The sequence below is a fragment of the Ursus arctos genome, unplaced genomic scaffold (genome assembly GCF_023065955.2).
Source record: "Ursus arctos isolate Adak ecotype North America unplaced genomic scaffold, UrsArc2.0 scaffold_19, whole genome shotgun sequence".
NCBI lineage: Eukaryota > Metazoa > Chordata > Mammalia > Carnivora > Ursidae > Ursus > Ursus arctos.
Genome location: NW_026622863.1, coordinates 46,988,334 through 47,056,862, shown reverse-complemented (window position 1 = coordinate 47,056,862; position 68,529 = coordinate 46,988,334). Strand labels below are relative to the sequence as shown.

Below are 68,529 nucleotides of genomic sequence, written 5' to 3'. Positions count from 1 at the left end.
ATTTTAAAAAAAGAACCATTAGATCCTCTCAATTGATGCAGAAAAAGCATTTGACAAAATACAGCATCCTTTCCTGACTAAAACACTTCAGAGTATAGGGATAGAAGGTACATTCGTCAATTTCATAAAAACCATCTATGAAAAGCCTACAGCGAATATCATTCTTAATGGGGAAAAGCTGAAAGCCTTTCCCTTAAGATCGGGAACACGACAAGGATGCCCACTCTCGCCATTATTATTCAACATAGTACTAGAAGTCCTTGCAACAGCAATCCGACAACAAAAAGGGATAAAAGGTATTCAAATCGGCAAAGAAGAAGTCAAACTGTCTCTCTTTGCAGATGACATGATACTGTATATAGAAAACCCAAAATACTCCACCCCCAAATTACTAGAACTTATAGAATAATTCAGTAATGTGGCTGGATACAAAATCAATGCTCAGAAATCAGTTCCATTTTTATACACAAACAATGAGACTGAAGAAAGAGAAATTAGGGAATCGATTCCATTTACAATAGCACCAAAAATCATATGCTATCTCGGAATTAACTTAACCAGAGAGGTAAAGGATCTATATTCTAGAAACTACAGATCACTGTTGAAAGACATTGAGGAAGACACAAAAAGATGGGAAAACATTCCATGTTCATGGATCAGAAGAATAGACATAGTTAAAATGTCCATGCTACCCACAGCAATCTACACTTTCAGTGCTATCCCGATTAAAATACCAATGACATTTTTCAAAGAACTTGAACAAACAGCCCTTAAATTTGTGTGGAACCAGAAATGACCCCAAATTACCAAGGAAATGTTGAAAAGGAAAAACAAAGCTGGGGGCATCCCATTGCCTGATTTCAAGCTGTACTACAAAGCTGTGATCACAAAGACAGCATGATACTGGCACAGAAACAGATACATAGACCAATGGAACCGAACAGAGAACCCAGGAATGGACCCTCAGCTCTATGGGCAACTAATCTTTGACAAAGCAGGAAAAAACATCCAGTGGAAAAAAGACGGTCTCTTCAATAAATGGTGCTGGGAAAATTGGACAGCTACATGCAAAAGAATGAAACTTGACAACCCTCTCACACCATACACAAAGATAAACTCCAAATGGATGAAAGACCTCGATGTGAGACAGGAATCCATCAAAATCCTAGAGGAGAGCATAGGCAGCAACCTCTACGACATCTGCCACAGCAACCTTTTTCATGACACATCTCCAAAGGCAAGAGAAACAAAAGATAAAATGAACTTGTGGGACTTCATCAAGATAAAAAAAAACTTCTGCACAGCCAAGGAAACAGTCAAAAAAACTAAGAGGCAGCCCACAGAATGGGAGAAGATATTTGCAAATGACACTACAAATAAAAGACTGGTATCCAAGATCGATAAAGAACTTCCCAAACTCAATACATGAGCAACAAATAATCAAATTAAAAAATGGGCAGAAGATATGAATAGACACTTTTCCAATGAAGACATACAAATGGCTAACAGACACATGAAAAAATGTTCAAAATCATTAGCCATCAGGGAAATTCAATTCAAAACCACATTGAGATACCACCTTACGCCAGTTAGAATAACAAAAATGGACAAGGCAGGAAACAACAAATGTTGGAGAGGATGTGGAGAAAGGAGAACCCTCTTACACTGCTGGTGGGAATGCAAGTTTGTACAGCCACTCTGGAAAACAGTGTGGGGGTCCCTCAAAAAGTTAAAAATAGAGCTACCCTATGATCCAGCCATTGCACTACTGGGTATTTACTGCAAAGATACATATGTAGTGAAGAGAAGGGCCATATGCACCCCAGTGTCATAGCAGCATTGTCCACAATAGGTAAATTGTGGGTGGAGCCAAGATGCCCTTCAACAGATGACTGGATGAAGAAGATGTGGTCCATATATTCAATGGAATATTACTCAGCCACCAGAAAGAACAATTACCCAACATTTGCAGCAACATGGACGGGACTGGAGAAAATTATGCTAAGTGAAATAAGTCAAGCAGAGAAAAACAATTATCATATGGTTTCACTCATTTATGGAATGTAAGAAATAGCAGGGAGATCGGTAGGAGAAGGAAGGGAAAAACGAAGGGAGGGTAAACAGAAGGGGGAATGAACCACAAGAGACTGTGGACTCTGGGTAACAAATTGAGGGCTTCAGAGGAGGGGGGTGGGGGATTGTGATAGGCCAGTGATGGGTATTAAGGAGTGCAAGTATTGCATGGAGCACTGGGTGTTATACGCAAATGATGAATCATGGAACACTACATCAAAAACTAATGGTGTACTGTATGGTGACTAAGATAACAAAATTAAAAAAAAAAGACTACACAAATATTTCCCTATAGATTATGCATCCAGTGATGATCGTTGCTTTATCTGGTCTTTACCATGGTCGTTACAAAATGATTTTCTGACTTAGTACCTCCTTCACAGGTATCAATCAGCTACCAAATTACTAGAACTCCTACAACAATTCAGTAACATCGCAGGATACAAAAATCAATGCACAGAAATCAATTTCATTTCTATACACCAACAATGAGACTGAAGAAAAAAATAGGGAATTGATTCCATTTACAGTAGCACCAAAAACCATAAGATACCTTGGAATAAACTTAACCAGAGAGGTAAAGGATCTATACCCTAGAAACCACAGAACACTGATGAAAGACATTGAAGAAGACACCAAAAGATGGAAAAACATTCCATGCTCATGGATCAGAAGAATAAACAGATATTTTGACTATGCTACCCAGAGCAATCTACACTTTCAATGCCATCCCAATCAAAATACCAATGACATTTTTCAAAGTGCTGGAACAAACAAGCCTAAAATTTGTGTGGAACCAGAAAAGACCCCAAATCACCAAGGAAATGTTGAAAAAGTAAAACAAAGCTGGGGGCATCACATTGCCTGATTTCAAGCTATGTTACAAAGCTGTGATCACCAAGACAGCATGGTACTGGCACAAAAACAGACCCATAGATCAGTGGAAAAGAATACAGACTCCAGAAACAGACCCTCAACTCTATGGTCAACTAATCTTTGACAAAACAGGCAAAAACATCCAATGGATAAAAGACAGTCTCTTCAATAAATGGTGCTGGGAAAATTGGACAGCTATATACAGAAGAATGAAACTGGACCACTTTCTCACACCATACATAAAGACAAACTCCAAATGGATGAAAGACCTTGACGTGAGACAGGAATCCATCAAAATCCTAGAGGAGAACATAGGCTGCAACCTCTTCAACATCAGCCACAGCAACTTCTCCAAAGCACGTCTCCAAAGGCAAGGGAAATAAAGTAAAATTGAACTTGTGGGAATTCATCAAGATAAAAAGCTTCTGCACAGCAAAGGAAACAGTCAAAAAAACTAAGAGGCAACCCCTGGAATGGGAGAAGATATTTGCAAATGACACTACAGATAAAAGACTGGTATCCAAGATCGATAAAGAACTTCTCAAACTCAATACCCAAGAAAAATAATCAAATTAAAAAATGGGCAGAAGATATGAACAGACACTTTTCCAGTGAAGACATACGAATGGCTAACAGACACATGAAAAAATGTTCAATATCATTAGCCATCAGGGAAGTTCAAATCAAAACCACATTGAGATACCACCTTATGCCAGGTAGAATGGCAAAAATTGACAAGGCAAGAAACAACAAATGTTGGAGAGGATGTGGAGAAAGGAGAACCCTCTTACACTGTTGGTGGGAATGCACGTTGGTACAGCCACTTTGTATAAGAGTATGGAGGTTCCTTAAAGAATTAAAAGTAGATCTACCCTATGACCCAGCAATTACACTACTGGTTATTTACCCCAAAGATACAGATATAGTGAAGAGAAGGGCCATATGCACCCCAATGTTCATAACAGCATTGTCCACAATAGCCAAACTGTGGAAGGAGCCAAGATGTCCTTCAACAGACTAATGGATTAAGAAGATGTGGTCCATATATACGATGGAATATTACTCAGCCATCAGAAAGAACGATTACCCAACATTTGCAGCAACATGGACGGCACTGCAGGAGATCATGCTAAGTGAAATACGTGAAGCAGAGAAAGACAATTACCATATGGTTTCACTTATATGTGGAACATAAGGAATAGCATGGAGGACATTAGAAGAAGGAAGGGAAAAATGAAGGGGGGGTAAACAGTGGGGGAAATGAACCATGAGAAACTATGGACTCTGGGAAACAAACTGAGGTTTTTGGGGATGGGGGGTGGTGGAATGGGCTAGCCCAGTGAAGGGAATTAAGGAGGGCAGGTATTGCATGGAGCACTGGGTGTTATACGCAAACAATGAATCATGGAACACGATATCAAAAACTAATGAAGTACTGTATCGTGACTGACGTAACATAATAAAAATTTTAAAAATTGAAAATAGAAATACTGTATGATCCAGTAACTACTGGGTATTCACCCAAACCAAATGACAATAGTAATTCAAAAGGATGTATGCACCCTTATGTTCACTGCAGCTTTACAACAGCCAAGATGGGGAAACAACCCAAGTGTCCATCAAGAGATGAATGGATAAAGAAGACATGGTATGTGTGTGTGTGTGTGTGTGTGTGTGTGTGTGTGTGTGATGGAATATTACTAAGCATAGGAAGAATGAGATAGGGGCACCTGGGTGGCTCAGTTAAGCATCTGCCTTCAGCTCGGGTCATGATCTCAGGGTCCTGGGACTGAGTCCCACGTTGGGCTCCCTGCTTAGTGGGATTCTGCTTCTCCCTCTGCCCTCCCCTCACTCATGAGTGCTCTCTCAAATAAAATCTTTAAAAAAAAAGAATGAGATAGTGCCATTTGCAATAGCATGGATGGACCCTGAAGAGTATTATGCTAAGTAAAATAAGTCAGAGAAAGACAAATGCCCTACGATTACATGTATACGTAGGATTAGAAAACAACAACAACATCAAAAAGCAGAAACAAACTCAAATACAGAGAACAAACTGTGGTTGCCAGAGTGCAGGGAGGGGGCACTGGGCAAAATGGGTAGACGGGAGTGGAAGTAAAGAAGCCACAGGGAGTGACAAGTACTGCATGGGGTGGGGGAGAGAAAGACCAACGACGGACGGATATATCTCATGAGTGTACATGAAAATTATATCAAAACATGAAGAAATCACATCCAGCAATATTTACAAAGGATAATTCATGATCAAGTGGGGATCATTCAGGGAATGCAATGTTGCTTTGACATTTACAATTTTATCAGTATAATTCACCATGTTAATAAGAGACTAAAAAGAATGACCACATGGCCATTTTATAGCTATAAAATTCAATACCCACTAATTATTAACATTCTCAATTAACTATGAATAGAAACTAATGCCCTCTGATAAAAGGAATCTATAAAAAAACTCTACACCTGGGGCACCTGGGTGGCTCAGTTGGTTAAGCAGCTGCCTTCGGCTCAGGTCATGATCCTGGAGTCCCATGATCAAGCCCCATGTCGGGCTCCCTGCTCAGTCTGCTTCTCCCATTCCCTCTGTTCCTTCCCCTGCTCATGCTCTCTCTTGTTCACGCTCTCTCAAATAAATAGAATCTTAAAACTCTACAGCTAATATCATACTAAATATTGGAAGAATAAATGCTTTCTTGCTAAGATAGAGAACAAGGCAATGATGTTCAGTTTCACTACTTCTATTCAATATTGGACTCGAGGTCCAAGTTAGTGCAAAAACTAATAGGTGTACAGACTGGAAAGAAAACAGTTTACAGATGACACAGTCCTCTATTTTAAAATACAGGGTTACCAATGATAGAGTAATTCGGTTAGGGTAAAGTCAACAGATCAGGAAACAATTGCCGTCGAAAAGATAGGCAATAACATCTTGGTGAATTTCTTGGGTCAAAGTGTCGAGTCTGACTGTTATGCTCTGGAAGGGTATAAACTGACTGTTTGATAAAGTATATGTAAAAAATAGTGATATTTGTGTGTAACCAATGGGAAGGAGTCCTGCTCCAAACAGGTTCTAAATCATATAGCCTGATTTGAGTGTATGTTGCTCACAGGCTGTCAGGTTGCTTGCCAATGGAAATATCCATCATTTGGGGCACCTGGGTGGCTCAGTCGTTAAGCATCTGCCTTTGGCTCAGGGCGTGATTCCAGGGTCCTGGGATCAAGCCCTACATCAGACTCCCTGCTCGGCTGGGAGCCTGCTTCTTCCTCTCCCACTCCCCCTGCTTGTGTTCCCTCTCTCACTGGCTGGCTGTCAAATGAATAAATGAAAAAAAAAATGTCCATCATTAGCCCATAGGCAAGCCTTCTAATTTGGCCAATTACTCAGGGCTCTTTACCTCAATTGTTGGACTGGTTAGTGGTAGGCAAGGTCTTTAGATTGTGGGGCTTGTATTAGCCAAACATCACGGCATGCAAGCTTCAGCATTTACCATGTCTGGTTGAAACCGGTTTACTTGGAGGGTTGAGCCTCCTGGTTGCAAACCAATGAATGCATCCAAACCCATCACACCAACAGTCAACAGAATGGCGTGTGGCTGCCCAGGATGGGCTTTGTTGTAGGACGCTGAGGCTCCTTGGCATGTATTATTATTACCATGTCTGATTTCATCATTATGGGATATGGCATTGCTATGGGCTGAACTGCATCCACCCACCCAAATTCATATTTTGAAGTCTTAACACCCAGTACCTCAGAATTTGACTATATTTGCAAATAAGATTTTTAAAGAGGTGGGGGCGCCTGGGTGGCGCAGTCATTAAGCGTCTGCCTTCGGCTCAGGGCATGATCCCGGCATTCTGGGATCGAGCCCCACATCAGGCTTCTCCGCTAAGAGCCTGCTTCTTCCTCTCCCACTCCCCCTGCTTGTGTTCCCCCTCTCGCTGGCTGTCTCTGTCAAATAAATAAATAAAATCTTAAAAAAAAAAAAAGATTTTTAAAGAGGTGATAAAGTTAAAATGAAATCTTTGGGGATGGACCTTAATCCAATCTGACTGGTGTCCTTATAAGAGAGGGAAACTTGGACACACAAAGGGACACGAAGTATGCTCGGCACAAAGAGAAGAAAGTATAAGGACACAGCAAGAAGGCACCAGCTCCAAGTCCAAGAGAAAGGCCTCAAGGTGTGCCTGGGTGGCTCAGCCATTACGCTTCTGCCTTCGGCTCAGGTCATGATCCCAGGGTCCTGGGATCCAGCCCCACATTGGGCTCCCTGATGGGCAGGAAGCCTGCTTCTCCTTCCCACACTCCCCTTGCTTGTGTTCCCTCTCTCACAGTCTCTGTCAAATAAATAAAATCTTAAAAAAAAAAAAAAAGGAAAATCACCTTACTCAAAAAAAGGCAGGGGGGAGAGAGAGAGAGAGACGCACCTCAAAAGAAGCCAAACCTGCCCACACCTTGATCTTGGACTTCCAGCCTCTAGAGAAAATAAATTTGTTGTTTAAGCCACCCAATCCGTGATATTTTGTTAATGTTAGACATAGCAAATTAATAGTGCTGATTTTATTACATCCAAGAATAATACTTTATTTACGAAGTGAAGTTTTCTGTCCCCCTTTCTGGCAGTCCACATGGTCTGTGGGGTTGGCCCTAGAACCTGAATTTTCCAGAGAGGATCAGAGGGAGAATATTGATTATCCACCCCTTATACCCTGAATTTGCAGGAAAGTTTTTGGTGGTGGTGAAGTTTAGGCTCAAATGGGTCCCAGGAGAATACCTTCCATTGGGTTTCCAGCCCTTATGAGATGGAGGCAAGATAAAAATTTATAAAGTCAGGAACAGACTTTATTAAAGGGCCTCATACATAATGAGTCTTTATATATGTAGAATACCAACATTAGATACAGGAAAGGGTGATGAAAAGTTGTTTTGTTTTTTAATGTTGGTGTGAGTCCACCAAGGAGCCTTGAATTAGGAGAAAGTAACATGTGGGATGAGATATAGACCCGCTTAAGGGTCCATTTGCTGGACTGCAGTTCATTTTTTTTATATGAACTTTTTTATAATATTTTTTATATTATGTTAGTCACCATACAGTACATCCCTAGTTTTTGATGTAAAGTTCCATGATTCATTACTTGCGTGTAACACCCAGTGCACCATGCAATACATAACCTCAATACCCATCACCAGCCTATCCCAATCCCCCAGCCCCACCCCGAAGCCCTCTGTTTCCCAGAGTCCAATTTAAGAAGGAATTGTTTGGGGTCACCATTAGGTCCTCTTAATTAAGCTGGCTATCTTGTACCTATGAGAAATATGCAAGTTTTATCCATGCCTTTTCCTAGAGCTAGCAATGCATATTTGGGGAAGTGAATGGGTGCCTTGATAACCATCAGTAATTTCTGGAATTCTGAAGAGGAAAGACATGTGGAATTGGATTTAGATTTTGGGTATCTGAGGAAAGAGATTCCCAAAGTCCTTTATCCTCGCGGGGGCAATTTTTTCAGGCAATGGTCCAAAAATGGCTATAAACATGAAGATGGGCCATTTGTTGGCCAGGGCATCAGTGCTACGATGACCATCTCAGGTTCGGCCAGTTGTGTTTATCAGGGACATCCTAGCTAAGGGATGGAAAGTAGCAACATTCTACTGCACTCCATACGGTGGTTCTTTTGAAAGAGAATGAAGTTAGAAGACTCATAACTAATTTCAGGACTTACTCTAAAGCTAGAGAGCAATCAAGACAGGTTGTTGTTAGCATGGAAATGCATACACAGCTCATTACAGAGAATCCATAACTAGTACCACACATGTCCTGTCAGTTAGCTTTTGATAAAGGGACCAAAGTAATTCAATGGAGAAAGGGCAATCTTCGAACAAATTGTGCTGAAGTAATCAACCATATATTAAGAGACATGAACCTTCATCCTTTGCACCATATTTATGAAATAACTAAGAATCCATCAGACTTAGTAAAACTGGAGATATGAAACTTTTATAAGAAAACATAGGAGAAAACCTTTATAAACATGGGTTATTCAAAGATTTATATTGAACACAAAGGATGAAGAAAAACTTGATCAACTTCATTAAATTAAAAACTTCTCACGACACTATTATAAAATTTCAATGGAAGATCGGTAGGAGAAGAAAGGGAAGAATGGGGGGGGTAATCAGAAGGGGGAATGAACCACGAGACTATGGACTCTGGGAAACAAACTGAGGGCTTCAGAGTGGAGGGGGGTGGGGGGTTGGGATAGGCCGGTGATGGGTATGGAGGAGGGCATGTATTGCATGGTGCACTGGATGTTATACACAAGTAATGAATCATGGAACTTTACATCAAAAACTAGGGATGTACTGTATGGTGACTAACATAATAAAAAATTACTAAAAAATAAAATAAAATTTCAATGTTAAGCTACATAGAGAAGATAGAAGATGAACGGATAAAGGACTTGTACCCAGAATTTCAAAGAAGTCTTAGAATTCTCAAACTCAATACACGTGAAACAATCAAATCAAAAAATGGGCTGAAGATATGAACACTTTTCCAGTGAAGACATACAAATGGCTAACAGACACATGAAAAAATGTTCAAAGTCATTAGCCATCAGGGAAATTCAAATCAGAACCACCTTGAGATACCACCTTACGCCTGTTAGAATGGCAAAAATGGACAAGGCAGGAAATAACAAATGTTGGAGAGGATGTGGAGAAAGGGGATCCCTCCTACATTGTTGGTGGGAATGCAAGTTGGTACAGCCACTCTGGAAAACAGTGTGGAGGTCCCTTAAAAAGTTAAAAATTGAGCTACCCTATGATCCAGCCATTGCACTACTGGGTGTTTACCCCAAAGATACAGATGTAGTGAAGAGAAGGGCCATATGCACCCCAATGTTCATAGCAGCAATGTCCACAATAGCTAAATCGTGGAAGGAGCTGAGATGCCCTTCAACAGATGACTGGATAAAGAAGATGTGGTCCATATATACAATGGAATATTACTCAGCTATCAGAAAGAACGATTACCCAACATTTGCAGCAACATGGACGGGCCTGGAGATTATGCTAAATGAAATAAGTCAAGCAGAGAAAGAATTATCATATGGTTTCACTCATTTATGGAACATAAGAACTAGGAACAACAGTAGAAGAAGGAAGGGAAGAATGAAGGGGGGGTAAACAGAAGGTGGAATGATCCATGAGAGACTATGGACTCTGGGAAACTGAGGGCTTCAGAGGGGAGGGGGGGTGGGGGATTGGGCTAGGCCGGTGATGGGTAGTAAGGAGGGCACGTATTGCTTGGTGCACTGGGTGTTACACGCAAGTAATGAATCATGGAACATTGCATCAAAAACCGGGGATGTACTGTATGGTGACTAATATAAAATAAAAATTATTTTAAAAAAGAATTCAGTAAGAAATGATTTTTTAAGTGGAAAAAAATATTTTCAAACACTTTCAAAAGCTATAGGAATGGTCAGTAATCACACGGACATGCTCAGTATCTTTAGTCCTAGGGAAACACAAATTAAAACTACAACGAGACACTACTACACACCTATTAGAATGGATCAAATTAAAAAACAAATTTGAAAATACCAAGTTCTTTTTGAGACCACAGAGCAACTGGAACTATTGCACAAAATATAGCAGCTCTTTGGAAAATAGTTTGCAATAGAACTAAAACTTACCTTAAGATCCAGCAATCTCACTCCTGGGTAGGGACTCAAAAGAAATGAAAACACACCCAAACGCGACATGCAAAGTTTTTGGTTTTTGTTTCTTTGGGTTTGTTTTTGTTTTAGCAGCTTTATTCCTGAATGACAAAGGCAGGAGATAAACTAAAAGGAGGTGGAGAAACTGAAACCAGCCGTCCAGTCCTGGCAGGAGTGGAGAGTAGTACAACCACTTTGGGAAACAGCCCAGCAGTTCCTCACATGGTCAAACACAGAGTTACGATATGACCAGCAATCCCACCTCCACCCAAGAGAAATCCCCCAGAGAAACGAAAACATGGGTCCACACAGAAAACCTGGATACCGCTGTTTACAATAGCATCATAGGTAAGAGCCAAAAGGTTGAAACCATCCAAACTGATGAACAGACACGTGCTACGTCCACAGCACGGATCATTGCTCGGTCCTCAAAAGGAAGCAGTGATGCGTGCGACGCGTGGACGAACCTTGAGAACATCACATCAAATCAAAGAGGCCCGTCATAAAAGGCTACACACTAGACGATTCCATTTTTATGAGGGGGGAGTGGTAGCTAAATGGTACAGGGTTGCTTTTTGAGGTGATGACAAGGTTCTAAAATCTTGGCGATAGCTGCAGATATACCACCAGATACACCAAAACCCACTGAACTTTGCATTTTAAACGGATGAATTCTAGGCTATGCGAATTACATTTCAAAGTGGTTATTTAAAAATTAGGCAAAGAAAGCACCAGTTAAAAAGAAAATCACTTTTTCTGTAATTTCTATAATTGCAACTGTAGTTATGAAGGTCTATTTTATTTTTTTTTAAGATTTTATTTATTTATTCGACAGAGATAGAGACAGCCAGCGAGAGAGGGAACACAGGCAGGGGGAGTGGGAGAGGAAGAAGCAGGCTCATAGCAGAGGAGCCTGACGTGGGGCTCGATCCCATAACGCCGGGATCACGCCCTGAGCCGAAGGCAGACGCTTAACCGCTGTGCCACCCAGGCGCCCCATGAAGGTCTATTTTAAAAGAGCATTGCAAACAGCTGATTTGTAAGCAAAATAAAGTAACACAGGAATTCTTTTACACTATTAATAAATCATTGAACACTACATCAAAAACTAAGCATCCGCTATATGTCGGCTAATTGAAATTAAATAAATCTAAAAACACGATTTGTGACACAAAAGTGAGAATGAGAACCATAAATGAAATCAAATAATAAGTCAATGTCTGATAAATTACAGACACTAAATATTTGGTGTCAGCTTTCACTCTTCATGAAATTGAGAAAAAGATGCGTCCACTCATTGCAAAAGGAGATAAAAAGCACAACTCACCTGGAACTCGGTCATTGTCTCCTCCTTTTTCTGGGGAAGAATAGAGTCTCGGGAAGACAGAACTAGAGAAAGGAAAAGTAGTCCTGAGAGAAAGGTCAGAAATTTTCTAGCCTACTTGGCATCTTTGTGAAAATTGAAAAAAAAAAAAGTGCCCCTTCCATGAAACCGACCCAGCCCCACACGGATTGGTGAGGGGAGCATGGGCTGGATTCCGGCTACCGCTAGTTTCCCCGGGATGAGAACAATGGGGTCTGATAGCGCCAACGAATGTTCGTCGGGGCCCCCAGGCGGGCCATTCCAGTCCTGGGCAGCGTGGGAACGGGAGGCACGACCGTGTATTTTGGCCCTGGCGCCAAAACGCCCCAGTTTAAATCATGGCCACGTTACTACCTGGTCAAAGAACTGATTTAATTCAGTTACCTGCAAGGTGAGGATATCCATGCGCCTAGCTAGTAAGGTAGTTGGGAGAACTCAACCTGCGGGTAGAAGGACAGCTGTCTGCAGGCGGCGTATTCCCCTCACTGAGCCAGCCTTGTAAATGGGCTTGTAAGACACGGAACAGCAGGGAATTTCATCTTCGAAAACCGTGAAATCCTGACTGGCGGCTTTCATTATTTGTTGCCTGGTAGGGGGTGGGGGGTGGGGTGTGTGTGTGTTTTAATGTTTATATTTGTTTTATAAAAAGGAATAACTACTGCTGGATTTTCTTCTGAAGCCAGAAGCGGCTCAAAGGCACATTCCTCTTCTTCGTTCATGAGCCAATGAAAACTTTAGCTTTTCTGTGTCGTGTTCAACAAAGCCTGAGTCCCTGCTTAACAATACCCGAGTAGCGGTAACCAAACCCAACCCATCGAGTTGTTTGGGGGCTTTTGTGAGCTTATCTATGTAAGATCTGGCACAGGAGATAAATTCTCCATAAATAATGAGGATTTTGCTGACCGTTGCTCCCATTTAACAGATAGGAATACTGAGGTTCAGTGAGACTAAGTTACCCAGGTCATAAAGCTGGGGAAATAGCACTGGCTTGACGCAAATCCGGCTCTGAGTCTAGAACGTCTGCCGTTTGCTACCGGGCTGCTCTCAAGACAAATAGGGGGGGGGGGGCGGATTCTCGCCGAATCAGTGCAAGGTCCAGGAACGGATTCGTTTCCTGGGGCAGCTGTAATAACCTAACTTCGTGCTAACTTAAACCAACATAGATGTATTTTCTTACAATTCTAGTGGTCTGAAGTCCAAAGGCAGTGTTCTAGAGTTAAAATCGAGGTGTCAGCAAGTCTGATTCCTTTTGGAAGCTCCACGGTGAGAATCCATTTCTTGCCTTCTCCAGCTTCTAGAAGCTGCTCATGGCCCCTTCCGCCATCTTCAAAGCTAGAGCTCCTCCAACCCCCTGCCTTCCTCTTTTAAGAGCCTTGTGATTACATTGGGTCCACCTGGATAACCCGTGCTACTCTCCCCATCTCAAGACCCGTAACTTAATCCCACCTGCAACATCCTTTTTGCCACAAGGGAACATAGTCACGGGCTCCGGGGGTTAGGACATGGACGGCTCTGCAGGCCGCTGTGCAGCCCACCACAAGGAGTGGAGGACAAACACAGAAAAGAGAAAGCTCCTGCTGACAAATGACCTGTGTGCCAGATAATAAGACACAGGGAAGGGGCTGGTTTCTGGAGTCACGTCTTTGAGGTTCTAACACGGACCTGCTACCTCTCTGTGCTCTGTGGCCTCATCTGTGTGAAAGGAACATAATCGTACCTTCCTCGTGGGGTTGTTGTGAGGCATGATGCAGGAAAGATACAGAAAACACACAGGGCCGTGCAGGGCACACGGGCTTCCTCTCGCTGACTCCAGGATCCTCGGAGATGCCTCCAGCTGGGAGTTGCACAGAAAAACCCACTGGACCAAAGAAGGGTCTGGTGTGCCCGGCTCAGTTTTGCCCCTCAGCTCACAGGGTCCCTTCTGCAGACCCAGCTTTCCAGACACGGTCTTTCCAGAGTCAAGTTTTCTCACCACTTTGCTCAGGCCAGTGTCTCCACCTGGGAGGCCCCCTTGCCCTTCGTTTCTGAAGGGCAAGCGTGAGAACTTTCACGGGCCCCTCAAAACCGTCCGCAGGTGTGGACTTCGTGAAGCCTTCCAACACCTTCCAGGGGTATCTTATTAACCAACCTCCCGCACTGGCTGCGAGGCGATTAGTTCTTCCTCAGCTTCGTATTAACAGCCCCCCGAACACATGAAGAGAAGACTGCAAAATGAATGGAGGGATGTGTGTGCCCCAACTTGGGCAGGGGTGCTGTGGGCTAGGTGATGGTTGAGGTTCCCGGGTCAGGGGACTTGGAGGGCAGCAGTGCCATTTTCTGGCTGCTCCTTCTGGGATTCTTACCTACTGTTCTCCAGCATCTGGAGGAGGTCTTGGGGTATCATCCAAGACATGGAACATTTCCGGTGAAGCCCCGCTTTGGTCACCTACTCCTCCCCTACCAAGTGCCCGCTCACCCCGCCTTTGAAAAGAAAAGCTCTTTTCTGGGGCCCCTGGGTGGCACAGCAGTTGGGTGTCTGCCTTCGGCTCGGGGTGTGATCCCAGCGTTATGGGATCGAGCCCCACATCAGGCTCCTCCGCTATGAACCTGCTTCTTCCTCTCCCACTCCCCCTGCTTGTGTTCCCTCTCTCGCTGGCTGTCTCTGTCGAATAAATAAGTAAAACCTTAAAAAAAAAAAAAAAAAAAAAAAAAGAAAGAAAAGAAAAGCTCTTTTCTGTCCCAGCTTGAGACAGATTTCTGAAATTGGAGCAGTCCCCCTACTGCAAGTCCCTTTGAACAAATTCTCTCCTAATTGAAGTCCAGACGTGTTTCTATTTGACACGTGGGTCTCACGATCTAGGAATGCAATCAGCCTCTGTATCGACGTCCAGTGTGGGTCAGCGGATCGGCGTCGGCTGACCCCATCGGGCAATAAGCCCTTTGCTGGGGGTGTTTCCATGTGACTCAGAGGGCCCAGCAACTTCCACTTTTTGTTCATTGAGCTATATCTGGCATATAACGTTGTATAAATTTAAGGTGTACAACATTGATTTATTTATATCACAATAGGATTGCCCCTGGCGCATCAGTTAACATGGTGTCACAGAATTATGGTTTCTTCTAGTGCTGAGAGCACTTAACACCTAGTCTCTTAGCGAGCTTAATGTGTATAATACAGTGATGCTGTTTCTAATCCCTGCACTGTGTGTTAGGTAACCAGAGGTAGCCTTAACCAGCATCTCTCCCATTCCCCCACTGCTAGTCCCTGGTAACTGCCATTTTACTCTGCTTTTATGACTTTAGGGTTTTGTTTTGTTTTTTAAGATTTGACAGAGAGAGAGCACAAGTAGGGGAAGCAGCAGGCAGAGGGAGAGGGAGAAGCAGGCTCCCCACCGAGCAGGGAGCCCAATGCAGGACTCGATTCCAGGACCCTGGGATCACGACCTGAGCCGAAGGCAGACGCTTAACCAACTGAGCCGCCCAGATGCCCCATGACTTCAGTTTTTTTGTTGTTTGTTTTTTATATGTCCCACATATAAAAAATATATGGTGGGACACCTGGGTGGCTCATTTGGTTAAGCAGCCGACCCTTGGTTTCAGCTGGGGTCATGATCTTGGGGTCCTGGGATTGAGCTCTGCATTGGGCTCTCTCTCTCTCTCTCCTCAAATAAATAAATCTTTAAAAATATATATACGGTATTTGTCTTTCTCTGTTTGACTTATCTCAGTATAATGTCCCGCAGCTTTATCCATGTTGTCCCAAATGGCAGAATTTCCTTTTTTCTCATGGCCAAGTAGCATTTCATTGTATATATACGTCATGTCTTTTTCATCCATTCATCGGCTGGTGGACATTCAGGCTGTTTCCATATCCTGGCTCTTGGGACTAATCCCGTGATGAACATGGGGGTGCAGCATTTCCCACCTAACCTGCTTTCATTTCCTTCGGATCTACACCCAGAAGCAGGAGCACTCATGATGTTTCGTCACAGTGGAGGGTCCCCCAGGGGGGTTCCAGAGTCACATCGTCTGAGCCACTTACCTGAGTGGAGCGATTCCATCCCAGTTCAATCCGGTGCAGTACATGCTGGGGCTGAGACAGCTCAGGCAGACGGCGTCGGGTCTCAGCCCGGAGACAGGTCCAGGCACCGAGGCGCTGGGCCGTCAGCATTCCAAAACAGCCAGCTGGCTTTTCTCCGGCAGCGGCAACGCTGAGCCTAGAGGGTCAGACAGCTCTGCCCAAATCCAGGTGAGGCTGTGCGAAGCCCTTTCTACCTTGTCATTCTTCGAGTCCAAACTGACCTCTCAAAGGTTGGCTCACCAGGTTGGAGAAGTTTCTGTCTCTCAGGGGCAGATATGTGATTTTCCAAGAGCTCATTAGCAACTAAAATTTGCTTTTGAAAACTCCAAAAGTGTATCCACATGGAGATGGCCTCTCTTTTCATGTTGCCTCCTTTACCCCAGAGGCTCCCATAGGCAAGACTCATCGCAAAAATCATAAGTTCCAGAGACTCATTCTGTTCCCAAAATTCAAAGTTTAAATTTCAGCCTGCTCGCAGGCAGCAGGACGCCAGGGAGCGTGGCCCCTGACACGTTCTCTGCAGCTTTCCCTGATTGGGATGATCCCTCCAGCGTTTGGGTGAAAGCACATAAACTTGCCTCAATTTTTATCGTGCATCCAGGGGCAATAGCGACAAAATACAAAGCCATGTCTTTAAAAGTCCTCCCTTGGGGCACCTGGGTGGTGCAGTGGTTTAAGCATACGACCCTTGGTTCTTGGTTCCAGCTCAGGTCGTGATCTCAGGGTCACGAGATTGAGCCCCGCGTCAGGCTCCATACCTAGCATACATCCTGCTTGACTTTCTCTCTCCCTCTCCCTCTGCCCCGCCTCTCCCCTACTCTCTAATAAATAGGTCTTTTTAAAAAGTCCCCCTTTTTACCCTCTCGTTGTAAGCTTGCTCAAACCCTGAGCAGTAGGTCTAACGTTTACAAGGTTAACACCAGCTGGGGAGGGAGGTTATGACAATGCCGCCAAGTGTTGTCTATCAGGGAAGCTCAGTGTTTCCCTCCTCTACATTCTCTCTCTCTCTCTCTCTCTCTCTCTCTCTCTCTCTCTGGTCTGGTTTATCTATAACTTTGTTTCATGGGGTGAATCCAAGCTTCCAAGAGTCCTCTCCATAGGGAGTCACCCCGGACACACTTAATTCCCCAGCAACAGGTTGTGACAAGACATGTGAAGTGTGTCTCCAAAGGAAGCCCATTAGGCACTCAGTACCCAGATTTCTCTTACAGGCTCGTCACATAAGCACATTCTGCCTAGCCCGCGTCCACACTCCTGACACCCAGAAGGAAAGCAAGTGCTCCCCATAAACCACATTATTTGTACGGTCTAGGCGTAGTGCAGAGACTTTACCACTGAGGGAAGGGAGAAAACGCTACAGAAATCCAAGTTCCCGGATGTCAGAGGTCATGAGTATCTTTTACAAGTTGTTTTGTATCTGTTACAAGTTGTTACAAGATACTTTTACAGGTATCTCTCCTCTCATTGCTTCCTTGTATCTGACACAGAGAAGTTGACAGCGCCTACTGTTTGGTAATGGGATAGGGAAATAGGTTTCTCGTGAACCTTCTGTCGGTTTCCGGAAGACACTCGGGCGATGGGGCTCGAAATGTAAAACGTGACAACACTATGCTAGCGAGGATGGAAGAAACTGAATCACTCATACGTTGCCGGTGGGAATATAAAGTAGCATGGATACTCTGGAAAATAGTTTGGTAATTTCGTTTAAAACAAAACATGCACTTACATGGCACTCTTGAGCATTTATCCCAGAGAAACAAACACTTATGTTTAAGCAAAAACCTGTATGCGAGTGTTTACAGCAGCTCTATTCATAACATCAAAACCCGGAAACAACCCGAATGTCCTCTCGCAGGCGCATGGTTAAACGAACTGTCGGACGTCTAACCCCATGGCATACTAATCCGCAATAAAGGAAACTGAACATTAATAAAAGGAAACCTCACCAAGGTGGAGTCAGGAGGCCAGAAGGGGGAGCTCTCACATCTTCCCATTCATCATCAAGCGGTGTCAATTACAGACCTCAACCGAATTCTCAACCCGATTCATTACTCCCGTACAAACCCAAGTAATGAATCGTGGAACTTCACATCAAAAACTAGGGATGTATGAAGCATGAGAGACTATGGACTCTGAGAAAAAAACTGAGGGCTTCAGAGGGGAGGGGGATGGGGGAATGGGATAGACCGGTGATGGGTAGTAGGGAGGGCACGTATTGCATGGTGCACTGGGTGTTATACACAACTAATGAATCATTGAACTTTACATCAGAAACCAGGGATGTACTGTATGGTGACTAACATAATATAATAAAAAAATTATAAAATTGAAAAAAAAAAAAAAGAATTCTCAACCCGAAAGAATCATCATTGGCCTATGCCAATCCCCCACCCCCTCCCCTCTGAAGCCCTCCCCTCAGTTTGTTTCCCAGAGTCCATAGTCTCTCGTGGTTCATTCCATCTTCTGTTTACCACCCCCCCTTCATTCTTCCCTTTCTTCTCCTACCGATCTCCCTATTTCTTATGTTCCATAAATGAGGATAGGCCGGTGATGGGTAGTAAGGAGGGAACGTGTTGCATGGTGCACTGGGTGTTATACACAAATAATGAATCATGGAACACTACGTCAGAAACTAAGGATATACTGTATGGTGACTAACATAATAAAAAATTATTTAAAAAAAAAAAGGAAAGAATCATCAGTTACAGGCCCCAACAGGGAAAGACTACATTGCATCTGGTAGGTACCCTGCCTCTCCTACAAGACAAGGACCCGCAACTCAGCCAACGAGAGATTGTCAGCGCCCCCAACTCTTCCTTGGTTTGTTGGACCAGCCTACGGTTTTTGCTGCAGCTTGCTTGCCCCAAATTGCAATACTCTGCTATTGCCGAATAAACCCATTTTTGCTGGTAAAATAACTGTTTTATTTTTAAGGTCAACAGGACACATTATTGATACAAACCACAATTTGGTTGGATTTCCAGGTCATTATGCTGAATGAAAAAAGCCAATTTCAAAAGCTTACACACGGTAGGATTCCATTTATGTAACATTTTTGAACTAAAATTGTAGTGATGGAGAACAGAGTAGTGGTGGCCGGGGGTGAGGGGTAGTGGAGAGTGGGTGTGGCTATCAAGGGTGTATCACCAGGGAGCCTGTGGTGATGGGACAGCTCTGTATCTTGATTGCAGAGGTGGTTAGATAAAACGACATCAAATCGCATAGATACACACACACAGTGTTTGTAAAACTCGTAAAATTTGGGGACTAGACAGTGTCAATTTCCTGGTTTTTTATATACTATGGTGTAAGATCAGGGGCCAAGGGAGAATCTCAAGCAGACTCAGAGTGGAGGGCAGAGCCCAATGCAGGGCTTGATCTCACGACCCTGAGATCATGACCTGAGCTGGAATCAAGAGTCTGCTGCTTCATTGTCCGCAATAGCTAAATCGTGGAAGGAGCCGAGATGCCCTTCAACAGATGACTGGATTAAGAAGATGTGGTCCATATATACAATGGAATATTACTCAGCTATCAGAAAGAACGAATTCTCAACATTTGCAGCAACATGGACGGCACTGGAGGAGACTATGCTAAGTGAAATAAGTCAAGCAGGGAAAGACAATTATCATATGGTTCTACTCATTTATGGAACATAAGGAATAGCAGGGAGATCAGTAGAAGGAAGGGAAGAATGAAGGGGGGTAAACAGAAGGGGGAATGAACCACGACAGACTATGGACTCTGGGAAACAAACTGAGGGCCTCAGAGGGGAGGGGGGTGAGGGAATGGGATAGGCCGGTGATGGGTACTAAGGAGGGCACATATTGCATGGAGCACTGAGTGTTATACGCAAATAATGAATCATTGAACATTACATCAAAAACTAGGGATGTACTGTATGGTGACTAACATAATAAAAAAATATTATTTTTTAAAAAAAAGAGTCTGCTGCTTAACCAGCTGAGCCACCCAGGCACCCCATAAATAACTGTATTTTTTATCAAAGGTTTGGTATTAGAAAGCATAACCCCTCCAGTTGTTCTAGACTGTCTTCACTGCTCTTGGCCCTTTAAATATCTATGTACATTTTAGAATCAGTTTATTTTACACACACACACACACACTGCTTGGTTATTTATTGAGATTGTATTGTGTCTATAGATCAACTTGAAGAGATCTGATTATCTTTTTGTCTGTAATTTATTCGGGTCTGCAATTTCTCTCAGTAATGTTTTGTTGTTTTCTGCACTGATCTCACATTTCTCTCATTAGATTTAGTTCTGCCTATTTAATACTTTCAATTTTTTAAAGATTTTATTTGAGAGACAGAAAGAGACAGAGAGCGAGCGAGCACAAGTGGGGGGAGGGGCAGAGGGAGAAGGAGAAGGAGACTCCTCGCCAAGCAGGGAGCCCAATGCAGGGCTCGATCCCAGGATCCTGGGATTATGACCCGAGCTGAAGGCAGACACTTAACTGACTGAGCCACCCAAATGCCCCACTTTAAATTTCTTTATAAATTCTTTTACTTCTAATATTACAATTGTTGCTAGTATATAGGAATACCATTGAATTTTTAATTTTTATTGTATGTTGTGGCTTAAGTTGACTAATTCTAAAATATGCTTACATTTTTTAAAATTTATTTTTAGTTTTTAGACAGAGCATGTGTGCGGGGGGTCAAAGGGAGAGGGAGAGGGAGAAATTTAAGCAGGTTCCATGCTCAGCATGGAGCCCCAGGTGGGGCTCGATCCCATGACCCTGAGATCATGACCTGAGCTGAAATCAAGAGTCCACTGGTTAACCGGCTGAGCCACCCAGGGGCCCCTCTAATATATTACTTGCAGATTCTTTTGGATTTTCTACATACATGATAATATCTGCAAATAACTCATTTTCTTTCTACTCCTTGTTTATTGTTTCCTTGCACTGGCTAAAATCCATAATTATAGATAATAGGTGATAGTAGACATTCTTGTGTTATTCTTGATCTCAGGGGGCTGCTTTTGGTGTGTAACGATTAAGAATTATGCTTGCCACGCACCGTCTATTAGACTGGTGAGACAAAGATCCGTGAGTTGTTACTGTGAGCTGGGTAGTTTCCACTGCTTGACATGTATTCTTTCATTCATAACATTCCAAATATTAGCCTCATTTAACAATGAAGAAATAGAGGAAGAGAGGTTCATTTACGCATAAAGGTCACACGACTGCTACGTGGTCACACCAGCATCTAAACCTCAGCCGCTGAGTTCACACTTGTATTTTTAGGCACAACAACCAAGCCCGGATGGTTTCGCTGGAGAATTCTACCAAATATTTAAATAATCAGAACTAAGTCTTCACAATCTCTGGCAGAAAACAGAAGTGGCCAATATAATCCCAATACCAAAGTTAGAAAACAACAACAACAACAACAGTATGGAGGAGGGTAAAATAAAAAAATAAAAGAAAAAAAGAAAAAAAGAAAAAACTACAGACTAAAATGAAACATTTGAAGCAATCACAGAAATGTGATTATTTTGTTAGGTTTGATAAGGGCTTTCTGGTTTTGTACAAAATAGCCAATATTAAAGAGATGGCTATTGAAATGTGTGAAATAATATATCAGGGACTTGCTTTCAGTTGTCTCAGCATTTAAAATAAAAAGTAAGAGGGGATAGATTAAGCAAATGTGGTAAAATCCTGGTAACTTGAATTTGAGAGATGAGCATGTGGGGAACCACTATATTTTCTTTTTGAAGTTTTTCATAATTAAGAATTAAAATCTTGAATTTTGGGGCGCCTGGGTAGCACAGTCGTTAAGCGTCTGCCTTCAGCTCAGGGCGTGATCCCGGCGTTATGGGATCGAGCCCCACATCAGGCTCCTCCGCTGGGAGCCTGCGTCTTCCTCTCCCACTCCCCCTGCTTGTGTTCTCTCTCTCCCTGGCTGTCTCTCTGTCGAATAAATAAATAAAATCTTTAAAAAAATAAAATAAAAATAAAATCTTGAATCTTGACAACCTGTGGAAATCCTGCTACTTGTGTGAACTGGGGCAATGGTTTTAACCTCTCCAAGCCTAGTTTCTTACGTTACAATGAGGATTACCATCACTTACCTCACCGAGGCGCCAATACATAAGGATGATGTCCCTGCAGTGCCCCTCCCCCAACTCCCTGGGGATGTTAAGCTTCCTTCATTGGACAGAAATACCCATCTCTGAGACTGCACAAGGTATGGGATGAAAAGACATTTCACTTCCCTGGAATTCGCTGAACTGTCTTCTTCTGGAACAGGAGAAGGGAAATGACGGAAAAGAATCCATAAAACCAGGTCTGCCTGACCCTTCTGACTATGCGGTCTGGGCATAACCTGGTAGGAAGTGCGCCATTTAACCAGCTGTGACAACTGGCTCCTTCCTGCCTGAAACATCTCCTCATACACCCTTTTCCTTGAAGACATCTTCACCTTTCTTCTTACCTGCAAAGACTGCCCCCACCTGAGACCCTTGTCATTCTCACCTCTCTTCTTGTGTTTCTGAATCAAATCCTCCATGTTTTTTTCTTTCTTTTCCAAGTCTCCCAAGTGCAGCCGCACTACCTAGGCCCTAATTACCAAGGACCGAAAGTTCCAGAATTACTGATTCGGAAAGAAATCTCTGGAAGGATTTTTATTGGCAGAGTTGTCTGGTTTGACTTTCTAAAGCAAGACTTGTTCATGTCTGCCTGGGATCTGTTGCCCAAAGGGCTCCAAAAACTCATTCTCTCCAGCAAGGATCCTATCCTCTGAAGCCTCATTGTTTCTGTAAGTGTTCACTGCACAGACATCACACAATAAAACATGGTGTCTGCCCTGGAGTTCCTCTGTCCACGGAGCTTTCAGGCTAGAGATCAAACAGCATCAGCCACATCTAAATTGCTTTTAAGTCCATCTACTAAATTCTTAATGAGTCGCTGTATTTATCAAATCCAGGACTGTTTGATGTTTTTTTTTTTTTAATAGATTGCAGTTCTCTCGTGAAATTCTCCATATTTTCACGAACAAAATAGAAGTTATTTTAAAATCCATGTTTGGTAACTCCAGCTTCTGGATCACTACGGGTCAGTTTCAATCACCTTTTTCTTTGTTTTGGGTCATTTAATCTTTATTTTTCCTGAAAAGAATTAATCTAGGTTTTAATGCCAGACATTGTTTATAAAAATATGTGGAGGCTCTGTCTGGTATCTTTATCCACAGAGGATTTCTTTTCTTCTGATAAGCAAGACAAATACCAGGAGGCTATTTTTATCCCATCAAGATTGTATAGCCTTTACTCATGAGGGTTAGGGAAATGAGCAGTCTTGGGTACTTTTCGCAGATAACTGCCCAGTATACACCAAATCCAAAAGTGATTATTCTTGGATACAGCACTGGTTCTAGAAATTTCTTCACAAGAGCATAAAGATGGATGTCACTGTTCTAATTTTTCATGGAACTGCTTGGAAGATACAAACTGAACATTCATTAGTAGGAAATTGGTTAAATGCGATATGTCTGCGTCACCGGAATACCACACAATTAAAATGTTATAGACCAATACTGAGAGAAAAATGTTTCCAACATATTCGTGAGTGGAGAAAGTCAAGTTACAACATAGTATGCATGTTATCCTAGTTTTGTAAGACCAAAAAGATCTGTTAACTATATGCACAGATACCCCAAAATGTTCAGTATTGTTTACGTATGTCAGGCACGTTAGTGCCTTTTCTCCCTTACTTTGCTTGTCTAAAAATTTTCAGGCATTAGTTTTTAGGGGAAAAAATCTAGTTTTACACGGGGGAAAAGAAAAAGATTTTCCAGAACACAGATGCACGATAAAAATGGCAAAAAGTAACTCACGGTAACCGTATAAATATTTGCACTTAGATATGGTATATTTAGGAAAACGCCAAGCCTCTAGGTTGACGAACAGGGACTAGCGGCTCAGAGAACAAATGCTTTAGAAGTATATAGAAGGGGGGGTGCTAGAAGAGTTAACAGAGCATCAGTTTAAATAAATTTCCTGGGGCGCCTGGGTGGCACAGCGGTTACGCATCTGCCTTCGGCTCAGGGTGTGATCCCCGCATTCTGGGATCAAGCCCCACGTCAGGCTCCTCCGCTGTGAGCCTGCTTCTTCCTCTCCCACTCCCCCTGCTTGTGTTCCCTCTCTCGCTGGCTGTCTCTATCTCTGTCAAATAAATAAATAAAATCTTTAAATAAATTTCCTGAGTGGACTGGAAAAAAACGAATGTGAGAACCAAGTCAACAAGAAGGGCAGGGGTGAGAAATCACAAGATTGATCCAGAGCCATTTCAACTGGGCCTATGTCCTGTCCTACCCGTATTCTTTTTAATTATGCCCACCAGTAAATTCTCCTTTTGTCTCAGCTAGTCTGAGCTGGGTTTTCTATTTCTCATAACTGAAAACATCCTGATATAAAGAGCCAGGAGATCCAGCAGCCCACCCTAGGATCTGGTAATGACAAAGCACAGTGTTTTGTTTTGGTTTTGGTTTTGAAAGATTTTATTTATTTGTCAGGGAGACAGAGAGGGAGAGAGAGCACATAAGGAGGGGGAGTGGCAGGCAGAGAGAGAGGGACAAGCTGACTCCCCGCTAAGCAAGGAGCCCATTGTGGGACTCAATTCCAGGACCCTGGGATCATGACCTGAGCCAAAAGCAGATGCTTAACCAACTGAGCCACCCAGGTGTCCCAACAAACCACAGTGTTACAGGCGCTGGATTTCTGATGGTAACATGGAACTTAAGTATCCAATCTCCTGGAAGGTAAGGCCCAGGGGGGAATAATGTGGGAAACGTCTCTCTCCAGTAAATATACACTGAAGTAAACTGTTCAACCAAGCAAACTTGAAAGCTACTGAAACAGCTAGGAAGTGTGGGGTGGTATCCAGAATGCCCCAGAATGCTCTGTGCCTTAATGCCTTAGTTCAATGTCCAAAATGCATACTAAAATGTTCCCCCCTTTTCCATACCCCTTCCTTATGATCTTTTATAGAATTAAAAACAAGTTTCTCTTTTTTTCATTCAGTCTGTTCCTGTCACAAGAGACCCAAAAGAGACAGGGAGATACATGCTTTACACAACTGATGATGTACGTACAGAGAAAGTCTTAAATGGTAAGATGAAAACTTAAACTTATTACTGCTGGAAAAGTGAAGATGTGCAGAGGACAGGAGCCAACTGCAAAAAAATCTGACACTCAAGTTGCAGGTTGCATGATTTTATGTATTTTTATGAAGTGGTCACTTCCTTGAGTTGTTTTATTTTTTTTTTCCTCAAATTGTTTTAAAACTTCTTACAAGGATCCTTTTCCTGGGGATGCCTGGGTGGCTCAGTCGGTTAAGCGTCTGCCTTCAGCTCAGGTCATGATCCCGGGGTGCTGGGATCGAGCCCCGTGTTGGGCTCCCTGTTTAGCAGGGGGTGTCTGCTTCTCCCTCTGCCTCTTCCCCCACTGCTCGTACTCTCTCAAATAAATTAATAATAATAATTAATCCTCTTCCTGGTACAACTGATTATGACTAACTGGGGTTAAGCTCCTTAAAATTTTTAAGTACTTATCTTATTTAGAGTAGGTTTTCCTCTCCACCAAGTTAGACATTTCCAGGGCATCTACTGTTTGTTAAGCACTGGTTGGAGGTCACGGTCATTTAGCAGTAAACAAACTTCCTGCCCCCACGGAGCTTCTTTTCTAGTGGACATGGACTTTGTCGTGTCCATCAGTACACTTTTGCTAACATCCTGACCTTACTTATCCTGTTTAAGGCCTCCCTCCGTGTAGATTAGATTGAATGTGAAGGTTCTAACTGAACCTTACTGTACCATTCTGACAGGGTTTCTAGGTCTTGAGGACTGTGAAATTTTGAGCTCTGCTGGAAACACTGGCTACATTCACACAACACATAGGTTTCCTCCAGTGGAATTCAGATGACTATAAAAAAAAAAAAATTCAGCTCACCTCTGAATTATCAAAACACAATATTTTATAAATATTCTCTGCTGTGTGGATTTTCTGATGAAAATGGTAAGTCTGCATTCTGAAGAACACTTTTACCACACTCATCACGTGTGCTGGATTTATCACCACTATGGACTCTCTGATGAACTTGAAGACGTGAACTTTTACTAAAGCCCTTACCACAGTCAAAACATTTGTAGGGTTTATCCCCCGTATGGACTCTCCAGTGGGCTTGAAGATGTGAGGTCTGATTGAAGCTCTTACCGCACATGCCGCATTTATAGGGTTTCTCTCCCGTGTGGATCCTCTGATGAACATGAAGATACGAGTTCCAGATGAAGCCTTTCCCACATTCTTCACATTTGTAGGGTTTCTCCCCCGTATGGACTCTCTGATGGGCTTGAAGATGGGAGCTCCAACTGAAACCCTTCCCACACACATCACACTTGTAGGGTTTCTCTCCAGTGTGGACTCTCTGATGGTCTTGAAGATGTGAACTCTGGCAAAAGCCCTTACCACATGTCTCACATTTGTATGGCTTCTCTCCTGTGTGGACTCGCTGATGGACCTGAAGATGGGAAATCTGAGTGAAGTACTTACCACATGTCTCGCACTTGTATGGTTTCTCTCCTGTGTGGACTCTCTGATGGGCCTGAAGATGGGAATTCCGGCTGAAGTTCTTATCGCACACATCACATTTATATGGCTTCTCTCCGGTGTGGATTCTCTGATGGGCTTGAAGATTTGAGGCCTTACTGAAGTCCTTCCCACATACCTCGCATTTATATGGTTTCTCTCCCGTGTGAACCCTCTGAGGAGGACCAGGATTCTGATTAACTAGCCTGTCACACGCCTCCCATTTGGAGGTTTTGTCTCGAGGGTGGGCTCTCTGATGGGCTTGAAGGTGTGATGTCTGATTGAAGCCTTTATCACGTATCTCACATTCAGAGGATTTCTCTCCAGTGTCGTCTACACAGCAAATGTTGAGATCTAGGCTGTGACTGGAGTCCTTCCCACACGTGTCACACTTATACAGATCCCCTCCTGGGTGGAGGGTCTCATGGGTGGGAAGACAGGAGTTCTGATTGAAGCTCTTAGCACATACCTGACATCTGTAGGGCTTTTCTCCTGTGTTGACTCCCTGATGATTTTGCAGGTGTGAGCTCTGACTGAACCCCCCACCACACTTGTCATTCCTACCACATTTCTCCCCTGCATGAATGTTCTGGCAAATGCAGAACACTGAGCTGTCACCGATGTCCTCCCCACACTTACTACATATGTGGTGCCTCTCTCCTGAGTGGGTTATACTATGTTGGCATGATTTCCTCATGAAGTCTTTTCCACAATCATCGTGGCTATAAGCCTGCTTGCTTTTGTGTATTTCCCGACCATCACGATGATGTGAGATCCTTGTCATAACACAATGGTCACACTTACACTGTTTATTTTTTACATCAACTTGCTGATACCTACTCTGATGATTGTGTGTCTCTCTCAGATAGATATTCTTCCAGAACTCCCCAGTGGTCTTAATTGGAAACTCTTGTCTTCTGATATTATGGGAACTCTCCCCGTGAAGCTTCACTACCTGGTTTTCATCTTCAGAAACCTGAGGAGACTCTCCTGCCCACATCTGACAGAAGGAGTCACCTTGTTTTGGCAACCTGGACTTCTTGCTTTGCAGATTTATTACTGAGTCTTGATTTCTGGTTAATTTACTTGTAAATTGTTCCCATATCTGCCAGCATATAACATCTTCATGTAAAAGGTATCTGAATCCTGCTTTTTGGAAAGTTCCTATCTCGTTTTGATTCCTGAGTCCTGGAAGGATAAAGAGGATTCAGAGGTGAAAATGTGGACAAGTGAAATATTCCACAGGTCAGTCACCCTAAGAGACCTTATTCAACCAGCGAAGACTTGAGCTTGACTTTACCACTGGCTTTTGCGTGCCTCTGGGGACGAAGAGGTGATGAGTAGGCCCCTGCCCACTAAGGGCCAAGGAAACTCATTTCCAACTGTACCCAGACTAATGTCTGAGGTCAAATGAGAAATACAAGGCTATAGACAACAAAAAGTGTCCCGGGAAGATTTTACAGAGGGGAGACTTTACTTCCTTGTCCATAACAATAATCACTTTAAATAATCCTGGCCTTTTCTGCAGCAAGTATATAAGAACTACAAAATCCTGCATATTTATAAGCCTTAAAATCATGGTTACATTACACCACCTGCAGAGTTGTGTAAGACAAGCTAAAAATGGCTAGAAAAGGCCGAATCTGTCCGTTAGTGTTTACAGATGGATTATCACGTGACGCCAAGAGTTCCCACGGAAAAAAAGGGAGGACATCCTCGAAAAGTGAAAAGAATGGATTTGTAAAAGGAAATACTTCCTCTGTCCTAATAATGAATCCTTGAAATGGTACCTTAGTTTAGCCAGTAAACACATATCAAACAAGCTGGATTTGAGAGGATTCCCCTTTATTTCAGTGAAGTCCTAATATATAATATTCAGCTGATGAATATTAGAACTAGAAAAAAACAACCCTGGAAAATGTAATCCCACAGTGGACACAGCCCATGGGGGTAAAAATCCTATGACCATCATGGCCACTTAAGTTGGCTGGATTTTCTAATAAACCTGGACAGTTAATATCATCTTTTAGATTTTGTGGGTTCATATCTGTACAAAAGGTGCTGTGGTGGTCAGCACACAAGATGGTCCCCAGTGGTCCCTGCTTCCTGGTATCCATACCTAGAGAGGTCCCCTCCCACAATGTACCAGGATCAGTCTATGAAACCAACAGAATATGGCGGAAGTGATGCTATGTCACTTCCAAAGTTAGGTCATAGAAGACATGGTGGCTTCTGCCTTCCACTCTCTTAGATCTCTAGCTCTTGGGGAAACCAGGTGCCATGTTTTGAGGACACTCAGGCAGCTGTAGGGAGAGGCCCACATGGCAAGGAACTGAGACCCCCAAACAGCAAGCAAGGAACTGAGGTATTTTGCCAACAATAATGTGAGTGAGCCCATCTTGGAAGTAGACCCTTCGGCCCCATCAAGCCCTCAGATGACTGCAGCTCTGGCAGCTCCTTGACAGCGACTTCATGAGATCCTGAGCCTGAATCACCCAGAAACTTGCCCCAAGATTCCTGGGCTCACAGAAACCGTAAAAAATGTTTGTGGTTTTAAGCCAATAAGTTTACGAGTAATTTGTTATATAGCAATAGATAGTTAATACAAATGCCACAGAATTTCGGGGGCGCCTGGGTGGCACAGCGGTTAAGCGTCTGCCTTCGGCTCAGGGCGTGATCCCGGCGTTATGGGATCGAGCCCCACATCAGGCTCTTCTGCTATGAGCCTGCTTCTTTCTCTCCCACTCCCCCTGCTTGTGTTCCCTCTCTCGCTGGCTGTCTCTATCTCTGTCGAATAAATAAATAAAATATTAAAAAAAAAAAAAAGGGGGCGCCTGGGTAGCGCAGTCGTTAAAGCATCTGCCTTCGGCTCAGGGCGTGATCCTGGTGATCCGGGATCGAGTCCCACATCAGGCTCTTCCGCTATGAGCCTGCTTCTTCCTCTCCCACTCCCCCTGCTGTGTTCCCTCTCTCGCTGGCTGTCTCTCTGTCACATAAATAAATAAAATCTTTAAAAAAAAAACAAAACAAAAAAAAAACAAATGCCACAGAATTTCTAATTAGGGTAGACATTAACAATGTTCTGAAATAATCCTTTGATCATGCTACCTTATTCTGCTCATGTCAACTGTCTCCGGTAAGAGTGAAGACAGTGGGATCCACTTAGCACCGTTCTCTGTGAGCTTTTGTTTCCAAGGATCGTTAAGGGAGAAGAAACCCATTAGTTTGTGTTTCTGCGCGGTGAAAACAGACCTCAAGAATATTCTTCATAGATGGAGAAGGGCACCTAGATGGATAGACAAAATGCAGAACCCTGGGGTATTCTGATATTTGCCAAAAGAATTTTTTAAAAGATTTATGTATTTTTTTGACAGAGTGAGAGAGAGGGCAAGCACAAGCAGGAGGAGGGGCAGAGGGAGAAGCGGGCTCCCCACTGAGCAGGGAGCCTGATGCGGGACGCGTTTCCAGGACCCTGGGATCATGACTTGAGCCGAAGGCAGATGCCCAACTGACTGAGCCATCTAGGTGCCCCAAAAGAACTTCTGATAAGGAAGATGGGGATAGAACAGGCCGTAAGATCTGCTCAGCATTCTGAGGAATATGGGTTACAGAGGAGTATCCATTCGTCAAAACTCCTCAAACTGCGTACTGAAGATGTGTAAATTTAAGTTGTACCTCAGTAAAAAGACCTGTAAGACAAGTCACTTCCCATGCTGAAAATTCATCAGGCTGTACGTTTATAATTTGTGCAGTTTTCTGTATCTAAGATACGTTTCAATAAAAAGCCCAAAATCAAAAAAAATAAAAATACGGATTCGTACATGGAGGCAAAGCAACTGGGAAGCTACATATTAAGAAGCAAAGAGACAACGGTAATAACTGGGCTCCTACCTCCCAGGGTCAGGTTTATACATAGAAACAAGGGAGCGAGTCAGGCAGAGCAAGCCCCCAACGTGCCTGACTGCCTGCATGAAACCTTCATGCCGCAGAGGATACACGAAGAGGAACAGTCGAAGGACCAGGAAGACCTTCCCCTCACTACTTACACCATCCGACTGGCAGACAGATTTTTCTGGCTTTTTGTTTGTTTGATTGGGTTTTGGCTTTTGGTGCTTATATCCAGTAGGAATGACTATGATCGGTGTTATTTTAGGCTGGGTTTACCTGGGGGATATGCAAACTAAAGATAAATGAAGGGAGGAGAGAGGCGAGGCCAGAGCAGGGAGGATACAACTCCGTAAAGAGCGGAGGTAGTGCTCACCAAGGGTAAAGCAGAGACCACAGGTCAGGACGAGCCCAGAGGAGGCCTTCTCACTCCTGTTCAAATGGCCACCGTGAGGGTTATGGGTTGTACCAAGACAGGAGTCACGGAAGGCTGAACAAATGGAGTGACACGGGCTGACTTCCGTGACCTCGCGTGTCTGCAGAACAGACCGGCCCACGGGAGCAGGGACGCACTGGGAAAGCTGCTGCGATGAGGCGGGGTAATGACTGGCGGGGGCTCGGGCACGGTGGCCAGCGGGCAGGTGGTGAGGACTTGGAGCTGCACGCCTCTCACCTGAAGGCCCGTCCCCTTGGGTTTCGGTCTCCATCACCCAAAGCTTCTCTTCTCTCCCCAACGGTAAGGTCTCTAATCTGAACGGTTCGTATCCTATGGAAAAGAAATGGCACGTGTACAACGTGAGTAAATTGAAGGCAAAAATTGGAATTCCAGAATTACAATCCCCATGCTCTTTAAGTCGTGTTTCCCCAAATTCCGACCGCGGCCTGCCGTACGAAGTACCTTGTACGCCGTGAGCCAGTCCGCAAGCACGGAGATGTGTCGACCTCCCCCTAACCACTGCCTACTGCGGCCACACTTCCTTTGCTGCTTCCGCCCACAGTCTCTAGCGCACATCCTGGTGACAAGGAGCTACGCTATTTCTGACCGATCTCATTCAACACAATAATGACGTCACCCATCAACTGATTTTAACCTCCCAAGATGTTGCAACTGTCATCTGACAAAAAAACAGACAAGGTACAGACAAGGTGTCCTGCAGGAATGAGGAACCTGAGACACCCCGCCCCCCCAAGTTTCGGGAAGCACTGTAAGAGTCCCAAAGTCTTAAATATTGGAAGGGGGCTGGCGTTGAGGCAGAGAGAGCCCCTGTCCTCACCCACAGAGAGCAGGTTCCTGAAGTTCTCCAGCATCACGTCCCGGTACAGCTTCCTCTGGACGGGATCCAGCAGCCCCAGCTCCTCCTCCGTGAAGACCACCGCCACGTCCTTGAACGTCACCGCCTCCTACAACACCAAGCACACGCGACCTCAATCTCATAACCAATGGCCAGTGGGGAAAGGCAGCACTAAGAAGGTGGGGGGGGGTGCCCGGGTGGCACAGCGGTTAAGTTTCTGCCTTCGGCTCAGGGTGTGATCCCGGCGTTCTGGGATCGAGCCCCACATCAGGCTCCTCCGCTATGAGCCTGCTTCTTCCTCTCCCACTCCCCCTGCTTGTGTTCCCTCTCTCGCTGGCTGTCTCTCGCTCTGTCAAATAAATAAATAAAATCTTTAAAAAAAAATAAAAATAAAAATAAAAAAAATAAAACATTAAAAGCTAATTTAAAAATTAAAAATAAAAGCTAAAAAATAAAAATAATTAAAAATAATTTCAAATTTAAGTTAAATTTTAAAATTTAACTGCAATTTGAAAACTGAGGGTTGCAGAAGGGAGGGGGTGGGGGATGGGTAACCGGATGACGGGCATTAAGGAGGGCACGTGCGGTGATGAGCACTGGGTGTGATATGCAATTAATGAATCGTTGAACACGACATCAAAAGCTAATGATGTACCATGTGTTGGCTAACTGAACATAATAAAAAAAAGAAGAAGAAAACAACCAATTACGAATAATCCCTGTATATTTAACTTGGTGTCATTTGTGAGTATTCCTATACTAAGTGCCCTAGAACAGTAACTCTAGAATCATGGGGTATATATATTTTAGAATTTGATAGATACTGCCAAATAGTCCCAGAGATGTTAGGTCAATTTAGGCCGAACAGGGTCAAATAATTTTTGTCTTTCCTTTCTGCTTCACACCGTCCCTAAGTCAAGGGACTGTCACTTTGTTACAATTTGACAAGCCAGCAGGTCACACGTCCTGGGGAGCTATGCAAAGGACCCTCCGCACTGTAAAGGAACATGCCACCTCTCCAAGACAGCATTCAAAGCGGTAAAGTGCTCAGTTTTTCATGCTCTAATACCTATTTAAATCCCCAGGCTGTGGCCTTCACAAGTTGTAAGATCTTCAACAGACAAATCCTTAACCTACTTCCTCCCCTGTGTGATGGTATCCATACTGGAAGATTCCTAGCCATGGAAATGAATATACATAACGTTCTTATAACTGTACCGCCCAATTCAGTAGCTACGTGACTCACATGTGACCATGTAAATGTAAATTTTAAATTCCATAAAATTAAAACTTCACTCCCTCCATTGCACCAGCCACATTTCAAGTGCTCAAGAACCACATGTGGCTGGTGACTACCGTATCGGACAGGACAATACAGACGATCTCCATCATCGCAGAAGTTCCCTGCAACATATAAACTTGCCACAGAGTAGGTCACTAGATGCTAATTTTTATTAATATAATTATAATTGATACGGCAAGTATCCGAGCACACTTTCACATTGATTTAGTCACCCCTGCTTTCTTTTGATTATTGTTTGCATGGCTTATCTTTTTCCATCCTTTTACTTTTCAACCTGCTGATACCCTGATATCCGAAGTGAGTTTTTTTTTTTAATTTGAACATCTAATTAGTTTTATAAAGTGATTCATGAATAAGGTAGCAGCCCATCTAGCAAGTAGAAGGGAGCCCCCTGAGGTGTTTCTTATAGACTGCATACAGTTGGGTCATATTTTTTTTAAAGATTTATTTATTTATTATTTTAGAGAGAGAGATGGGGGGCAGGGGCAGAGGGAGAGAGAGAGAATATCAAGCAGACTCCGTGGTGAGTGCAGAACCTGATGCAGGGCTTGATCTCATGACCTTGAGATCATGACCTGACCCCACATTGAGAGTAGGATGCTTAACTGACTGAGCCACCCAGGGGCCCTGGGTCCTATTTGTTTTTAATTTTTATTTCTTTCCAGTATAGCTGGCAACAAATGCACTAGTTTCCTTCATTAGAGAATGTCTTTGATTTTCCCTTCATTCTCAAAGGATATCCTTACTGGGTACAGAATTCTGAGTTGACAGTTCTTTCCATTCAGCACTTTAAAAATAGTGTGCCCCTTTCTTCTGGCCACCACGGTTTCTGATGAGAAATCCACTGTCTTTGAATGTTTTTTCCCTTATGGCTAAGAAGTCATGTCTCTCTGACTGCCTTCAAAATGTTTTTCTTTGTTGTTAGTTTCCAGAAGTTTTACTAGACCATGTCTTGGTGTACTTCTTTTTTTCTTTTTTTTTTTTAATATTTTAATGCAGTACTTTTTATTATGGTAAAATACACCATAAAGTTCACCATTTTAACCATTTTTAAGTGTTCAGTTCAGTGGTGTTAAATACGTTCACACCATCCCCTCCAGAATGTTCTCATCTTCCCCAACTAAAACTATCCCCATTAAATACTGACTCCATATTCCCTGCTCCCCCCAGTCCCTGGCAACCTCCGTTCTGCTTTCTGTCTCTATGACTCTGACTACTCTCCATACTTGATATAAAGGGAATCATACAGTCTTGGTCTTTTTTTTTATAATAATTTTTTATTATGTTATGTTATGTTAGTCACCATACAGTATATCCTTAGTTTCTGGTGTAGTGTTCCAAGATTCATTATTTGCGTATAACACCCGGTGCACCATGCAACTCTTTTTAGCTATTATTACTGCCTTTATTATTGCTACTACTGTTATTAATGACAACAATGAAAAGGGGGGGAAGACCCCAGAACAGTCTGTGTGTTTATCTTCCTCATTATTCTGAGCTTAACGAAACATCTAGTTTGAACAAGAAGTCAAATTACTTTTACAAAAAGCAAAACCAAGACAATACTTTTCTTCCCCCACAACTGAGTTTTTAAAGTTAAAAAAGACAGTAGACGTGTTGGTGTATTTCTTTGGGTTTACCCTGCTTGGAATTCACTCAGTTTCTTGAATCTGTAGGTTTGTCTTCTGTCAAATTTGGGAAATTTTCAGCCATATTTCTTCAAATACTTCTTCGGTCCCACCCTCTTCCTCCTCTCCTCCTGGGACCCCAATGACATGAATGTTACTTATTTGTTACAGTCCCCTGGGTCCCTGAGACTGCTATTTTTTTCAGTCTATTTTCTCTCTTTTATTCATATTAAATAATTTCTATCATTCTATTTTCAAGTTCTTCCCTCTGTCCCTTCATTCTGCTATTGAGCCCATCCATTGAATTTTTAAGTTTCTTTTACTGTATTTTTCAGTTCTCAAATCTCCATTTGGTTCTCCTTTATAGCTTCTATTTCTTTTTTTTTTTATTTAAGATTTTATTTACTTACTTGACAGAGAGAGACAGCCAGCGAGAGAGGGAACACAAGCAGGGGGAGTGGGAGAGGAAGAAGCAGGCTCCCAGCGGAGGAGCTTGATGTGGGGCTCGATCCCAGAGCACCGGGATCACGCCCTGAGCCGAAGGCAGACGCTTAACGACTGCGCCACCCAGGCGCCCCTATATCTTCTATTCCTTTGCTAAGATTGTGGCTTTTTTTTTTTTCATTTTTCCAGCATGTCTGTAATTGCTTATTAAAATATTTCTAGGATAGCTGCTTTAAAAACTTTATCAAATGGATGAATCTAGAAGACATTATGCTAAGTGACTAATAAGCCAGTCACAAAAAGGATTGTGTATATAATTCTACCTACGTGAGGTATCTAGAAGAGTCAAATACATAGAGACAGAAAGTAAAATGGTGGTTTCCAGAGACTGGGGTAGGGGGGTGGAAATAGGAGTTACTGTTTAATGGGTACAGAGTTTCAGTTTGAAGATGAAAAAAGTTCTGGAGATGTGTGGTGGTAATGGTTGCACAACACTGTGAATGTACTTAACGTCATTGGGTGGTACACCGAAAACCACTTAAAATAATATATATTAGGTATATTTTACCACAATAAAAAGGTCTTTGTCAGGTAACTAACACTTTATATCACTTATAACTGAGAACTAACATCAGTGAGCGTCACTTTACTGTGTCTGTTGATCGTCTTTCGTACAAGTTAAGATTTCTCTGGTTCTTGGGACGCCTGGGTGGCACAGCGGTTGAGCGTCTGCCTTCGGCTCAGGGCGTGATCCCGGCATTGCAGGATCGAGCCCCACATCAGGCTCCTCCACTATGAGCCTGCTTCTTCCTCTCCCACTCCCCCTGCTTGTGTTCCCTCTCTCGCTGGCTGTCTCTATCTCTGTCGAATAAAAAAAAAAAAGATTTCTCTGGTTCTTGTATACCGCATGATTTTCCACTGAAACTTGAACATGTTGAGTATTATGAGACTCGGGATTTCATTTACGTCTTCTGTTTTACTAGGTCTCCTCTGACACATCTCTCAAAGGGGAAGGGAGGCAGAGCTTTGTTACTGCCAGCTAGGGAAGATAAGATCAGATTCTCCACTTGGCCTCTGTTGACACCTGGTGGGGTGAGAAGGTCACTACTTCCGGGCTAAGACTTCTGGCCCCTTACTAGGTCTATGCGGATAATACAATACCCTGGCTGAAAGGGGCAGAGTTGGGTTGTTACTGTTCCCCATTGGCTTCTACTGACATGAGGGATGGTGGGGGTTTGCCTCAACTCCGCTGGGTAGTAGTCAAAGCCCTGACTGTCCACTAGGCCTCCTCGGACACCACCCATGCCGGGAAAAGGAGAGGCAGCTCATTACTGCTGGGTGAGTGTGGAAGTCCAGGCTCCCACATTGTCTCCACTGACACCATAGTGGCAGGTGGGTACTCATTACTCCCTTACAGGGAGGTTGGAGTGGCTCATTACAGCCTGGCAAGGCGGGAAGTCTAGTCTCCTTGTTAGAGCCTGGCAGGGGTGGGTGTGGGGCTGCAGGGGTTTTTTTTGCAGTTGAAAAAGAGCAGTTACTACCTAAAAGTTTTCTGTCTTGCTAAGCTGCCCTTTCCTCACCCTCTGACCAAACAGAGAAGGCTTTCTTGGGCTTTTTTGGTCTGAACTCATTGGTATTTCCATGCTGCCATCTTCTCTAGCACTAAGTCTGGGATACATGAGGCAAAAAGAAAACCCAAGTCACTCACTGCCATGTCACTCCTCGAGTCTTAGGTCCCTAGCCAGTCTGCCTTCTCGCCACCTTTCATGTTTGCTTTACATACAACATCCAGGATTTTTAGCTGTACTTAGTGAGAAGAATAGGGAAAAGTACGTCTCCTCCATCTTTCCAGAAGTGGCAGTCTCCAGAATTGCTTTTTTGAGAACAGAGCTTTTATGTAGGAAAACTGTTACAGCAATGTTCTGTAAAACATTTTTAAAAAATCTTAGGGGTGCCTGGGTGGCTCAGTCGGTTAAGCATCTGACTCTTGATTTCAGCTTAGGTCATGACCTCAGGGTTGTGAGATCGAGCCCATGCGTCACACGGAGTCTGCTTAAGATTCTCTCCCTCTCCCTCTGCTCCTCCCTGTCCCAGGCTCTCTCTCTCTCAAATAAATAAATCTTTTAAAAAAAAATCTGAAACTACCTAAATGTCTAGGATTAGGGAATTTTTTTTTAAGGAACATCAATTTATTGAAATATGATGCAGTCGTCAAAAATGCAGGTGACAGAAACCTCTGTTTCTGGCTATAACAGAATAACTGGTACTAAACACGCCCTCCTATCATAAGTAGTAAAATAGAAAAAAATATGAAACAAACTGCTTTCAGGCTCTGAAAGCACAATACTTCGATCTCTGAAAGGAAGGACACAAATGAGGTGAGCCCTATGATCACCCTACATATTTGCCTGTCGATAACTTTTGAGCTGCAAGTGCAAGAAGGGGGAACCCAAACAGAGCCTTGCATTGAAGAGACGGGAAAACCAGAATGGGGAGACCGGATAGGTGGAAAATGCAGAGCAGAGTTCCAGAGAGAAGAGAATTATGCATAAGAGAAGCACTGGAAAGCCGCACAGTAATCCTTTGAGTCTGCTGCTAAGAACCAAACTGCACATAGAGGACGAAAGCCCACAGGTCAGGCAAGAAGTATCTGGGGAGTGACGGGCTGAATGGTTCCCAGAGCTCACTAGGACTTAGAGGTGTCTGAATTCCGAAGAGCCAAAATGGAAAGCCCTCACTGACCATTAGGGACATATGGCAGCAACTGAAGGGCCACGCTTTAGTCGAAGGGCTAAACTATCGCTAGAACAGAGGTTCTCGACAGCTGACATTTTACACCAGGCAATTCTTTATGCTGGGGGCTATCCTGTGCACTCTAGGTCGTTTAACAGCATCCCCGGCCTCTGCCCAGTAGTTGTCAGTGGTACCCACCCTCTAGTCCTGACAATCCAAAATGGCCAGACACTGCCAAGTGTCCCAGGGTGGGGGCAAAACTGCTCCTGAGAGGCACTGCTCTGGAATAAAGATCACTCTAGACCCACCCTAACCAAGTTTAGAAAACAAGGTTCCAAGACAATTATCATATGGTTTCACTCATTTATGGAACATAAGAAATAGGAAGATCGGTAGGAGAAGAAAGGGAAGAATGAAGGGAGGGTAATCAGAAGGGGGAATGAACCATGAGAGACTATGGACTCTGGGAAACAAACTGAGGGCTTCAGAGGGGAGGGGGTGGGGGATTGGGATAGACCGGTGATGGGTAGTAAGGAGGGCACATATTGCATGGAGCACTGGTGTTATACGCAAGTAATGAATCATGCAACTTTACATCAAAAACTTGGGATGTACTGTAAGGTGACTAACATAACATAATAAAAAATTATTATATAAAAAAAAAAGAAAACAAGGTTCCAAAGAATCTAACTGAACCAAAGGAACTTATGACTATCTGATTATTAGAAGAAAATTGCACTTGCAAAGTCGATGCTCATTCATAATAAAAACTCTGAGTAAAGTAGGACTAGAAGGGAACTTCCTCAACCCCAGTGATGGACATCTACAAAAAGCCCACCAGGTGATGGAAGACTGAAAGCTTTCTCCCTAAGATTAAGAACAAGGAAAGGGGGGCGCCTGGGTAGCGAGGTCGTTAAGCGTCTGCCTTCGGCTCAGGGCGTGATCTTAGCGTTTCGGGATCGAGTCCCACATCGGGCTCCTCCGCTGGGAGCCTGCTTCTTCCTCTCCCACTCCCCCTGCTTGTGTTCCCTCTCTCGCTGGCTGTCTGTCACATAAATAAATAAAATCTTAAAAAAAAAAAAGAACAAGGAAAGGATATATATGGCAAAATTGTTCTAACAGTTTTAGCCAGTGCAATAAGAGAAGAAAAAGAAGTCTACACAATGGGGACAGGAATGGAAAAAATAAGACTCTTCATTTACTGATGACTGTGCAGAAAATCCTGACAGGCTAGAAAAATGTTTCTTGATTTAATATGCAAATTTAGCAAAGTCAAGATACAAAAGTCAATTATATTTTTACATTCTAGCAACAAATAGATATTGAATTTCAAAAAACAACAGCATTCCGAATAGCACCCCAAAACATAAATCACTCGGGGATAAATTTAACAAGACACAGATAATAAATTCACATGTTGAAAGCTATAAAACGTGACTGAGGGGAAGAAATAAGACCCAAATAAATGAAAGAAGATCTAAATGCTCGTGGGTCAAAAGGACTTGTATTGAGAATATTAAAAGACCTATTAAAATTCAATTCAAATATAAACAACTTAGTTTAAAAATAAGCAAAAGAATTGAACACACCTTTCAAAAAGAAGATATGCAGAGGACCAAAAGCAGAAAAAAGACATTCGACATCTCAAGCATCAGGAAAATGCAAATGAAAGCCACCATGATATATCACAACACAACTGTCATTAGGATGCCTAAAATTTAAGACTGAAAATATCAAATGTTAGAAAAAACGTGGAACCAACTGGAACTCGAACACATTGCTGGAAGGAATATAAAATACGCAACCACAATGGAAAGTGATTTGACAATTTCTTAAAAAGTTAAGCATATAACCGAGAGGTTAGGTTCTCCTCCTAGTTATTTATCAAAGAGAGAGAGAAAGCCTGTGTTCACCCAAAAATCTAGTGTACAAATGCTTAAAGGAGTTTATTTACAACAGCCAAAAACAAGGAGCAACCCAAATGTCCATCAATGAGTGAATGGATAAGCAAATCGTGGTACACCCAACCATGAAATACTACGCAGCAATAAAAAGAACTGTTGACTTGTGTCCAAAGACATTATGATGAACGAATGGAGCCAGACACGAAACGAGTACGTACCATATAACTTCATTTACATGACGTGGGGGAACGTCATCAAAAAGACATGATTTCCAAATGAGCCGGCAGCTGGACCCTGGCCCTCGGAGGCTCCGCGCCGCCCCCCACCCCATCCTTGGAATGTGGGTTCTGCTGGTCTTTCCTGCTCCCGGGGGGCTGCTCCATGGACACAGCCTTGAGATAATGACATGGTGTTGAAAACACCTGCATGGTATACATGACTGAGGACAGTTAGGGCTTCTTTATAAACTTTGGGGAATTGGAGGGCAGCTGAGGGGATCCAATCGTCTCGCTGCCGCCCAAGACAAGCCTCATAGCTAAGTTCCCTTTGCTTAGTAAAACTGCCACCTACCAACCTGGGGTGGCCCGCCCCTTTCTTCCCTCTTTCCCTGCCTCCCATGTATGGGGGCCCATATCAGATTACGCCTGGGAAGCGCCCGAGGGGGTTGAGGACCAACGTACGAAACTCAAGTAACTGAAGATTAATCTAATCTGTGGTGACATAAAGTAAACCGGTCATTGCCTACAGCCAGGTGTGTGGGACTGGGATTAACTGGGAAGGGACATGAGGGAACCAGAACTCTGAGTGGTGACAGAAAAGGTTTACATCTAGATTGCGGCGGTGGTCATGAGGGTGTGCATATTTGTCAAAACTGATCAAATGCTTTATTATACGGAAATCATAGGTAAACTGTAACTCAAAAGATGATTTTTTTTAAGATTTTATTTTTATTTATTTGAGAGAAAGAGATGGAGCGAGCACACACAGGGGGAGGGGCAGAGGCAGAGGGAGAAGCAGACTCCCCACTGAGCAGGGAGCCCAATGTGGGGCTCGATCCCAGGATCCTGAGATCATGACCTGAGCCGAAGGCAGACGCTTAACCGACTGAGCCTCCCAGGTGCCCCTAGAAGCCCTTCTAAGACGAGCACATAAAAGAATTTTGAATCATAAAAAACTCAAGTGATAACAATAAGAGAAAAAATAAAATCAGAAACTGTACATATAGTGCAATTATAATTTTGTAAATATAGCATGGGGGGGCAGCTGGGTGGCTCAGTCGTTAAGCTTCTGCCTTGGGCTCGGGGCGTGATCCCAAGGTCCTGGGATCTAGCCCCGCATTGGGCTTCCTGCTCCGCGGGAGCCTGCTTCTTCCTCTCCCACTCCCCCTGCTTGTGTTCCATCTATCTCTGTCGAATAAATAAATAAAATCTTTAAAAAAAAAAAAAGATGGTTTTCCTTTAGGCAACTTGTTGATGAAGCAGGTGCACGATGTCTGCTTGATGAGCCATAACTCAGGCTTTTGCTTTTCAACAAAATTTATGTATCTTCACGCTGACTTAGAAAGAAATTGAAAGTGGCGAGGTGCCTGGGTGGCTCAGTCGGTTGAGCGTCTGCCTGCAGCTCAGGTCATGATCCCGGGGTCCCGGGATCGAGCCCCATATAGGGCTCCCTGCTCAGTGGGGAGACTGCTTCTCCCTCACCCCACTCATGCTCTCTCTCTCTCAAATAAATAAATCTTAAAAATAAAAAAATCTAGGGGCGCCTGGGTGGCTCAGTCGCTAAGCGTCTGCCTTCGGCTCAGGGTGTGATCCTGGCGTTCTGGGATCGAGCCCCGCATCAGGCTCCTCCGCTGGGAGCCTGCTTCTTCCTCTCCTGCTCCCCCTGCTTGTGTTCCCTCTCTCGCTGGCTGTCTCTCTCTCTCTGTCAAATAATTAATAAAATCTTAAAAATAAATAAATAAAATAAATAAATATAGCACGGGGAAAACAGCTGACATATGCAGTCTGGTAACGTGGGTTTTTTTTTTTTAATTTTCTGATATCTATAAACTTCTGAGCTATCATTTGCGAAATGAAGATGATGCTAAAAGAAAACCAAAGCTAAAGCCAAAACAAAAGTGAAGGACAGAAACAGAAAAGAGAACCAACAAAAAAATAAGTAACTCGCACATAACAAATGCCCGTTTTCCTCCTTTATCCTTCCCAGCGAACAGAAAAAAGATGCGTCTCGTCTTTGAGAAAAAGGCATGTAATTTTGATAAAAAATCAAAACTCAACTCACCTGAAACTTGGTCATTCTCTCCTGCTGCTCCTGGGAGAGGGCAGGGTCCTGGGAAGGCAGAACCGGCAAAGAAAGGGGCATGAGACGCGGGCCCGGCCCAGATGGCTGCTCTGTGTGAGTTTCAAACAAATGTGTGCCTCAAATCTGTCACCCGCAAAAGCGAATAATAGCGCTTCCCTCGTGTGATTGCTGTGAGGGTCAACATGTGAGCAGGGGGAGAAACTCATGGCTGACTCCCCTGCAACCGCAAAAAAAAGCAGGCGACTTAACAAATTTATAAATGTGTCTTTGCAAATGTCTTCGGACATCACTTCCAGTAAAGGAATCTTTTATCAGACATCCAGAGCCTGTCCAAGTCTTTCTTTCTTCTATTTATCCATCTATCTATTATTTAAGTAAACTCTACCCCCAACGTGGGGCTCGAACTCACGACCCTGAGATCAGCCAGGCGCCCCTTACAATTCCTAGTCTTTAGAAATTCACTTTTATCACTGAAGAGCCCGTAATTCTGATGGGCGATATTACTTAGTAATCTGTTGTCTTGAAATGATGTTTACTTGATGTTTACTTGACATCAGTATCCGGTTTTGTAAAAGGTATGAATACTTGAGTTTTCCTCGCGCGGCTAGATAAGAGTCTCAGTGGTACCTGCCCCTCTCCTATGCTAACCGTAGCAAAGAAAAACTAATTAAAAGTATGACTTCTAGATGTTTTCATCTGAAACACAAACTTGGCAGTCTCTCATTTAAATGAATAATATTCACAGATCCTAACTTACAGCGTTGCTCTGGGGATTACGTGAGCAGGTCTAGCAGCCCTGCCGAAGCAAACCCAAAGACAGAAAGGGAATTAGTGGCTGCCAGGGGCTCGTAGAGCAGGGAGTGAATGGTGATGGCGAAGGGGTGTGGGGTTTCTTTTTGGGGCGATGAAAATGTTCTGCAACTAGATAGTGGTGGTGGTTATAAAACCCTGTGAATATACTAAAAACCAGGGAACTGTACACTTTAAAAGGGTGCATGGTATGATATGTGAATGATACCTAAAGTTAAAAAAAAAAAACAGAAAAAAAAAGAAAAGAAAAAAAGCCTTGGCTCAGTGCCTGGCACATTACATAAACTCTCAGTAAGTGATGGTATGATGATTACTGTTCCCATTTAATGGATGAGGAAGCAGGGGATTCGCAAGATTAAGTCACTGAAGGTCACAGAGCTTGGTGAGAGATGACAATGAACCTGAATCCAGCTGTGACTCCAGAGCTGGAGTTTTTATCCGATCTCCATGTTTCTAACCACAAACACAAAGAGGACGTAGGTAGGAAGGCTGTCTGTCCTTGGGGATGACAGAGAAGGGAGCCCGAGGGCACAGGTCTGCGGAAACTGACCTGCTGGGCGATACTAGAGCCCGTTCGTCGGGATTCCACCATCGACTCTTCTGGCTTCCTAGCTCTTTGTGCCTAGTTACACATCTGTAAGATGGGCTCATAACAGTTTCTAGCACCTAGAGCCGTTAGGAGGTTTCCGTGAACACAACACACACAAGTAAGTGTCCAAAAGGCGACAGCCACTCATGTTCGGGTCTCCTACTCCAGACAGACATGCTCGAGGAGATGAGAGCAACGGATCCACTTCTCAAAGCCGGGAAGAAATCTCAGTTCGTAACACCAACTCCCTGGTCCTGGCTCCTTTCTGCGTCCCCCGACTGCTCTGCTCAGTTACAGGGTTTGGCAGGGAGACCTGACCTTTCACAGTGTTTAGTGGGAGAAAGCAAGCGAGGTCTGGGGTCCCTGGCTCAGCTCTCCGCTTCTGGACTCTGAGAAGCCTTCCATCCCCTGGGGGCAACCGAGGCGATAATTAGAGGCTTAAGCATCTGTTTTGCCTATGAGATGATTAACACACCTTTTCCTCCCCAGCACCCGGAACATACTGAGTACTCAAAACACAAGGAATCAAAAAATGACTGAAAAAACACTCCATCGGGCAAGGATTGGACCTCTCGATCTCTGAGGTTCCTCTGAGCTGTAAAATTCTGAGGCTGTTCCTAATTGGGAGGAGGAGAGGACAAACTATCTTCCAATTTCTTCCTCTGGGTTTATTTGCTTTGTTCAAGCAAAATCACGGTCATCCTTAAAAGTAAAATAATCGTAAAAGGGTCAATCATGGGCTGTGGATAAAGCAAACCCCATTTAGGTATTTACTTAATTCTTAAAGTTACTTATCTGTTTATTTATTTATATTGCACCATCAGTTCCTCACTCAAACGTTATTCCACGGACATATTTAGGTAACTGAAACCCCCCACCCCACCACTTCCCTTTTCCTCCCATTCACTCCCCTTTTATCCTCGGTGTCAGAAACTCCCTAACGGATTAATGCATGTTTTAGTTATTCATCTTGCTCATATCTATCCAACGTTTTAGAAGGTAAGCTGCATTATTTTGGTCACTACTCTTTCTCCAGTAGCAGGCACTTAAAACAGATTTGTTTTGGGGCGCCTGGGTGGCGCAGTCGTTAAGCGTCTGCCTTTGGCTCAGGGCGTGATCCCGGCGTTCTGGGATCGAGCCCCACATCAGGCTCCTCCGCTAGGAGCCTACTTCTTCCTCTCCCACTCCCCCTGCTTGTGTTCCCTCTCTCTCTGGCTGTCTCTCTCTGTCAAATAAATAAATAAAATCTTATAAAAAAAAAAACCTTTGTTTTAAGATTCATATATATATATATATATATATATATATGAATGACCCAATGAACAGTTCATGAAGACACATCCTGTATTATATTAGCTGAGAGCCTCATTACTACTCACCAAGCACATTCATTCACACGTGCAACCAACACTCACTGAGCATCTGCTACGTGCCAGGCACAATTCCATACATTAAAGATACAGCAGTGAACAAAGTCCCTGCTCTCATGACGCTGATATCATAGTTGAGAAGATCTATAATTCACCAACCAACAGATAAGCGGAGCATGTGTCAGCCGGTGATTGACACTGTTAAGAAAAACATGGCGGCGGGGAGAAAGGGTGATGGGGCTGGCGGTGCCATGTGAAGACCTGATGGGTTCAGTTCAGTGGCGTGGCTACTGGCTGAGTGATCCTCTGGGGACCACTTATCCTCTTGTACCTCAGCTGTAACAGGGCTCTTCTGAGGAATTAATGAATTAATACACAAAAAGCACTGGAAACTCTGCCTGACTCTTCAGAAGCTCCCAATAAATGCTAGTTATTGTTTTCACCACCTCCGTTAGTATGAGGTGGTGAGAAATGCACAAATGATGCCTTAGTGCTGGTCTGTTCCTAAACGAGATTGTTCTAGGACATGGAAGTATTATCAGTACATGTCTGTCCATTTTTGAATGCTCTGTCACCATGTGGCTTCTGTATACAGCCACACAGTGAGACGAAGGACAAAAAAATCTATGAATCGTTGCTACTGTTTTGTCACTTAATTTGACTTCAGGAAACCAAGAGCAAATTAGATTCCAAAGGCACAAACTAAATTTGTCACGTTCTTTCTTTAATTGCAACTTTTAAAAAAAGATTTTATTTATTTATTTGAGAAAGAGAGAGAGCACGCACACACGAGGGGGATGGGGGAGAGGGAGAGAGAGAATCCAAAGCAGACTCCACGCTGAGCTTGGAGCCTGACACAGGGCTCAGTCTCATGACCCTGAGATCACGAGCTGAGCCAAAATCATCAAGAGTTGGACGCGGAACGGACTGAGCCACCCAGGCGCCCCCCTCTAACTGCAGCTCTTACAGGGCCCCTAGCTTTCTCACTAACCACATTCTCCTAATCACCATGTAAAAACTTTGGAATTGTTTATGTCCTCTCTCCCTCGACCTCCATATGCTTATGATAATCTAGTATAAATCCTCTTGCCTCAATGTCTGGATTTTTTGCATTAAAATATTCAAGCAAAAAAAAAAAAACGGTGGGAGGATTATATAACAAGGGTAGTAAGGAGGGCACGTATTGCATGATGCACTGGGTGTTATACGCAACTAATGAATCGTCGAACTTTACATCAAAAACCAGGGATGTACTGTATGGTGACTAACATAATAAAAAAATATTATTATAATAAAACATCCAATTCATATCAAAAAAATAAATGGAACAGGCAGGAAACAAACAAACAAAAAAAGATGGACAAAACTTGGACTAACATTGAAGGCTGGCCAAGGTTGATGGATGTAAGAATTCATTATAGCACTTTGTATCTGTGTTTGAAAATGTTCACAATCACAAGTTACCAAATGTAAAAGTACCACAAGTATGATACAACTCCCGAGAAGCATAGAAAAATGCAATATACACAGAAACAACTTAAAAGAAATACATTAACATGTTCACAGGTCTTTCCACATCCTGGGATTATGGATCATTTTTGGCCTTCTTCGTCTATTTCTCGAATTCTCAAAGACAAGCACAAACTACCACCATAATCAGAGAACAAACATAATGTCACAGAAAATAAGAAAGAAATTAAATGAGCATAGCTTTCAGGTCCCAAATTATCACCAACTGGCCTCCCTCCTTCGGTCATAAGGATTACTGTAGAGGCCAAGTTTTGGGAGCAGGCTTGAGCAATGGAACCTTGAGCAAGGCAAAAGGGCCCACAGTGGGGCGCCTGGGTGGCTCAGTCGTTAAGCGTCTGCCTTTGGCTCAGGGCGTGATCCCAGTGTTCTGGGATCGAGCCCCGCAGCAGGCTCCTCCGCTGGGAGCCTGCTTCTTCCTCTCCCACTCCCCCTGCTTGTGTCCCCCCCCCCTCGCTGGCTGTCTCTATCTCTGTCAAGTAAATAAATAAAATCTTAAAAAAAAAAAAGGCGCACAGGGACCACCGAGCTAATGCAAACAGACTCATTAAGGGACCCACCTCAAAATGGCCACAGTCCCTAAATAACCAGTGGGCTATTTACAACCAGGCCCAGTTCCTAAGATTACCAGAAAAGGGAAAATTCCATACAGCCCCATACTCCCTCATTTGGCCCTATAACTGTGGCCTTTCACCACCACGCAGGAGTAAAGTTTCTCCTTTGCTGTCTTGCCTGCTCCTTCCTTGCAGGGTATTCAATAAACTTCTATCTCCTCTGTTCTGCCTTAGATGAATTCTCTCACCCCTGGGCTGCTGGACTCCACCCCATTGGGATGTCCCACAATTACCATTTTAGGGCTGAAGAAGTGTATGGCATAAAGGTTAAGAACCCAGACTGCCCGTGCTCAAATTCCCAGTTCTGTCTCTTCCCTTTTGTTTGACTTCGGGAAAATAAATAACTTAAGTTCTTCACCTATCAACGCTGTCATCTGTAAAATACAGATAATCACAGTATCTTTGTGTGTGAGGAAGATTAAGCCAACTAATGCAGAGAAAGCCTATAGAGGACTATCTGGCACTCAGCATGTTACCAAATTGGTATTACTCGTTCATCAACACATCGTCTCATCTGACCTCCTATTAATTCTATAAACATATGAACGAGTGCCCAGTAGAAAAATATCTGCTTACAGGTGAAGGAAATCTGCTCAGCGGGGACTTTTCTCCCTCTGCTTCTGCCCCTCCCCACCGCTCGTGCTCTCTCTCTCACATAAATAAATAAAATCTTTTTTTTTTTTTTTTTTTTTTTTTTTAATGGCACAGCATGTGAACTTCTCCCACGGTGGGACACTGTTACCAGGAGGCAGGGGGTCACTCCCTCCTCCTCTCTGCACCCTCTGAGAACTCCGGGGCGGAGAAGGGAAAGGAGGCTGGGAGATGTGACAATTTTTTCCCTCTGGTCCAGGATAAATCACGGTGGACAATCCCAGGCACCAGCTGGGGTGAGACCAATCCTTCCTTTTAAAAAGGAGGGGTGGGGTTGTGGGGAGTCATGAGGAATCCTAAGCAGCCCTGCACCTCTGAACCCACCCCGGGCTCACAGAAGTTTTCAGGGACTGAGCGCTTCTCGGAAAGAAATCGCAGATTGGTAACCACCGGCCACCGTTCCCGTGCCAGCACCGCTTCCGGGCGTCTTTACATCTATTTAATTCACGTAAACCCCACTACACGCCTCCTACGGAGGAACTACCCTTAATTCCACTTTACGAGGGAGAAACGGAGAAATTTAGCAAGTCTACGAACATATCGCTGGAAGGCGGCAGAGCGCGAAGTGGGGAAGGCGAGGGAAACCGAGGTCGCGACCCCCGCTAGCCCCGAACTCTGGGACGCGCGACCCGCCCTAAAACCCAGGTGACGCCCCCCCACCCCGCCGCCCCTGCCCTCCGCGGCTCCTATTCCCTGAGGGCGAGGGCGGCACCTGCGGGTCCCACGCCCAGGCGAGATCGGCAAAGACGCAAGGGCTCGGCACTCACTCACCTCCCAGGAGGTACCGCTGACCGGGATTTCGCCCCGCCGCAGCTCAAGTGCCCGGACCCGACGCCGCTCCCGGACCAGCTTTCCCAGAACCCCTGGCGGAACAAGGGCTGACAGCGCCTCCCGACGGTAGCGGAAGTGGCTCTGACTGCGGCGCGCTCGCGGACTACATTTCCCAGAATCCTCAGCAAGGCAGCGCTTACGGTAGGTTGCCACTTTTTTACCCCTTAAATGTATAAACTGTTGCAATTCAGTGCGTTCTCGGGGGATATTAGGGCATGTTTTCTGTTTCTTTTCCTTCTTTCCTTGTTTAAATTTTGTGTGTGGGGGGGGGGCGCCTGGGTGGCGCAGTGTGTTCAAGCATCAGACTCTTGGTTTTGGCTCAGGTCCTGATCTCAGGATCTTGAGATCAAGCCCAACATCGGGTTCTGCACTCACTGTAGAGTCAGCGTGGGACTGTCGCTCCCTCTCCCTCTACCCCTCTTCCCCCACCATGTGTGCACGCTCTCTAAAATGAATAAACGAGTCTTTTTTTTTTAAGGGCTAGACAATGTTTTAGGCTTTGCAGTCCATATACATTTTCTGTAGCATATTCTTTGCTTTCTCCTTTTTTATATATACTTTTTTTTCTTCTTAAAATTCTTTACAAATGTGAAATTCCAGCTCTCAGGCCGTACGAAAATAGGATAGAGGCGGGATTTGGCCAACAACCTATAGTTTGCTGTTCCCCGGCTTAGAATTCCATAGTAATATACATAGTAATAAATTTATCTATTGAAGGCTCTTACTATATGCCAGGCATAAAGTTTCAACCCTCTGCTCAACAGAACAGATATCATCTGAACACACAAGCAAATTGAGGAACAGAGAGGTTAAGCATCTTGTTTGTAGTTACTCAACTGACAAATGGCTGCACCAAACAAGTCTAGTTCCAGAGTCTGCTTTTTAATTACAATATACTGCTTTGTAACCAATATTCTGGTTTGGTCTTTTTAACATCAGTTTCTCCTAAAATACTTCAGTTATCTCAAGAAACGATGGAGGGATGTGGTCCTTGATGGCCTGGGAATTGTCAAACTCACTCTGAGAAGTATAGGGGTAGATGGGTGGTGAATAGCAGATGGTGTAAATCAGGGCTGGTCAATGGCCAGAACTGTGCCCCAACCTGCCCTTCACAAGGAACCATTCCTTCACATTAGCTGTACTAGCATCGGCAAGGAATCACTAACTGGCGGGTTCTCATTTGGATATGCCCATCTTTGGATTTATTTTTCTATTGGGTACTTTTCTTCTATTGGGTCCTATGAGACTTCATTTGGTTTAAAGAGTCAATGATGTTTGCCCTGAGAATGGGAAAAGTTATGGTGGAAAGACTATGCCATTCAAATCATCTCTGGCACTAGTTGTCCAATACCCCATTCTTTTTCCATGAATAGAACCCCCGTGTTGTAGCTGGGTGCATGTTTACACTCTCCAGTAAATATGTGATGATCCTGGGTGCCAAATTTTTTATTCTTGGAGAACAAAGATGCAATTTACAAGGGGGGAAGGCTAGAAAAGACGCTGTGATATTGAATTAAGAATTGATGGTAGAGGGGCGCCTGGGTGGCACAGCGGTTGGGCGTCTGCCTTCGGCTCGGCGTGATCCCGGCGTTATGGGATCAAGCCCCACATCAGGCTCCTCTGCTATGAGCCTGCTTCTTCCTCTCCCACTCCCCCTGCTTGTGTTCCCTCTCTCACTGGCTGTCTCTATCTCTGTCAAATAAATAAATAAAATCTTAAAAAAGAAAAAAAAAAAGAATTGGTGGTAGGGGGGCGCCTACATGGCTCAGTCAGCTAAGTGTCTGCCTCTTGATTTCGGCTCAGGTCATGATCTCATGACCTTGAGATCGAGCCCCATGTTGGGCTCCATGCTCAGCAGAGTCTGCTTGAGATTTTCTTTCTCCCTCTGCCCCTCCCCCCACTCATGCTTTCTCTCTAAATAAAATCTTTCAAAAAATTGGTGGTGGAAGTATAAACTCACAATTCATTCTACCTATGTACCTCCCTGCCCACCTCCCTATCTACTTATTTATCATCTCCATCCCCTCAGTAGCATATCTATTTCCCATGTCTTGATTTCTAAAAACCATTCCCTATGTGAAGAACCCGGGCTTCTGAAGAAACAGCAGATTCCATGGCTGGGGTGGGGGAGTACAGGGTAAGTATGGGACATCGTATTGCACCAGAGTAAGGATGTGCTCAAATTTATGAAAAGTAAATGAGCGAACAGGACAGATGTTTGCTAACAAATGTTGGGGGGAATGACGACGGTAGAAAACCACTTTTGCAACCATTGGTAACAGTTGATTTAGGCCACATTTAGCAATGGATGCTAAAACTAGCAGAGGAAATTTTGTGGAAAAAGAAGCTATTTACAGAACCAGAATGTACTTCCCTACAAATTGCTAATTACAAAGGTAAAAATGGTAACTTCATAGTGGAAAAACCCAACTCACACCTACCTTAATCGAGTTAACCAAGTTAACCTCACCTGTAATAGGAAAAACATGTTTCCTTATGTGATGCAATCAAGGACACATCACTTAGGGAATCCTTGTGCCAAAAAATGCAAAACTTAAATACAATAACGAGAAAACGTCTGACAAATCCAAATTAAGAGACACTCAAAAATATGTCATTAAGAACAATGAGGTAGTAGTGATCCTGAATAAAGAAGTTGAAATGCAGGGGCGCCTGGGTGGCACAGCGGTTGAGCGTCTGCCTTCGGCTCAGGGCGTGATCCCGGCGATCTGGGATCGAGCCCCACATCAGGCTCTTCCGCTATGAGCCTGCTTCTTCCTCTCCCACTCCCCCTGCTTGTGTTCCCTCTCTCGCTGGCTGTCTCTCTCTCTCTGTCGAATAAATAAATAAAATCTTAAAAAAAAAAAAAGTTGAAATGCAGTGTTTGATTCTTGACTGGATTCTAGACCAGAAAGAATGTGATAAATATATTATCAGGACAACTGATAAAATTTGAAGAGGGTCTGTATGTTAGTGTTGTGTATCAATATTAAATTTTCCTGAATGCTATATTTTGTATAAAGCTGTGTAAGTAAATTCAATATCCTTTTCTTAGTACACACACTTCATGTATTTAGATGCAAAGGGCAAGAGGTCTGTAACAACCTCATGGTTAAAAATTCTGTCTACACAGATACCCGTATGTGTGTATATACAGACATACACACACGGAGAGAATGAGTCAACAATGTTAACTGGTGAATCTGAGTAAAGGGTATACAAGAGATTTTATATAATTTTTACATTTTTTGTGAAATTTTAGATTATTTCAAAACAGTAAGTTTAAAGAAATGTAAAAATATATATGAAGCAAAATCTCACCATTCGGTGATAACTAGAACTAAACACCTTTTCATCTATACTTTTTTTTTTTAAAATGAGAGCACACAAAAATCCCACGCTTTGTTTTTTCAGGTTAATATATTCTGGACATCTTCCAACATCGTTACTACAGACTTCCATTTTCCCATTTGATGTCTGCATAGTGTTCCACTGGATTAATAAATCATAAAATACTTGGGTAACCCACTTGATTGTATGTTTGCTATTATAAACAATGATGCAATGACCATTCTTTTATATACATCTGCAACAGATATAAATTTACTTCTGAAGATCAAGGACTCATCACTGGGCATCTATTCCTTAATTTTCATCCAAAATATACCATATGAAAGAAAGCAATCATATTATGAGTTCTTGGTTACAGGAAACTTTAGTCAGTAATTTTATTCATTTTTCATAGCTTTACAGCTTCCGTAAAAATAAGTCACTGTGTAAGTATAAAGTATAAGTTAAAGGGAAAATTATCCAAAAGCTTCCCTGACCCCCCAAAACTAGCTAGTATATGGCAAATATTCTTTTCACACATTATCTGTAGGTATAAATTCACTCTTAGAGACCATTTATATCACTCGGATCTTGCCAAGACGGTTGCAAGCCATTCCACCCCTGAATATTAGTTCTATTCCTGTTATTACGGTTCCAAGCCATCATTTTAATGGATTTGTTAGAAAGATTATCTGAAGAAATCCCTTTCCACGCTCAATGCTTGATAGTTTATTACCAGCACGGACTCTCTGAACACGTGATGTGCATCCTGACTGAAGCCATTAACACATTCTTCACCTTTAACGATTCCTGCCCGTGTGGACTTTCTGATGGTATATAAGACGTGAACGGTGACTGAAGTCCTTACCACAGACGTCACATTTATACGGTTTTTCTCCAGTGTGAACTCTCCGATGGGCTTGAAGACGTGAACTCTGACTGAAGCCCTTCCCACACTCTTCACATTTAAACAGTTTTTCCCTAATGTGAACACTCAAATGGACCCTAAGATTTGAGGGGAGACTGAAGGCCTTACCACACTCCTCACATCTGTGGGGTTTCTCTCCTGTGTGGACCCTCTGATGATGGCGAAGGTTCAAACTCCTTCCGAACCCTTTCCCACACTCCTCACATTTGTAAGGTTTTTCTCCAGTGTGGCCTCTCTGATGGTATATAAACTGCGAACTGTATCTAAAACCCTTTCCACAGACATCACATTTGTACGGCTTCTCCCCAGTGTGGACTCGCTGATGGGACTGAAGACCAGAGGACTGACTGAAGCCCTTACCGCATACACCACATTTGTATGGTTTCTCTCCAGTGTGGACTCTCTGATGTACCCGAAAATCTATAGCCTGACTGAAGCTCTTATCACACTCCTCACATTTATAGGGTTTCTCTCCAGAGTGGACTCTCTGATGAGCGTGAAGATTTGATCGCCAACTGAAGCCCTTCCCGCACTCCTCACATTTATATGGTTTCTCTCCAGTGTGGATCACTTGGTGCAGTTTAAGATTGGAACTGTAACTGAAGTCCTTACCACACACGCCACATTTGTACGGCTTCTCTCCAGTGTGGACTCTCTGATGGGTTTGAAGCTTTGATGACTGACTGAAGCCCTTCCCACACGTTTCACATTTGAATCGTTTCTCCCCAGTGTGGACATTCTGATGGACTTGAAGATTAGAAGCCTGACTGAAGCCCTTCCCACACTCCTTACACTTGTAGGGTTTCTCTCCCGTGTGAACTCGGAAATGGATATGAAGATCTGTATTGCGGGTAAAGCCTTTCCCACACGCCTCACATTTGTACGGTTTCTCTCCAGTGTGGACTCTCCGATGGCATATTAACGGCGAATTGTGACTGAAGCCCTTACCACAGACGTCGCATTTGTAAGGTTTCTCCCCAGTGTGGACCCTCTGATGTATGTGATAGTGTGCGGCCTGAGTGAAGCCCTTCCCACACTCCTCACATTTGTAGGGTTTCTCACCCCTGTGGACCCTCTGATGAACACGAAGATTAACACTCCAGCCGAAGCCCTTACCACACTCTTCACATTTATATGGTTTTTCTTCAGTGTGGACTCTCTGGTGGCACTGGAAGTTGGAACTTTGACTAAAGCATTTCCCGCACTCCTCACATTTATAAGGTTTCTCTCCAGTGTGAGTCCTGTAATGAATGATAAGACCTGTGCTGCTACTGAATCCCTTGCCACAACTGTCACATCTGTAGGCCTTCTCCCCAGTATGGGTAAGCTGATGAAAAGAGCTCTTACTAAAGCAATCACCAGACTCATGGCATTTATTGAGTTTCTCTCTTGGGCGAATTCTCTGATGGGTCTGTAGATGTGAGCTCTGACTAGAGCATTTCTCTCTCGTGTGAACATTCTGATGAAGTGGAAGCACCGAGCTATAACTGACGCCCTTTCCACACTCACGACACGGATGGAATTCCTCTCCTGGGGGTACGTGATGATTGAGGCCATCACTCATGCTTTTGCCACGTTTGTTGAACTTGTAAGGCTTCTGTTCTGTGTCAGTGTTAATATGATCGCTAAGCGGTGATTTCTTCATGAAGGCTTCACATACGTGCCAGTTATTTCTCACGTGAATTTGCTGACCTCTACTCTGATTCTGTGACCCACGCAGGTATGTATTCCCACAAGAGTCCTGGGTTCTCGAAATTGACAACTCTTGATTGGCAGCGTAAGTGGAGCCATTTCCTTTATGATTCATTACACGATTTTCATTTTCAGAAACCTGAACAGAATCGCCTTGTAGTAACTGGGAACGCTTTCTCTGAAGGTACCTGGTTAAATCACTTGCAACCTGTTTCCAGATTTGCCAGCAGGATAGTTCTTCATGGGAAAGGTATTTCAGTGCAACTTTTTGAAGCGTCTCCATCTCATTTTGAGTCTTGCTGCCTATAAGAAAAAACAATATTCAGAGATGAGGACAAGCAAAGGCTTAGGTAGAGAAATGTCAGGACTTCACATCTAGGCCACAGGCGAAGGCCTCAATGAACCAGGGGGAGGGTCATGTCTGTACGTCACTTACCCTTTTATGTTTCTCCATGCAACTGGAAGCAAAGAATGGGGTCAACAGACTCTTATCCACTAAGTGTAAATGCCACCCATTTAGAACCATAAATTTGATCATTTAATCTGAGAACTGTGTCTGAAATCAAACGGCTGCAGGCCACAAAGACAATCCACACTCCATCCTACAATAACATCAGTTAAAAGCCTACTCACCTTTATCCTCAGTAGGCTTAGGACAAGAGGGATTCTACCCAGTTAGGTTACAAAAGCTCAGATTGTAAGCAGAAAATAGTATTTTAGGTCCTGGCAGGAATTCTCTTCCAAGAGTAAATCTGGGAAGTGGTTGGAATACTAACATTCACTGTTCTAAACCTGGTAGGAATTCAGGGCTCTAGAAAGAAATGGAAAAGGGAAAACTCATCTTGTACGACCGAGAAAGAACCTGGGAGAAGGAAAGAAACAGAGCAGAGAGCAGACTCTCAAAAGCAACCCGGAGGAGGAAGAGGGGAGTTAAACTCGGCTTAGAAGGCTTTCTCCCAGGAGGCTGCAAGGCTTGCTTTTTTGTTTATTCCCTTTAGATCCCCACTCAAATGCTGCTCGTTGGGTAAGGCCTTCCTCACCACCCAATATAAAATAACTCCTCCCCAGTCCCATATACCTTTGGTTCTCCACATTTGGCTTACCCTGCTTTATTTTCCCTGCAACACGTATTATTTGACTTACTGTATACTTCCTAACTTTTTCTTGCCTTTTAGACCCACTAGAGTGTAACAGTCATGAAGAAAACATGCGTTTTTTCTTCATTATATTATCTCCACTGTAATAGAATTTTTCAAATTGTTGGGATGCATTACTGAACTATGAAACCAATTCCATAAATTGGACAAATAGTTAAGAAAAAAAAAGACAAAGAAATAGAATGAGACATAGATCACAAGCAGTAAGGACACCACTATATGAAATGCCTGTTTCAGCTATAGACACACAGATATATATGCACATACATTATATTCATGCTGGGTCGAGATGTAAAAGATTTGATTGAGGATGAAATGAATGGAAGCCACTGGCTTAAAATGTTGGGGAGGGGTACCAAGTCCTTAATAATTAAGTTGCTTAAATGTAAAGTTACATTCTGATAATATAAGCTGAAAAAGTCTCAATACGTATGTACGCATTTCTAGGTATGGTAAGCTAATCAAATGGCCCCTAAAGATGTCCATGCCTTAATCCCTGGAACCTGTATGTTCACGTACATGGCAAATGGGATTTTAAATTTCATTAAATTAAGGATCCTGAGATGGGGGCGCCTGGGTGGCTCAGTCGGTTAAGCATCCAACTCTTGATTTTGGCTCAGGTCATGATCTCAGGGTCATGAGATCAAGCTCCACACTCAGCGTGGAGCCTGCTTAAGATTCTCTCTCCCTCTCCCTCCAGCCCTCCCCCCTCCCCCCTCCTCTGCTTGCATGTGCATTCTCTCTCTCCCTCAAAAAAAAAAAAAAATCCCAAAATGGGAAGTTTTCTTGGATTATGCAGATGGGGCCAAAAGAGTTACAAGGGTCCTTATCAGAGGGAGGGGGGAGGGGACTCTCCCAGGCCCCACCCCATGCATCTTTCCCTTTTGTTGGTTCCAATTTGTATTCTTTTGCTCAGTCAATAGAGCATGTGACTCTTCATCTTGGGGTTGAGTTGGAGCCCCACGTTGGGTGTAGAGATTACTTAAAAATAAAATCTTCAAAAAAAAATATGGCTGATTTATATTCTTTTTTGCTATAATACAATTATAATTTTCAGCACAGAGCTTTCCTGAATTCTGTCATTCTAGTGAATGCATCGGGTCAGAAGGGAAGGTGGCCCTGGAAAGCCTGGCTGGTGTCGGACGTCTCGTTGGGCAGTCTTGAGGAGGACTGTGCCTGTAACCTGGGAAGTTGGTGTTTGGTGAAGCTAACTTCAGGTGTTTGGTCTTAGAACTCACCACAGAGTGTCAAAGGCTTCTCACATTGCTGCATCAGCTAGTTAATATGGGCAGGAGGCAAACTGTACTGGAAAACCTTAGAAAGTCGGTAATTTTCTTTCCTAACAGGACTCTCCTCATCTCCACAAATGTATCAGTGTCTTTTGACGTCTAGAAATGTCCAATGTGAAACTACTCAACGACTAACCATATGTTGGTTTTATGATTATTTCGGTGTTAGAGAGAGGGGAGGGTGGGTAAGTGGGAAGCTGGCTGCATGAATGAGGTAGCCAACCTGAGGTTGTTCCATGAGAGCTGACGAACGGAACTGCCTGGCACACCGACATTGACAATTTCTTATAGTTTAGTTATGCATTCCGATAACTGTGAATAACTTTTATCTCCTAAAGTTAATCAGTATGAATCTTCACATATTCAAAGATGTCTGAGAAATGAGAATTATGTTAGACATTCACTGGAAGACAATGTTCCAGGACAATCCACCGGTCACACTAGTGTGCTCTAAACCTATCAGCCATCTCTAGGAATAACAGAGATGTGATGTCCACTTGTCTCCAATATCTGTAAGCTTTTCGTTATTAAGAATCTTTACAAAAATCAGGGCGCCTGGGTAGCGCAGCGGTTAGGCGTCTGCCTTCGGCTCAGGGCGTGATCCTGGCGTTATGGGATCGAGCCCCACATCAGGCTCCTCCACTAAGAGCCTGCTTCTTCCTCTCCCCCTCCCCCTGCCTGTGTTCCCTCTCGCGCTGGCTGTCTCTGTCAAATAAATAAAATCTTTAAGAAAAAAAAAAAAAGAATCTTTACAAAAATAAGCCCTTTAATTTGTCCTCTTGTGACCTACAAAGACCATTTTAGGACAGTTTTTGAATGTGGGGCATGGTTGCAAAACCCTGAAACATGCTGACGTTGAAGAGGTCAAAAAACCTTTGAGAAAAGGTGACAGAAAATGCTACAAGATTTGTTAGAAGAGAGACTTGGTCTATCATGCAAAAGTGAGACGTGACAATACTTATTAGGGTCATCGTTCCTGAGGTTAAGTCTGCACGTGAAAATAAGACCCAGCGAAGTGAAGCAAGTATCTAACATCCTGAACACATCAAACATGAAGCAACAGAAACAGGGAAAAGGACAAAAGAAGTACATCCATCAGTTACTCACAGAATTCATCACCTAATTTATCACATTTGCAGACAGGCTTCTCTGTCTTCGTTTTTTCAAGCACAGGGAGACTGTATGAATTTACTCGCTCTGGGAATATTGAGTTTTTAATTTCTAAATGAGTAGAACTGAGGAATATGTAAATTAAAGAGAAAGGAAAGGAGATGGAAAAGTGACGTGAACAATGAAGAAGAGGGAGAGGGCAGGAGAAGGGGGGCAGGCAGTGAACGACTAGGTGGGAAAGAAATCGGCAGGCAGGGGACACAGACCAGGCATTCTTCCCATCCGGGAAAGGCTGGTATCCTAGCTCACTTCTACAAGGGCAGAACAACTAAATAACTTATTCTCATTTAACAAGTGCACAGGATCACCTTCCATGCAGAAGGCCCACCTGAGGCTTTGAGCAGACACAACAAACAAAATGCCAAAATTCCTACTTCACGGGGAGACAGACGGTGAACAAGTAAATAAAAATGTGTTAGTGGGTCAGGTGATCAGACACAAAATAAGGCAGGGTGAGGGGACGGAGAACGGAGAGAGGGGGGTGTTTTAAACGGCAGGCACAGAAGGCCGAGCGGATGCAGATGAAACCCAAGCAAAGACCTTAGACAGGGAGTGGCCACGGACTCTTCCCAGGCAGAGGGGGAGCTAGTCGAAACAGCAGAGAGAACACCCCAAGGCAGCGAGGATGCCAGGAAGGATCTAAGCCAGGGTAAAAGCAAGGTTGATCAAAGAGGAACGTGATGAGGAATCCAGAGCGGGTAGGGTCTTGTAGGCCACTGTGAGGGCTCTGAGTGAAATGGGAAGTTTCTGGAGGGTTTTCAGAAGGGGAATGGCATGACCTCTCTTGCTTTCTAAGGAGTCACTCTGGTACCACGTGGAGAACAGATGACAGGGGTGCAAGGCAGGAGGCAGGGAGGCCAATGTGGAGGCTGCTGTCCCAGTCCAGGAAGGAGAGGACAGTACTCAGACAAGAGTGGTAATGACAGACATGGTGAGAAGCAGACCAGCTGACACCTGAAGGAACAGCCACATGGTCCTCACTGGAATACCCATTTCTTTGGGTTTCTCCTTCCATCACCCAAAGGTTTTCTTCTGCCTCCAACTGGGATACCATATCCGGCTTGAAGGGAAGATGTCCTATGAAAAGGCAGATATACGCTTCTAAGATACACACACGGCTAAAATACATTTTTGTCCAAGTTCTACAATCCTCAGAACCTCTAAAGGGATATTTTAGGGACTTTTCTGATCATGAGCTACAATAAGTAAATTTAGGTCATGACCTGGTTCATGTCTAGATAGAGATAAAACCAGATTTAGCCAAGGTCTGTTCTCACCCTACTTCCCACACTCTCACACCACTCACCGCAAAGGGTCCGTTTTTGCTGCAATGCAAGCAGGTCTTGATAAGGAACTCTGATAGTTTCCATCCTTATTCTATTTTATTCTATTTCATTGAAAAAAAAAAAATGCCAGCCCAGGGTACTAAATTAATGCCATGACGCACCAAAGGGTCACGACCACAATCTGAAAAAGTATTTGAAAGACAGTACAGAAGCCAATTTATAATTTTTTTATGTTTCCCATTTATAATTAATTTAAACAGGGTTTCTCAACTGAGGCACTACTGATATTTTGGACTGGCGAATTCTTTGTCCTGGGACCTGTACTGTGCCCTGTAGGGCGTTTAGCGGCACTGGTAGCCAGTGGCACCCTCCCCGCCTAGTTGTACAGATCAAAACTGTCGCCAGACATTGCCAAATGTCACCTGGGGGCAAAATCACCCCTGGACAGAATTTTACCTGAGCAGAAAAACCAGGAAAACCCATGCCTGTAGTCCCAGGGATTAGCAAAACTTGTGTCTTCAGGATCAGAGAACCAATTCAAAAGGTCCAAAGCTTTGAACTAAGGACACCGACTCTCAAGGGGTGTCATGGGGCTCCTGTTCTCACCCACGGAGACCAGGTTCTTGAAATTCTCCAGCATCACGTCTCGGTACAGCTTCCTCTGGGTGGAGTCCAGCAGCCCCAGCTCCTCCAGGGTGAAGACCACTGCCACGTCCTTGAACGTCACAGCCTCCTACAACACCAAGCACATGCGACCTCAATCCCATAATCTCCACTGGAAAAAGGGCAGCATCGAGAAGGATAAGGGGATTACCAAAAAAACTGACTATTCCACAAAGCTTGGATTCTGTCACTGTTTGTAACATTTGCTATGTTCACAGGCTTCGGCAGCCCTCCCGGGACAAGCACACAGCTCTTCTGTGTTTTCAACGTACATGCTGCATCCACCTGCAGTATTCACAGCTGGTGAAGGCACTGAGTTCAAAGTTTTAATTCCAGGACCTTGGGGAAATTCCTTAACGTCCCACTATCTCAATTTCCTCTTCTCTTTAATGATGTCTAAACCGCAAGGTGTTTGAAAACATTAGATGAGTGAGTATATGTAAAGCACGTAGAATGGTGCCTGGCACGTAGCAATCTCCTCCATAAATCTCAACAGTTATTATCGTTAGAGTGTCTCGTTCCATTTTATGACCACAGAGTATAATCCTCCTTAGAACTCATGATTGATCTTTCATCAATCCCAATCATGTATCATTAGTTACAGATTTTTTTTTTAAGATTTTATTTACTTGAGAGAGAGCGAGAGCGAGAGAGAGCACGAGCAGGGGGAGCGGCAGAGGGAGAGGGAGAAGCAGACTCCCCACTGAGCAGGAAGCCTGATACGGGGCTCGATCCCAGGACCCTGGGATCATGACCTGGGCTGAAGGCAGATGATTAAGACTGAGCCACCCAGGCGCCCCCAGATGTTTAATTTTAATCAATGCTGCAAAGATCCTTTTACAGAGACCTCCGCTAAAAGTGGCAACTGCAAAGTCACAGAATAAACACTTTCAAAATTTTCAAAGCACAGTGGCAGATGTCCCTTTCAGAAGGTTTTCCCAATTCATTTTCCTGCAAGAGAGTATGAGTGTTCCTGAATCTCTACACTCTGGCCAAGTAGGACATAATTCCTTTTAAAAAAAAATATTCGACAATCTAAGTGAAACAAATAAATAGAAGACCTTTGTTAACATTCACACACATTTACTTATTAATGACCATTATTTTCGTCATAAATTTGCCTTGACACTCCATTTCTTTTACTCATATTCCAACTTCATTTTTCCTTATCTTACTATTCTTAGTAAGAGAGTTACTAAGCCTTTCTCTAATGTATCGAAGTACAGGAGGCCCTTGAACAACAAGGGCTTGAACAGCATGGGTCCACCTTATACGCAGATTTTCTTACAGTACTATAAATGTATCCTCTCTTACGATTTTCTTAATAATATTTTCTTTGTTCTAGTTTATTTTATTTTGTAAGACACAATATACAATACAAAGAACATACAAAATACGTGTTACTCAACTGCTTATGGTATTGGTAAGGCTTCTGATCAGCAGTAGGCTAAGACAGAAGTTTCTGGGGAGTCAAAAGTTAAATGTGGATTTTCAACCATGCAGGAGGTCAGGGTCTCTAACCCTTGCGTTGTCAGAGGGTCAATTGTATATCCCACTACTTCCAATATTACAAAATACACAGTTCAGAATGCAAGTGAAAAAGGAACACGGGAAAATACAAAGAGCTGGCCTCTAAGCAAAGCGGTAGCGTAAATTCTTTTGTTCTATTTCAAATTCGTATCATTTTTTCAAAGATTGTCTTGTGAAAGAATAAATATAAAACAAAACACAGACGCACACACACAGCCTGCCATACAACATGCACTCGAAATCTGTCATTTTCCATTAACTTTTCCAAGGAGGAGGAGAGAGATGTGCCTAATCTCTGAGAAATTAAATCACATGTGAGGAGACAGAAAAGAATGCCTTACCGGAAACATGGTCATTTTCTCCTGCTCCTTCTGGGGAAGGTCAGAGTCCTGGGAAGGCATAACTGGGGAAGGACAAAGGAGCCATGAGACGCAGGTCAGGGCTGCCACGAGCCCATGTGGATCTTTGCAGAAATTATACAAGAGCTCTTCTACTTCTAGGCAGATATAGCCGCATAGAGCACGGTGAGCAGAGCATGGAGTAGATCCCAACTACTAAGTCTGTCAGCCAGGGGCCCTTGGACAGTGAACAACCTGTACAACCAAATGCAGTATCCCTACTATAAGAATTTCTCATCCTGAGGATGCAGGAAATGAAGGGTATTGTTAACATGTAGGTTAAAAAAAAAGGGTTCTGAGGTCAAGGGCCTAGGCTTAAATCCTAGAAATGATACTTACCATCTGTATAACGTTGGGGGTGTTAAAGAAAAAACTGTCTGCACCTCATGGGATCATCTGCACGTGAAGATAAGACTTGCGAAGTCATACCTACCTCATAAGGTTGTTCCACGGGTTAAATGAGTAGATGGAAAGTCCAAAGAACCAGGAGTCCCTTTTTCTTGCAGCTGCAAAAAAGCAGAATATACTCTGCATCACATTTCATTCTCTGAAAATCCTAATTCCGACTTAAAATTTCTTCTTACTTATCTAACTAAGAATAAATGAATAAATAAATTTCTTCTTACTTAATAATTTGTTGCCCACCTAATAACATTTTATCCACACTGGCATTAGTTTTCTAAAAAGCATCATTTTGAGTCAATTTACCTCATGAAGTCAAAAAGGCTTATTGGTAAAAGCCTTTTATCCTATGTGCACGGAGAAAAAGAAGGATACAAAATAAAAAATCAAGGCACAGAAGACAGATTGAGAGGCTCCAACATTTGTCCAATAGGAGTATGAGGAAAAGAGACCAGAAGAAATGGCAGAGAGGTCTTATGTCAAAAGATAATTGCTGAGTTCATAGACAGCAATTCTGAACAGTATCAATAAAAATAAATACACTCCTGGGGCGCCTGGGTGGCTCAGTCGGTTAAGCGTGGGACTCTTCATTTTGGCTCAGGTCATGATCTCAGGGTTGTGAGACCCAGCCCCACTTTGAGCTCTGCACTGGGCATGGAGCCTACTTGGGATTCTCTCTCTCTCCTACTCCCTGTGCCCCTCCTCCACCTCTAAAAATTTTTTAAAAATAAATACATCCTAATCAAATCATGCTGAAACTCGGGAGGTAAATAAGAACTAAAAACAACAACAAAAATCCTTAAAGCTCCCAGAAAGAAAATACGGTTTACCTAACAGAAATGACAATCTGATTGACAGAATCAAGGAAAGGGAATGGAGATCTCAAACAACTGAATGCTATCTCCAAAAGGAAGAAAGAAAATTGTCAAACTTGAATTCTATGCTCAACTGAATGATTGACACGAGGGAGAAAAAAAGGTCAATTCAGTTGAACGAAGAGGAAGAACAATCCTAACAATACAAATCCAGAAAGAAGCAATGGTAAGAGAACACTTGTAAATATGCTGGTAACGTCTTTGTTATTTAAAAAAATAAAAATAAAAGTCCAAGATCGATAGGACCAATTTTGAGGGTGGTTATAACAAAATATAGGCTTATAACCTGCCCTCCAGTTTAAAAAAAGGTGGTGGTGGTGAGGTGCCATCATCAAATACCAAGTATATGTTTAATCTCTACGTTTCTCAGAATGAGAATACATGCTGGCTAAATTTAGTATCTGAGACAGACGACCGTTTTTATTCCAAACCAGTGGAGAGCAAATGAAAGGGAACCAAACTGAAGACAAGAAAGGAGAACAAAAGAAAGAAATGTAAAACGTGGTATATTCAAAAATAAATACACGTGCTTGTGGTAAAAACTCACATACACACTCACACATATTAACACGGAGATGACACATTCGCAGGTGGATGCAACAAATATTGGAACATTTCCCTCCCTAGTAAGTCATTTACCGAGTGAAGGAAACCTGATGACCTGAAACCAGACACCACAGATCAAGAAAGTACTTTCGCTAGTACGCACCCGGGGCTATGCCCGGAGGAGCCGAGAAGTCCGTCCTTCCTCCCCTTTCCGAAGTCAGGGGCGGTGTAGACCATGATTCGGTGGGACAGCACGACCACGTCCGCCTCGCGGATAAACTGCAGCGGACATCCCCAGGCGCTAGCGCGGGCGACTCGTGGCGTCCTAAAGGAAAGATGGGGGAAGCTCGGCAAGAGCTCGCTGTCCGGGAGGATGACAGCGGGGACATGCCTTTGCTCCCAGAGCCTCCCTCGCTGCACTGGGGCGTCCGGGCAAAAGGGCGCTGGGGACAGAACTACTGTTATCATCGATAGCAAGAGCCAATCCGTTATCCCGTGCCGCCACCTTTCAAAACTTGGGACACGTATTGTCTCGTTTATTGCGACTCACAATTCTACCCAGTAGTTTCTCTGTCTCGCTCGCTACTTTACGGCGGAGGAAAGTAGAGCGCAGAGAACAAGTCGCCAGATATTGTACCGATAGAAGGAGCAGCGCTGCCTGGTAAGTGGGGGAGGAGAGCTTGGGGGAGGAGAGCTGAGGGAATCCAAACTTCCGCCCTCCGTCTCTCAGCCTCCGCCGGCGGCCGCGACTTCTCTATCCTAAGACGGCCGGCTAGGTAGCGACTAGTCCCACGCTCAGGACAACAAGGCTTGGAGGGGTCGTGGGGGTGCAAGGCTGACTCACCTCCAGACCGAAAAGACTGTGGCGGCCTTGCTTTTCCGGGGCGGAAGTGCCTCTGACTACACGGTGTCCCGGAACTACACTTCCCAGAAGTCCCGAGGGGGAACAAGCGCCTCAGCGGCTCCTTGTTTCCGGACAGAGTTGAGGACTACATTTCCCAGAACCGTCAAAAGGGGGAAGAACTATATCCGCCCCCTTAAGCCACCTCCCCCCCTTACCCCTAGCAAATCTCCCCATTGGTAGCTTGAGGACTGCAACTTTCAGAATCCGCTTTATGGCTTCCCGTTTGGCCGACGTAATGCAGTCCTCTGATGCCAGTGAAGTTGAGTTTTTTCCCACTGAGAAACAAACAAAACGTACTTAGCAAATATCTGAACAGAGCCTTAAAAGAAAAAAAAATTAGTAACAAACGCAGATCACGTGTTCCTTTACTAATGAAATTGTACCCACTACTACTAGCCAAAGAAAGGATAAAATGATAGCCTTTATTTTGCAGTTTCAGACACTTTTTAGATATAAAAAAAGAATGAGAGCCCCCCCCAATGCAATGGAGGCACAGTGTATTGATTGTAGACGTCAACTTTTGTGAGTAGCACAAATAATTCAAAACTTGGCTTTTGAGGACAATTAGACATACTCAGAGTAAAAAGAGAAGCTTCAGCATACTTGTGTGATCAATTTCCCAACCGGGGCGTTTGTAATCATTCCTCAGAGAGGCTTCTGAATTTGAAAGATGAATACATTATTATTATTATATTTTTATGAAATGGTCACTAAAAACTATTATTATTTGCTCAAATATATGACACACTGGTGTTTCAAAGAAATAAAGATGGGGAGCAGAGAGGAATACCTAAAAATACCATATAGCCACTACTATATATTTTTGCATTTCTTATTTACTGAACATGATAGGCAGGAAGCTAGGCATGAGCGACAAGAGGATGGACCTTAGATGTCCTGATGGAGAGCCCCAAACAAGGATCGCCCAGGGACCACCCTGTTCCATCCTGTAGCAGATCTGTAGTTACAACATCCTAGCAGAGGTAAATTTGTTGTGCTCCTTGCACTTGTGCAGAAAGCAGCCTCTTGTCCTTAATTGACCCATCTCCAGAAGCGAATATTGCGGTTTCCTACCCCGTGCAGGCATTTCCAATATATTTTGGGAAAGGACATGTGTAGTTGGCTAATTATTATATAATCCAGGCCTGTCACTCAAATGTTGTGACCCTAGGACAAGCCCAAAAGAAAAAAATTCATGTAAGCCCACACCCAGGAGTTTGTCGGGGGTCAGGGGATACATTGTCTCTATGAATTGGTCTTCTCCTCCCTTAGAGTGTACTTGAATACAACTTTGCTCTGCTTTACTTTCATTTCACTGTCCTGTAATTCTTAACTGTGGCAGCGAAAACAACTGAGGCTTCTTTCCTTCTCCATCTAACTTTCAATAATAAACAGGTATTCCTTCTGTTACATCCAACTACCTCTCATGAAGTACTTAGTGTGTGCTAGGGACTATCCCAAACTTTAGACTCTGAAATTCTCTTGTCACAACGTTTTTTTTTTTAAGGTAAATACTATTATTTTCTTCATTTTACAGTTTAGGAGCCCGAGGTAGAGGAAGGTTAAGTAATTTGCCCGTGTTACTAAATTAGCATGGGCTAAGTCCAGGTTACAAAATTTGGCAGTTGACAACCAGAGCCTGAGTGCTAACCACTCATTAGCCGCATCTCGTATAATCAACATGAACAGATACTTCATTTGAATCATTTCTTCCCTCCCTGATGCTAGAGAGATATAGCATAACATGGAAAGTCAGTATTTTCACCTGCATTTCCATCCAGTGCCCTCAAGAGAAGTTCCAAATGCTTTAGCAAGTCACACGAACAGGAACCTTCCGAATTTGTTTCCTCTTCAAACCCACTGTCTATTCATGCCCAGCCATAGTGAATAACTTGTACTCCTGCAAAACGCCTCTTTGCATCTGCTGTTCATTACATCATACCCAGCTGCTCTTCATTCCAGGGTGTAGTCTTCATCTACGGCTTAAATATCCCCTGCTCCAGTCGGACTTCCTGTGGGTTTTTGTCTGGTACACTAATAAAAGCAGTGCGTAAAAACAAAGACTACATACTTGGAATCAGGCTGCCTAGGTTAAAATACTAATCCTGCCACTTACTCTGTGAACTCTGTCCCTTTTTCTTCACTTGCAAAAATGGAGACTACAATCGGATTGAGATGAGGAACATCTTGATAAATACATGTAAGGGCACTGGAAACTCGACCTGACACATGACCACCCTGTAAAAAGTAAATATTATCCTCAGATGATGGGAACCATGAATGAGGGATGGTTGGTTTAGTAGCTCTGCTTTATGAACATTAAAATATTATCAATAATTGTATGCCCATTTTTGAATGCTGTGGAAAAAACTGGTAGGTTCTGCATCCCGTGGAAAGTGAGATAAAGGATCACTAAAATCTATGTCATTCCCTTTTATTGTTTCCTAAATCCATTTCAGGAATTCTGAGTAAAATCGAACTGAGTGGCAGACCCGTGTTTCAGGATGTGGGGCAGCTACACTGACCACAAACACTACAGGACTTCTGCCGAGTCTCTGGCTGGGTGAGGAGCACACTGTAAAGAATGGGACACACGCCCTGCAACAGAGCAGCATGTGCCCAAAGGAGAAACAAATCAAAGATGACGATCCAGATGACTGTGTCAAGTCAAACTCCAACTAAAGAAACCTAACTCATAATTATTCCTCTCCAAACTTCGACGTTTCTGTATATCCTAGCCTCCTTCTATTCCTCCTAGCTTCCTACCATCCTACTTGTTGCCAGGAATGAAAACCCTGAAGCTAACATTTACTTTCCTTTGCTCTCCATATACAATCAATTTATGTTCACGGATTTTGAACTCTACTGACGCCATGACTGGGACTTGGTTTTGGTTTAAAATACACCAGCTCTGGGGTGCCTGGGTGGCCCAGTCGGTTAAGTGTCCAACTCTTGTTCAGGCCTTGATCTCAGGGTCATGAGTTCAAGCCCTGAATTGGGCTCCACGCTGGGCATGGAGCCTCCTGAAAAGAGATATGTCACCTCCTCCTTCCCCCAACCCCCCCCAAAAGTATTTTGTGTGAGAAGGGAAATGGATGAAATAAAATGGGAAAAACGTTGACAGGGGTTGCAGATGACTGATGGCGGGTGCATTATACTATTTTCTCTGCTTGTGTACGTTTGGGTTTTTCCATAATAAAAGTTTAAGGAAAATACCACGCATGGTACAGCACCAATGCATAAATGCACTACAAATGTTAACAGTGGTTACCTCTAAATCCTGAGATTATGGGTGATTCCTATTCCTTCCTTTTTATATTTTTATGGGGTTTTTTTGTTTTTTTTTTATTTTTTTAAGATTTCATTTTTTTATTTGATAGAGACAGAGAGAGAGAGAGAGCGCACACAAGCACAGAGGGCAGCAGAGGGAGAGTGAGAAGCAGACTCTCCACTGAGCAGGAAGCCTCATGCGGAGCTCAATCCCAGGACTCTGGGATCATGACCTTAGCCAAAGGCAGATGCTTAACCAAATGAGCCACCTGGGTGTCCGACCTTTTTTATATTTTTTATGTCTTAATCTCTCTATAATGAACATGCATTCTTTCTATAATGAGAATATAAAGTCCCAAACCATCTTCCAAACCTGATAGAAAAAGACTTCCTCAAACCATATACAGAACTATTTCCTAAATTATTTTTTTTTTTACTGTACAACATTGAGATTAAAAACATAGACTTGAGACTCTAACACCTTGGGTTCAAAA

The 68,529-nt window shown here is 43.5% G+C and overlaps 2 protein-coding genes and 1 long non-coding RNA gene across 5 annotated transcripts; 1 reads left to right on the top strand and 2 right to left on the bottom strand.

The window, feature by feature from the left end:
* Nucleotides 1–26,084: 26,084 nt before the first annotated feature.
* Nucleotides 26,085–48,631, bottom strand: LOC113243472 (zinc finger protein 233). The gene is given in 6 exon segments (XM_057314458.1): nucleotides 26,085–26,234; nucleotides 26,237–27,901; nucleotides 31,272–31,364; nucleotides 31,873–31,999; nucleotides 42,183–42,230; nucleotides 48,536–48,631. Coding segments are annotated over 5 exon segments (1,929 nt in total). The 5' UTR covers nucleotides 42,198–42,230; nucleotides 48,536–48,631; the 3' UTR covers nucleotides 26,085–26,205.
* LOC123000221 (uncharacterized) lies at nucleotides 48,206–52,110 on the top strand. The gene is made up of 3 exons (XR_006408074.3): nucleotides 48,206–48,409; nucleotides 48,578–48,736; nucleotides 52,010–52,110. It is a non-coding gene; the product is annotated as an uncharacterized LOC123000221 (long non-coding RNA).
* Nucleotides 52,111–52,298: 188 nt separating this feature from the next.
* ZNF227 (zinc finger protein 227) lies at nucleotides 52,299–64,119 on the bottom strand. Of its 3 annotated transcripts, XM_026482123.4 has the most exons (6): nucleotides 64,025–64,119; nucleotides 62,472–62,544; nucleotides 61,982–62,043; nucleotides 60,054–60,180; nucleotides 59,116–59,238; nucleotides 52,299–54,848 (listed from the first exon to the last, which is right to left on the bottom strand). In XM_026482123.4, exons 3-6 carry the CDS (start codon nucleotides 62,039–62,041, stop codon nucleotides 52,726–52,728), a joined length of 2,433 nt encoding a protein of 810 aa, XP_026337908.2. In that variant the 5' UTR covers nucleotides 62,042–62,043; nucleotides 62,472–62,544; nucleotides 64,025–64,119; the 3' UTR covers nucleotides 52,299–52,725. The 3 variants fall into 3 exon arrangements, with proteins under 3 accessions (XP_026337908.2, XP_044234165.2, XP_044234166.2); XM_044378230.3 differs by lacking the exon at nucleotides 59,116–59,238; XM_044378231.3 differs by lacking the exons at nucleotides 60,054–60,180; nucleotides 61,982–62,043; nucleotides 62,472–62,544; nucleotides 64,025–64,119 and having other exon boundaries at nucleotides 59,151–59,238.
* Between the last annotated feature and the right edge of the window lie 4,410 nt (nucleotides 64,120–68,529).

What these genes read in the sequence shown, in the direction of transcription:
- ZNF227 (XM_026482123.4), bottom strand. Translation starts at nt 62,041, where the DNA reads ATGCCTTCCCAGGACTCTGACCTTCCCCAGAAGGAGCAGGAGAAAATG. An exon ending in CAAGAACCTGGTCTCCGTGG is followed by an intron (nt 59,239 to 60,053) that starts GTGAGAACAGGA and finishes GCCTTTTCATAG; the next exon opens with GACATCTTCCCTTCAAGCCG. An exon ending in CCATGTGGCTGTTCCTTCAG is followed by an intron (nt 54,849 to 59,115) that starts GTGTCAGCTGGT and finishes TTTTTCTTATAG; the next exon opens with GCAGCAAGACTCAAAATGAG.